We start from the raw sequence: 72,089 nt of genomic DNA on the forward strand, positions 1-72,089 counted from the left end.
GATGAGCATGATGATAAAAGCCCTGGGGCTGTTCCAGCACAGCAGCCTGAAGAAGTGGAGGGAGTCTGGCTGCTGCAGGCAGGTAAGTGGCTGAGCTGGGCCACCCCATGCATTGTGGGCATCCCCAGGGAAGAAGGGCAAAGGGGAATGGAGCTGATTCCCCTAGTAGCTGATTCCCCAGTAGTCCTGCTCCATTTACTGGGCACCCTCAGCCTCAGGCTGCAGACAGGGATTGGTGTCCCCACAAGCTGTAGTCTGAGAGCTGGCCCTTCCTGGGGAGTGCAGGGCTCAGCTGTGTTCTCCAGCCTCTCCTGGAGTCCCTCAGCTCTGACTGTGCTTGCTTTTTTGCCAAATCCAGTTGAGAAACTGCCAGAAAAGAAGAAGCACACCCATTACCACTTCCAGAGAGATGCACAGGTACTTGCAGACTTCCCAGCCTGGGCTGGAACTGCTGTTGCAGCTCAGCCAAGAACTGCTGCAGCGCACTAGATCTGACATCCCTCTTTTCCCTGCCTTAAGATGTTTTTGGACTTACATGAGCTTACTGATCCTGAAGACAATACCAGCATAGCCTCTGAGGACATGGCAAATGCTGATTCCTATAAAACAGAGGACTCTGCCATGCTGGATATGATCATGAGAAGTGGCACCTCCAGACTGAAGACAGTAAGTTGTCTATGGCAAGGATTTGGCCAACAAACAAATGTGTACATTCTCAACCTGGGTCTGCTGGGAATCCAACAGACTTTTAGGCCAGCGCAGTGTGCTAGAAAAGGAAGCACTACTTGGGGGTAAGCTGGGAAAATGGCTCTCTCTAGTGGCACTCCAATTCCTGCCATGTCTCCTCCAGGTGCCAACCATTGTGAGGGACATTTACCAAAGGCTCTCGTTCATCACGGATGTATCTATTGACTACAGTCCAGAAAAGACCCTGCAGAAAATGACCCTCGCAGAGCCACATGATGTGGTGGTGACCCTCCTGCGGTGTGCCCCATCATGTGACAGGTATGAGGCCCACTGGCCTGGAAGGGTCAAGATTCATCAGCCTGAGTGCTCATCAACATGTAGACACTGCCCACGTGTGGTGGCAGAAGGATTTTCAGGCCCCTCTGGTGCCATTGTTTCCCAGTCATGGCATGTTGGCCCGAGACCCTGCTGCCATGTTCCTTCCCTCTCCTTCAAGGCACCATCACTTGGCTGTCTGCTACTCACAGCAGCAGTGTGGCTTGGTGCTGCTGGAGAGGGGCAAAGGGCAAAGCTGCTGACCACCTGGGGACCCTGCAGATGGCCAGGCCATGGTGTTGTGGCCAAAACTCCGCTGACATAGAGTTCTGGGCCTGCAGAGTTGCTGTGACCATGTGGAGAGCAATTATCTCCTCACGTAGAACTGCAGAGAAGGTGCTGCCAGAGCTCCTCTGTGTGCTGGAGGACTGGCCGCTGCACAGCACATCCACCTCCGATAAGGACGACTCAGATGTGTTTCCTCTGGCTGTGAGTTTCTGGACTAGACCCCAGCACATCCTCAAGGGCTGCCTCTCTGGCATCTCTCCATTCTTTATCCCCCATCCATCACTGCATCCTGTGCCTCACATGGTGTTCTAGAAACCTGGCTTCATGGGAGACCGCCAGTGCAGATGCTGCTCCCCCTGCATCTGCCCTGGCACTGAGAAACACCTGAGCTTCATCCTCCCATGGCTGGGCCCTGGCACAGAGATGTCTTGATGCTGACTGTGGTCTGTGACTTTTTTGGTTTTTGCAGGCAACCAGAGCACTGTGGGAGATCATTCACCTTCCTGAGTGTCCAGAGATGCTGATTCTGTATTTCCCCCACCTCTTTGTGGCTCTGCTCTTCCAAATTTTCTCCAGCACAGAGCAGGTGCCAGTGAAAGTGAAAGCCTTCTGGAGGCAATGCCAGCACAAGCACTTCCTGCCCAAGAACCCCAACAGGTGCTCCATTCTGGTCCTCCCATAGCGGCCAGCCAGTGTGGGGCTGAGTAGTACAGTAGCTTGCACTTGGATGGGCTTCAGAAGATGGGCAGCTTCTTCTAGCTCTCCTGACTTGCCATTCATCTCCCAGACTCCTTCTGAACAGGCCTTTGGCTTCTGGGCTCTGAGGCATCAGCATGGGATTAAACTGCTGGAGTGGTTGTGGCAATGCAGCCTTTCATGGCTTCACAACATTGCATTGTGTTCCACACAGGCCAACACAATGTGGGCCCTGACTGGAAGTCTTACAGAGGTGCTGAAGGATGAAGACAGGGAGGTGAAGGGGATGACTCTCTCTGTGCTAAGTGAGATGCTTCTGAACAGAGATGTGCCAATTGCCAGTTCCCTCGCTCTGCAGCTGGTTGAGGCACTCCAGCCACTCATTGACAAAGTAAGGCTCTGTGCTCCCCCCACAGGTGCTGTGCACTGCCAAGAAACTGGCAAGAAACAAAGTTCCTTTGTAGATTATCAGTTCCATGCCCAGGTGGGCCTGGAGCAGTCAGTTCTGAGGTTCTTGCTCTCTTCACTAGGATATGGGCCGTATGCAGCTGCTCTCCATTCGCCTCTTTCAAGCAGTGATGAAGTTGGTAGACGAAGAGGGAAAAAAGCCCCTAGAGGGAACTGTGCGTCAGAGCCTGTTCCCACTGTTCTGCCACTTGCATGACAAGAACCAGTTTGTGGCAGAGGTTAGAACTTCTTAAATGCTGGTGTGTAATTTGGATGTGACTTGGCTGCCTCCTGTGCAGATGCCTGGTGGAGCCAATGGCCACTGCATCCTCCTCCTCTTAGCTACAGAGCAGCAGCTCTGGGATACTTCTTTTCTGCTGTCCTGCCAGTACTAGTGCCTGAAGTGGGGGATGACCCATCACTCTGTCCAGGCACATGAATTTGATTTCCCAGCTGCTGCATCTTCTGACTAAGGGCCAGGAAAGGCCTTGAGCCTTGCTCATGTGCAAGGATACAGGTTCTGTAGTGTCAGAGTGTAAAATCTCCTGGTATCTACTGCTCTGTAGGCCTCCTGGGAAACTCTACTTCAAGTTAACACATTCCTGCAAGAAAGGAAGTTCGAGGATCTGTTGGAAATGAAATGGAGAGGTGAAAAGTGCCTGGTAAGGATGGACTCAAAGCCCAGAAAGCCTTGTCAATGCTTATTAAGTCCAGCACGGTATCTTGCAAAGGAAAACACTTCTTGGGGTAAGCTGGGGAAATGGCTCTCTCTAGTGGCACTCCAATTCCCTGCCATGTCTCCTCCAGGTGCCAACCATTGTGAGGGACATTTACCAATGGCTCGCATTCATCACGGATGTGTCTGCTGAGCACAGACTAGATAAGACCCTGCAGGAAATGACCCTTGCACAGCCACTTGATGTGGTGGTGACCCTCCTGCGGTGTGCCCCATCATGTGACAGGTATGAGGCCCACTGGCCTGGAAGGGTCAAGATTCATCAGCCTGAGTGCTCATCAACATGTAGACACTGCCCACGTGTGGTGGCAGAAGGATTTTCAGGCCCCTCTGGTGCCATTGTTTCCCAGTCATGGCATGTTGGCCCGAGACCCTGCTGCCATGTTCTGGGGTGACATATATGACACTCTCACTGCTATGTATTTCAGGTCCTACCTTGCCTTAAGCTAGAGAAGTGGGATGAACGCATCCTACAACTTGTCCAAATCTACGTATTCAAGGAGTGCAAAGCGATGCGTCTCCTGGTGCTCAGATGCCTTATGTTACTCTGCAAGAGACCCTCTATGGTGAGAAGCAGGCTGCCCAGCTGAATCTGTGCAGTCGGTGTGGTGCTGAGTAACATACTAGCTTGCATTTGGATGGGCTTCAGAAGATGGGCAGCTTCATCCAGCTCTCCTGACTCCCCATTTGCCTGGCCAAAGCCTTTGACTTCTGGGCTCTGAGGCATCAGCATGGGATTAAACTGCTGGAGTGGTTGTGGCAATGCAGCCTTTCATGGCTTCACAACACTGCATTGTGTTGCACACAGGCTGAAAGCACGCAAAATCTGAGTGAAAGCCTCACAGAGGTGCTGAAGGATGAAGACAGGGAGGTGAAGGGGATGACTCTCTCTGTGCTAAGTGAGATGCTTCTGAACAGAGATGTGCCAATTGCCAGTTCCGTGGGTCTGCAGCTGGCTGAGGCACTCAGGCCACTCTTTGACAATGTAAAGGTCTGTGCCCGCCTCTTTTCCTCTGCCCCACTCAAACCCATCCCCCTTCCCCCTTCCAGCCCCTCCTCCCCCGAGATACTGCCAGGAACTGTTCCCTTGTGGATGTTCAGTTCCATGCCCAGGTAGGCCTGGAGTGGGCAGTGCTGAAGTTCTTGCTCTCTTCACTAGGATGACAGCCATGTGCAGCTGCTCTCCATTCACCTCTTTCAAGCAGTGATGGAGTTGGTGGGGGAAGAAAGAGAATGGCCCCTGCAGGACTGCGTGCGCCAGAGCCTGCTCCCGCTCTTCTACCACATGTATGATGAGAACCAGTTTGTGGCAGAGGTGAGGACCCTGAGCTACTAGTATCCCCTGTGAGCGGGTTCAGCTGCCTTCTGCTATAATGCCTCAAAGACCGCAGCACTTCAGCCTCCTTCTGGCCTTTGGCTGGGCCTACGCCCTAGCATGCTGTGCCATGTCCCAGTCCCTGCTGCTCTGCAGGCCTCCTGGGAAACCCTGATTCAAGCAACAATATTCCTGAAGAAGTGGAATCTTGTGCAGCTCCTGGAGACAGAAGAGCTGTGGAGGTTTGGCGAGTCCCTGGTAAGGGTGGCCTCAAAGCCCCAGACTGTGTCTGAACAAGCCCTCTGCCCTCAGTACCCGCTGTGAGGGGCTGGCAGCTGTGGCCCCTCCCTGCTGCTGCACCCATCACCAACAGCCTGCTCCCCACACACTACTCCACTCTGGTGTGTGGCCCAGCAGGCTCTTCTCCAGGCTCCTGTGCTTCCCTGAGCCAGGCTGCCAAGAGAGCCCAAGCCCAGCTGTGCTTTGGCATCAGGACAGCACTGAGGCTCCCTGTGGAGTAACCATCTCTATGCTGCCTCGAACCCAGCTGTTGGCTGGCCATCAGGAGTGTCCATGCCAGGGGTGCCAGTCGTGGATGCAGGGGCTGCCTGTCCAAGAGGAAGAGTCAATGCCAACCCTTCTCTCTGTCCCCTTGTGCTCTCTTCAGCTGGAAGAGGACAGAGACAGAGCAGATGGGTACCTGCGCCAGTCTGTGATGTACCTGCAGAGCCCACAGAAGTCCATGCGAGAGGCAGCCATCAGGCTCACTGGTGAGCCAAAACCCGCAGGCTCCCTCGCTGTCCTGCTGTAGCTTGGCCCCAGCCCCAGCAGCAGGACTCAGCCTAGTGGCTGTGATACCCTGACTGTGCCTTAGGACTCTGTCACCCTCTGCCACCCTTGCCCTTGTCATTTATACATGGCTTAGCCCTGCCAAGGGGAGGAGGACATGTGGCCAGGCTGGCAGCACTGGTGTTGAGGAGCTGTGCCGCTAGGGTGATGACAAGCTTGGTGTCCCTAGTGCTCAGCAGCTGCCACTTGAGCAGGCAGCAGGAATTGCTCCAGGTCACCTGTGAGGATCAATGGGACCAGTGGGATGTTAGAAGGGACAGGTGTGAATGCATGAAAGATCCTGGGCAGGGCTCTGCTCTGTCTGCAAGGGGGTGGTGTGGGCAGAGTGTCACAGACAACCATAGGCAGAGCAGCCAGATATTTAAGGGACACATGAGGTATCCATGGCAAGCGCCTTACTTGCGCTTATCCTTTTACTTCTAGTTGCCTTCTGGGCATGGCGGGATCTGGGATTGGGTGGGACGGGACAGAGTGGGGCTGCTGTGACTAGAGAGATTCCTGGGGTCCCCAGAGGTCTGGGCTCTGACCTTGTGACCTTAGTGAATGGCCCAGCTGGCAGGCAGTCACCAGAGGTGTCCCTCAGGGGTCTGTGCTGGGGCCAGTTCTGTTCAATATTTTTATCGGTGACATGGATGAGAGTATTGAGTAAACTTGCTGATGACACTAAGCTGGGAGTGTGTGTCATCCTGTTGGAAGGTAGGAGGGTTCTGCAGAGAGACTTGGAATGGTAGAATGGATAGGCAAAGTCCAGTAGGATGAAGTTTAGTAAGTCCTAGTGCTGGGTCCTGCACTTTGGCCACAACAACCCCCTGCAGCATTACAGGCTGGGGACAGTGTGGCTGGACAGTGCCAAGGACCTGGGGGTGCTGGTTGACAGCCTGCTGAGCATGAGCCAGCAGTGTGCCCTGGTGGCCAAGAAGGCCAACGGCATCCTGGCCTGGATCAGGAATAGTGTGGCCAGCAGGAGCAGGGAGGTCATCCTTCCCCTGCAGTTGGCACTGGTGAGGCTGCACCTTGAGTGTTGTGTCCAGTTCTGGGCCCCTCAGTTTGGGAAGGACGTCGAGACACTTGAGGGCATCCAGAGGAGAGCAACAAAGCTGGTGAGGGGCTTGGAACACAAGCCCTGTGAGGAACGACTGAGGGAGCTGGGGTGGTTTAGCCTGAGAAAAGGAAACTCAGGGGTAACCTTATCACTCTCCACAACTTCCTGAGAGGTGGTTGTAGTCAGGTGGGGGCTGGTCTCTTTTACCAGGCAGCAACTGACAGAACCAGAGGACACAGTCTCAAGCTGCATCAAGGGAAATATAGGTTGGATATTAGGAAAAAGTTTTTCACAGAAAGACTGATGAAGCACTGGAAGGGCCTGCCTGGGGAGGTGGTGGAGTCACCATCCTGGAATGTGTTTAAGAAAAGATTGGATATGGCGCTTGATGCCATGGTTTAGTTGAAGTGTCAGGGCATGGGTTGACTTGATGATCTTGAAGGTCTCTTCCAACCCAGTCATTCTGTGAATTCTGTGAATTTTCTCTGTTCCTTTCTGTTCTAGCCCGTCAAGGCATGACAAGTAACTTTAGCTCCTCCATCTGTAACCTCATAACTCAAACCGGGCACTTTCTAAGAACTGGAGAGAGAAATCCTTACTCCAGATTCAGGCTGCTGCAAAACCATCTCCGTGAGGCATGGAGGAGGCGAGCTTCTCTCTTGGAAAATGGTCTTCTCCCTGGTACAATGCTGGGTTACAAAGCAAGAAGTCCCCGCTCTGCTGATCCCAAGACCTCTCAGGGCTGTCTAAATTGAAATATTTTGTGGCTTCTGGCAGCTCCCAATGCACAGGACAGCTTTCCTCTTAGATCACTTTTCTGCACCCCTTTTAAGGAAACTATTAAAATGCAAAATAAAAAGGCACTTGTTCACAATCTCTTTCCTTGGGTTCCTGCCAGTCAGAGCCCAATCTGCAGCTACCACTGCAGCTGCACACTGAGCTATCTGAATTGACTATATAGCTTAACACTCCCACCAGTGTTTTAATTGGGCATACCTGCTAATATACTAAGAGGGAAACAAAAACATTTCAATGCATTTAAGCACTGCTCTTACATACAGCATTATAACAAGTAACAAACTTAACAGTATGAAGGCTAACAAGAATGTCATAGGACAAAAATATTTATTGATATGAAACCACAAAGGATCCTTGCAGCGGCGGCGGCTAACCTTAATGAACGTCCCGGCTAGCTGCGGCCAGCACCGCCAGCAGCACGGGGGCACTCTCCCGATCCAGGGCTCGGTCAGGGGAGCGCCTAAGGCTTTCACCTTAAGGGACGAGGATCCGCGGCTAAGAGAGAGGGCTGCTAACCCACAGGAAGATTAAAGGGACAGACTCCAGTGGTAGTGCAGTCTAAGTTTACTCTCCAGGGGAGCTACCAGCTGAAGATCATCAACTGGGCTCCGACCTGGGTTTTTAAATAGGGGTGGGTACAGAGAGGCAAGGTGGCCTTCAGTGAATCAGAGTGAAGGTGGGAGTGGTGGGAGGATAACAGACATGTAGGGAAAACTAATGGAGGGAACACAATACAACAGGTCCTCAAACATCAGTGTCCTCAATTGTTAAGCAAATTGTATTCTATTTGCCATCTGTATGGCAGTTGTCTTCTGTGTCTTCTGTTAAATGGGCAGTTTTCTTTATCTCTTCCACACCCAATCCTTTCTTGGGGGGGTGGGGGAGACATCTGCTGATAATAGGCTATGGAATGTCACTGCATGACTGAAGAACTACAGCATCCCATTGTGAGATGTTTGAGATGCTCAGCCCAGAGGAAGGAGCCAAGCATTCCTACCCAGATACAGTCTTGAGATTCTGGACACCAGCATGGCTTTCTCCACTGGATTTCCCAGGGGACCAGCTGCTGCTTCTTCTTCCACTGATCTTCAGAGGAAGACTACACCCTTTTCTACAGGATCCCTGCTCCAGCAGAACCACCCCTGACACTCCAGGAGGACTGCAGCCACATTTCCAATTGGACTGCTACCAACGCTGTGACCAACAGGGGGTCAGGTTGTGTTCTGACTCTGTCAGTGTTGTTTTAGTTTACTGCATTGTTTATTTTATCTTTTTATTTTCTTCCCTAGTAAAGAACTGTTATTCCTGCTCCCATATTTTTTTGCCTGAGAGCCCCTTAATTTAAAATTTATAGCAATTCGGAGGCAGGGGGGTGGTTTTTACATTTCCCATTTCAGGGGAGGCTTCTGCATTCCTTAGCAGGCACCTGTCTTTCCAAACTAAGACAGTCAGTTACTGATCAAGAGACTGATCCTTCTCTACTTGTTAACATACTGAGTCAAGCATCCATCACCATCTAACAGGCCTTAACTGGGATGTAAGTTCACACAAAGAATACTCTGAATTGGAAGAGATCATTGAGGCCAACTCTTTAAATAAATGCTTCATACGGGGATTGAACGTGTACATGGCCTTGGTATTATTAGCAAGCTAATTGATTGTGTTTGATAAAGACGAAGACGGCAGAACAGAACAGTATAGCCTTGGAAAAATAAAAATAGGATGTAACTTAATCAAACAGAAGTCCTGCTAGACAAGCAAGATGCCAGCTAAGCTTTGCAAGGCTGACAAAGCAGGAGTTATTAAACAATATTACGCTTACTCAAAAGTGGGGGTCAAGGAGCAGCCACCTAAAAAGGACACAGAAGAAGACCCCCAAAGAACCATATAAGGACTTCTGATAGGGGGTGTGACAATGTAAAATAAAGTAAAACATACACATCAAGTAAGTGGGGATAGCTAACAATGTTGTAAATCAGTGTGTATGATAAAACCTCTGTTTACCCAACCCTCAAGGCAGTTAATTAGAGGAAGAATCCTCCGAGTGACCAGCATACTTCAGTAAAGAATGCCTGCTTTCTAATAGTCAAAACTCTTGTAGAAAGTTTCTATCTGGAAAATTTTGGTATCATATTTGCTATAAAATGAGCACTGATTTCTTTAAGAAGGCTTCTATTATTCCTCCTGAATAAGTCTTTTTTGTTGGAAAAAAAGGCTTCTGCCCAGCCTGACAGCTGGTCTACTACCACCCTGCCACAGGTGGCATGTCTGCAGGGTCTCTTTGCAGTTCCTGAGAATGGAAATCAGTCCATGGTCACCTTCCTAACTGTGAGCTCAGTCTGCTATGTAAAAACTCACGTCCAGTCGGGCAGCTATTTGTGATTCTTTTTTGTGGTGGCATAAATTCCTGGAGCTAAACTCCTGTGGTGGCTATTCCTGGACATATTTTTTGTACTTGGATAAATATTGCCTGCATCCCTCTTTAGGATTTATCATGAAACCATCTAGCCAGACTGACTAAATATGCTTTGTCAGATTTGGTATTCTGCTTTACTTGAAATGTGTATCACTTGCTCACACAGGTAATGTTTTTCTCCATCATTAGGTACTGCTATTAGGTTTTTGGATTAAAGGTGTTAAGACGTGCTATCTATGTGTCTGTTGTGGTGTTAGAACTTTGGGTTTCTCCTGCTGCTGCCACTGAGTTAATACAGACTGGTGCTCCTGCTGCAACTGTATCTTGTTGCAATCAATCCCTCGTGAGGTCCTAATTTCTGCATTACCTCTTCACTAGCTGTTCTAGAAGTTCTCAGTTGTCTCAGCCAAAGACTTAGTAAATTCCCCTAATCTAGGAATCTGTGGATGTAAGATGCCACAGCTCTTGAGAAAACCTCAAGCCTACTTTTTGTGATCAGACGTGGGATCTTAATTATGGCCTCTCTTTGTTATAATTTATTGCCCCTTCCCCAAAATACAGCCTAAATATTTACATTTCCTTTTGACACAGCTGAAACATGGAAGGAGATGCATTCTGTTCCCCTTCTGCTAGGGCAACGCAATCTAGTATTACAATCATTCTTTCTTATCACAATTTTCTTATGACAAGTTATTTCATGAACGGTACAACAAGAGCTGATTCCAGTAATTTTCTGTCTTAATTGTAGTGCAGTAAGTGCTGAAGTCCCTGCAGATTCAAGGGGCCTAACATACCTCCTAAGGGTAAAAAAACTTTCTCATTCACCTTTTTTCTTTATAAACAGCAGTTTTCCCTTTTGTTTTTCATCAAAGGGGCAATACAAAACACTAGCAACAGAGACAGTTTCTTGCTCAGGCAGTACTCTTTGCATATGATCCTCCTGTAAGAAAAAGAAATGGAATTCCCCAAGTTAATAGATATAACCTTATTTTGAATACTAAAAAGATTTCCTGCTCCTGTAACCTTGCTGGTAAACCAGGCCACTGAAAATGCCCTTTGTTTATGAAAAGCAAGTTTTACCAAACAACTGCAACAGTTCTCCATATTCTGGAGGAAGTCTTCAAATATTGTTTGCATGTTTCCCATCCTCAAAATAAATGCACATGTGAAAAAATGTGGGTTTATAATTATTTTTTGGACATATATGCAGAATTACCACCATTACAAGCAGTTACTAGTTGTGCACATACAAAAAATAAAGCAGCACTTCAGCATAACTTCTGAAGAACCTCCTTTTGGCACGGTATTTTAAATTTACACCACAACAATCAATTCAAATAGTCACAAACATGGTTTGAAGATGAGTATACCTCTACATCAGACCTTTGTGGGTCCCCCCTGTTTGAAGAGACTGTGCACATAGCAATCTAGAGTGAACAACTCCTTCAGTGTGTGTGTGCTTTCCACAGATGTGGTCCATCTGTGCACCAATTGCCTGTTTGTTAGTTGCAAAATAAACTCTTGAAATGTGTTCAAGGAATCACTACACACTAAAGCACTGTTGCTTGCACATGATATAGCACAAGATTTTAAATAGTTTCCTACTTAATCCTTTAAAATGCTTGAACAACTCTCCTACCAGTCTTTTCTTGCTATACCCAATTTAGTTCATCCGTCCATGTTCACAGAACAATGCTGGAATATGGGCAGTTCACCTTGGAGACCTGCTGTGGATATGGGTACAGTCTGACATGGACTTTCCCTTCCCCTGGATGGTCACAGGCTGTTGAGAACTCACTGGGCTCTGTCAGAACTCTCCCTGGATCTCCTGATGTCTTCTCTGGGATGTGTTACATCAGCTCACTGGGTGCCTTGTAACACCCATCTGTGCCATTCTGAATGTGGGCATCTGAATTCACCTCCCCACTCCAGCTGGTGAAGAGCAGCAGGGATCACAAACCTGTTCTGCTGTTCACAAATCTGCTCTGAACAGCTTTTGCCTATTGTTTAGGACTGGCTGACCCCAGTTTAACAGCTGATCCTAAACCTCCACCCCCTTGCAGGCCTTTTGAGGGACCCCAGCCCCTGCATGATTTACAGGGGACCACAGCTCCCACATGCGTTAGCAGAGACCTCAATCTCCCCTGTGCACACTCCTCAATCACACCTTACAGGTGACTTCAGTCCCCTGTGCAGCATGGGAGAGACCCTAAAAACCCCTTTAAGCGTGCCTTTTGCTTATCAGCTGTGCACCCGTACTCAACGCACTAACCTAATTTCACCAACTATGTACATAAAGCTGCAGGAAGGAAAAGTCTGAAATGATTAGAGAAATTTATTAAAAATAATTTGAGAGCCTTGTAGTTTATGTTGAATATACTTGGGGAATTTTAGCATTCATCCTTTGTATCCCAAAGATCTCAGTTGAACTCACACAGTTCCCCATGAACTCCACAGCAGCTGGATGTTTGAATAAGAGGGACTGTGAAGGTGGTGGCCTGAGGTCCCATTTGGATTGCCAAACTGTTGAGAAAACTTCCCTATCTGAACATATCATGACCCATTTGGTTGCGAATGTGATGATCGCTGTAAATCCTTTGCTCTCTTGAACAAAGATGCCAGTCCACAAGTCAGGGACTTTTATCCTTTTACTCTACAGTCACCTAAAATCCAGCAACTAGCCCTTCCAGTACTTCTATACAACTGTAGAAGTGTTGGCTAACAAGCTCTCAACTTCTACAACTAACAACCTCACCTGTGCTCTGTACCGAAGTCCTCACTACAGACTTTGGTACAGACCAAGGGGGAGAATATGTTAGACATACTTTGCCAAGACATAACAAGAAAGGAGAGAAATAAAGACGGGGAAAAAAGAAAGAGAAGGAAAATCTGGATGACTCCATAAAACATTCAAAACAACAATGCTGAGTACTGCGATACTGAACGTCATTCCATGAAGTCGCATGACACCTGACAGGTATCAGCGCCGCTTCTCCAGTCACAGCCGCCCGTGACACTATCGCGCAACACCGGCTCCACGGCACAGCCGGCATGGCTCTGCCGGGCTCAGAGCCACCCCAGCCGCTTCCTTCCGTGCGCAGGGCGGCTCCGCCTCCCGCCTCCCGCCGCCGCGCCGGTGCGATCCGTGCCGCTGCCGCCCGGCGCTGGGCACACGTCACGGCGCCGCGCCGCCCGGCCCCGCTGCTGCGCCAGGGGCAGCGCCTGCGGTCCCCGCGTGTGGCGGAGCCGCCGCTCGCTGCCGGAGCCATGTCGCGGCCCAGGAACGTCCCGCCGCGGCAGCACGGCGCGGGCACCGCGGGCTCGGGCGCTCCCGCCGCGCCGGGCCGCGGCCGAGGCGGCAAAGGTCTGAGGGATATCCGCGTGGACGAGGAGGTGGAGATCGCTGTGAACCTCGCTCTGGAGCGGTTCCGCTATGGCGAGGACACGGGTGCGTGGGGGAGCCGCGCGGAGCGGGGCGGGCGGGCCCGCGGGCTTCCCCGGCAGGAGCATCTCGGGCGGCCGCGCTGCCCCGGGCCGAGCCCCGCGGGGGAGAGCGCTGGCTCCAGTGCCGCTGTGCAAGGGCAGCATGGGGGGCTTGGGGACTGATAAACTCCTGGTGCCCTGGTCATACGTCAGGGATACTGCTACCTCTTGAGTTTTTGTGCTCGGGTTTTTATTTTTTTAATTCTCTTTCCAGAAATGGAATTTCCGTCTTCTTTCACTAGAACCGAAAGAGCATTTGTTCACCGGCTCTGTCATTCTCTTGGACTGATATCGAAGAGTAAAGGGTAAACTTGACTCTTATTTTTATGTACTATTTTCTTTTTCAGGTGCAAATTTGTGGGATTTCGCTGTCACTGTTAAAACTACCTGTGTTTTTAACTTGTCCTGTAGTGTCGTGAGAAATGGTACTGGAGAAGAAACTTTAAGAAGTAAATATAAAAATAAGTGTGTTTGTTTATGTTCTCTGTGCTTTGCTTGATGTGTGAGTAAAAAAACACATAACATACTAGTTTGAAATGCAGTTTTGAGGACTTCATGTGATAAGAAAGATTTCTCATAAAGATACTTCCTGGTTTTTTTTCCCTGCACTAATGTGTTTTCCAAGGTTTTGCATAGAATCTCTGGCGTTGACAGGTAAAGTGCACCTTAGAATGGCATGTCCAAAAGAGTGCTTCTGTTGGGAGGCATAGTAGAGGGTTCAAGTGTTGCTAGCAGGCAGAGGGAGGTTATGGTTCACCTTCACTCAGCACTGATTAGGCTACACCAGGAGTGTTGTGTCTGTCCAGAGCTGGGATCACCAGGAGGACAAGATCTAGACTGGTGAGAGTTCAGTGAAGGACCAACAACCTGATGAAGGGCATGGAGCATCTGCTCTATGCTGAAGGGGTCAGAGTGCTAGGACTTTTCAGCCTGCAGAAGACAAGGCTCTGGGGGTTCTCAGCAGTGTATGTAAATACTTGAAACGAGGATGTGAAGAGGACACAGTCATTTTCTCCATGGGCTGCTGGACGTGGCGGTGCCTCTCCTTAGACAGGCTGCCCTTGCCAGCACCTGCGTACCTGCACCAGTCTTCCACCCTTGCCAGGGACAGGTCGCTGGGCTCTTAGTGTGACCTTCTGTTCTTACCCTGAGAACTTGTTTTGAAAGTGTTCATATGTCAGTTGTAGCCCAGGCACAAGTTAGTTCAGTTTGAAACACATTTACAACAATTCTTTGCATTTTGATGTCAAGAGTTCAGTCTGAGAAGTAGATCAGTGTTATGGTTAAGTGCTCTTGCTCCATTTCTACATAGTAAATCTTTGATAATGAACATCCTGAGATTTTATATGTTTTTTTGGATTTTGTTAAGGATTGGAATCCCACTAGCAGGGAGGGGTTTTTTTGTCTATTCTGCTTATTTGTTGATTTTTAACGTCTAAATCTTTCAAATTAGTCTGAAAGTCAATTTGATGTCCTAACTCTCAGTGTTGGTTGATAAAATGATTGGTAGAGCTGGCTGTATTTTGGGAGACAAATGCAGTGGTAACCGGGGCATAGTCATCTGATGTCTGCAGTGTCTGATCTGCACTACCTCGCATGAATAGAAGTGCTTTTGATGATGACTGTTGTGAATGTTGCATTATGCTACTTAGGACGTTATTTGGAGGATTCTTGTTCCGACATTGTATTTGAAAATAAGCTGACAGTCACCTTGAAAAAATTATTGCCAAAGATCATTACATGGAGGTAACTAGTTTGCATTCCTGAAATGCTTTTTTTCCTTTCTCCCAGAAAAGGAGCAAATCGATACCTAACTGTAAGAAAAAAGGATGGATCAGAACTAAAACGTGCAGTAATGACTTGTGCCTTAACTCCTGGTACAAAACACGCTGTTTGTACTTTAATTCGAAATTTTCCTGTCACAAATAAAGAACGAACAGAACTTCTGCCAAAGACAGAACAAGGAAATGCATATGCTGTTGAATCTGGTATGTTCAGTGTGTCTTGTGATATGGACTTGTGAATCAACACTGCTTGAAAAAACAACCCACAATCCAACCCCAAAACAAACCTCCCTATTTTCTGTCTCTTCTTCTGTCCTAACTGACACTCTTCTTTCTAAACAAGCCTAATAATTTTCTTGTCTTGTAATTGTTGATAAATATAGGGTCTTTTTAAAACATGTGTCATAAGATGCTCAGGAAGTCCTGTCACCCACATTGCAATGTCTCCCCTGTATAAGGTTAATTTTGATTCTTTGAGACAATTTCAGCCAGATTTTTTTTTTTTTTGAAGTACAGTTGTGAAGTGCAGATTTCTGCAAGTTCCATGGGGTAAGATTAAAGAGACAGGTGTTAACCAGCACTCCTTGTAAGAATGCCCTTAAGAGAAAGTGAGACTGTCTCTTGTGCCTGTAGGAGTTAATGTCCTTGATAAAATAAGGAATTCATGTTTTGTTTTGTCGCCTAAAAAAGATTTGGTCTGTAAGAGCTGTTAGGTAAACTTGAGCTATTATGTAAACTTCTTGATTTCTAGAGTATATAAAGTCCTCTGGAAGACAATATCTTCTGATATAAGATGGATTTTTAAAATAATGATTTTAACATGGTTGTTGCCTTAAAGTTATGTTTGTAAAAGTTATGTTGTGTTTCTGTGTACAAAGCTGGGTGTGGTGAACAGAGAACAGCAGTATAGCTTGTTTAAATGGATATTTCAGATTCATTGTATTTGTTCTTTAAGTGCTTCCTTTGCTATTTTTTTTCTCAGTTCTTTCATTGTTTAATAGGATTGTTTAGTGAACAGAGGGAACTATAATAAAAGTATCAAAAAGCAGTTTCTTAGAGATGTAGGGTATAAATTAATGAATAGTGTAAAATTTATCTTTCCTTACTTCTCCAGAATGGTCTTTGGCTCATTTAAAATGTTAGTCTGTGTTTGTCTTGGTAAAACAGTGTTTGTAATTTAATACGTGAATCTGTTAATTGCATTAAATAATTGCATTATGCCTGTATAATTGCATTAAAATTGCATTGACAGTGAGCCGCTCATTCTTTTGGAAAATAATTATTAAGGAGGTATAGAGTACCATTTAATATACTGATGTTGAAGTAGCCTCCTCAGAAGACTGCTTGCTTTCTGATACATCACACTGCTGTGTGGCTCCAGGGTTTTCAATGCATCATGTTTCAGCTGGTACCTGTTGAGACAAGTCTTATGGAGTAGGCTTAGGAGATGTAAGACTGACTGAAAGGAGGTCTTGAAAGACAAGTAATGATGTGAAAGAAGGCATGTGAATCACAGTAAAGTTGTCTTTTTGTTGGAAAGCACACTTGTCAATATGGAATAACTTAAATGTTTAATTCTCTGGTGGATCTTTATAGGCAAACTCTTGAGATGGGAATGTGTAAACAGGTACAAAGGCCAAGGCTTTTTTTCTCTGATTTAGTTTCTGTTTCTCTTTACACTTTTTGTGCCTTTTTTTAACTTAAGCAACGTACTGTGATAATTCAGTTATGTTTAAAATTTCTATGAAAGTAAAAAATTATTTGAACTATATTTATTTCAAGCACCATAACAGGATGTATTACCATGAAAATCACTTTTAAATATGTCAGGGATGCTAATAAAATCAGAAGTGTTCATTTTTAAGTACAATTTTAACCAGTGTTTTAGTGAGCTTCCTTTATAATTTATTGACTTCTTTTCACAGAAAACAAAGAAGTGAAGACAAGTGGACGACTTAGTGATGGTATCCCCCAGGTTCCTGTGAAAAGAGGGGAATCAGAGCTTGATTCCTTCAGGCAATCACTACCAGTTTTTGAAAAACAGGAAGAAATTGTTAAAATAATAAAGGACCATAAAGTTGTTTTGATTGTAGGAGAGACTGGATCTGGAAAAACTACTCAAGTAAGTTTTGATGAAATAAAAAACATAACAGTATTTATACCAAACTGATACCAAATCTGTAATATTTCTGTAATAAGGATTTTTAAAATTCTAGTTTTAAAGCTTTGGTTGTCCCATGTGGTTCAAGGTCTAGTATTCCAGTTAACTTTTTTGTTTTTGCAATGCTAAGCCAGCAGACACATATTTAAAGCATAAATTGTTCTGCACCATTATCTGATGGATATCAGTTTTTCTTTAAAATAGTCATAGCATATTGAAGGGAAAGTAGCTACAGTTTTATATACCCTTTTCCTTCTAAAGCTAGTTCCTGGTATGTGGAGTACTATTGTGTTACAATGAAAGAATGTCTACAGGTTTTTTTTACATAGATTTCCCTGAAGCAGGAGAGAGAAGCTTCAACTCTTGGTTGGTTGGTTGGGATTTTTTTTTGTGGTTATTTTTGTTGTTGTGTTTTGTTTGAAAGAGATGAAACTTAATAGATTAAATTAATTTTTGTCACCTTTTTTGCCACTTCAGGAACATTTGCAGTGATAATCCTGTTGTGAGTAATTTTGCAATGTATGTGATACTGGGGTGTATGTAAATTGTTTCATTGTGATAAAAAAGTTATGAGTCTGTCAAAGTAAAAAGTAAATTTTAAACCACTTTGTTACAGATCCCCCAGTTTATTCTTGATGACTGTCACAAAAATGGAGCTCCCTGCCGTATATTTTGCACTCAGCCAAGACGTTTGGCAGCACTTGCTGTGGCTGAAAGAGTGGCAGCAGAAAGAAGAGAAAAGGTTGGCCAGACAGTTGGTTATCAGATCCGATTAGAAAGCAGGTACTGATGACATTTCTTAAAGTCAGTTGGTCTGGTATGGGTGTTTTGTGTCTTGGTTATTTCAACTACAGTGTATTTGGGATGCAGCCCAGTAAAATCTCACTGTGTAAAGTGTAAGTAGGATGTGTTATTTTGGGTAATGAATGTTTAAGAGTTGAAAAGGGTGGTTTTTCTCCTGTATTATGCAGTCTCATGCAGTGAGTTGTTCTATAGAACTGAACTGCAGATGCTTTCTCTTGATTTCTTCCTTGTCCTCTCTACTTTTAACATTGATAAATCCAAAAGTTCTGCAGGATTTGAAAATAGCTAGGAAGACTGGCATGCTGTGACAAAAGCTAGGTGGGGAGAGTTTGTTGGGCACAGAAAAGGGAAAACAACAAAATTAGAAAGTGAACAATGATGTTGAGCATTAACAATCTACTCTGGGTTAAATTTACTCTGTTTCATCTTTTATGCTTAAAGCAAAAGCAGAAATTCTAGATGACCTGAGGAATTTGCTCCTAAAACAGAGCAGGGATGGATGAAAGTCTGAAGATTGTGTGTGGTTTCTAAAATCTTTGAATTGTGTAATTAGTGGGATTTTCAGGAATGGGCAGCAACTGGGATACAGGTGAGAGGAAGATGGCAAAAGGTGTGGCTGGTTATGTTGCTTATATGGATGAAGATAATACATTTCTAATGAAAATGAATGCACCTGAACAGCAAAGCCAAGTTGAAGAATTTTGTTATGCATACTGAAGGTCACCAGGCTAGAAGAAGAGCATCAGAAGATTAGAGAAGCAAGTAAAGATGAATTGCAAGTAAGGTGGATGGTTATTGTATGGAAGAATTATGCTGAATGAAGAAAAACAAAGTATAGGTCAGATGGAAGAATTACTGGAAGCAGTGCAGAAGAGCCAAAGAGTTCACTTGAGAAAGAGCAAAAGGGAGAGATGACACTGTTTCCGTCTTGGCAAAAAGTGTTGGATGGAAGTGTTTGCAGTAACACAGAAATGAGGTTTTTTATGTTTTAGTGTCTCTTAAACAGTAGGGGTGATTTCTAGAAGGCTGATGAAAAGGAGTGACAAGATTAAAAAAGTAAAGCATTTCCGTCTGATATGTGTTCCATTAATTCAGCATGTAAGAGTATTTTTGAAGTGAAAAAAGAATTCCAGACTTGAAATAGAGACATATATATGTGTGTTCCTTTGTTTAGTACTCTACAGTTTTTTGTGGAAGTTTTCAGTACTTAAAAGTGTCAGTGTTGGAGGAAGTAATTGCTGGTTTTACTTGCACAACTAGCACTGCCACAGGTAGTAGGTACTTTTAAGGATTTTAGATTCTTGAAAAATCAAAGCATTTGAAAAGGTTCAGCTTATTTCTTGAGATTTCGTCAAATATGGTGTTTTGGGTTTGTATGGCAAAGTTTTGGTAATGAGGGGAGTGTTTTTTTGTGAGAAGAAGCTTCCCACGTGTCTGATGAAGCCTCTGTCAGCTGGCTGCAAGAGACCTGCCTCTAGCCAAGGCCAAGCCCATCGGCAGCAGTGAGCGTTGGCTCTGGAGCAGCTTGTTTGAGAAGAAAATCTGCACGGCACTACAAAGAGGGGATTGCAAATATTTGAGAGGAATAGTACTGCAGACACCAAGGTCAGTGCCAAAGGAGTGGCAGGAGATGCTCCAGGTGCCAAAGCAGAGATTCCCCTGCAAGCCATGATGAAGACTATGGTGGGGAGGATGTTCCCCTGCAACCCGTGGAAATCCCCAGTGCAGCAGTCCATCTGCAGCCTGCGGAGAAGCCTAATACTAGAGCAGGTGGTTGCCCAAAGGAGGTTATGACCCTGTGGGAAGCCTGTGCTGGAGCAGGCTCCTGACAGGACATGTGGCCCCACAGAGAGTGGAGTTTTCACTTTTTGCTGGTGGGACTTTTGAACCCATGGGAGATCCATGCTGGAGCAGTCTGTTCCTATATCACATGGGAGGGACCTACACTGGAGCAATTTGTGAAGAATGAGAAATCCCTGGTGTGAGGAGGAAGCAGCAGTAGAGACAAGATGTGGTGAATTGACCACAGCCTCCATTCCATGTCCCCGCTGTGTGCTGAGGGGTAGGAATTAGAGAAAAATGGAAGCTAAACCTGAGAAGAAGGGTGGGGTGGGGGGAGGTGTTGTTTTGATTCTATTTCTCATTATCCTACTTGGATTTAATTGCTAGTACACTAAACCACGTTTTGCAAGTCAAGTCTGTTTTGCCCATGATGGAGAGATGCCCAGTGATCTCTCCCAGTCCTTGCCTTGACCCTTGAGCCTTTTGTTGAATTCCTTCTCCCCTGTCCAGCTGAGGGGAGGGGGATAGAGCTGCCTGGGTGGGTGCCTGGCATTCAGCCAAGGTCAACCTGCCACATGTAGACAAAGATTATATCTGAGGGTATTTGTAAGAATTGTGACCTGACAGTCCACACTGAATTTTCCAGTAAATTAATACAACATGCCAAGGTTCTCTAGATTCTGTTTCACTTGCTCATTAATTTAGAAAAAAATTAATCTCTCCTTGTTTATTAATCGCTTGTCTGAAGTTTTTGAGCATTAGTACTAAGAATCCTTAGGAACTTCTTAGGGAACAGGTGTAGTTTATAAACAAATAAGTATGCATGAACTCTTTGGTGGCAGAACAGTGCTTCCACTTCTGGTGAGGAGCCCTTCAGTCTTTAATTTTCAGTAAATAGTGGAAAGCTAGCAGCATTTAAATGGTGAAAAAAGCAGAAGCATCTTTGTTCACTGTTCACTAGGGTTTCTCCAAAGACACTGGTAACCTTTTGCACTAATGGCATACTGCTTCGCACGTTGATGGCGGGAGACAGCACCCTATCAAGCGTGACACATGTTATTGTGGTAAGGATCTCATATTTCCTGTGAGATGGAGCAGTATCTATTGTTTCTTAATTGGAAGATGAGCCCCTAGTTTTCTGTATTAATTTGATGGACATGAAAGTTGTTTTTGTTAAGTTAGAACCTGAATTAACTTTAAAGAGTTACTGATTTTTTTATTGTAATATGCATATTTTTCTGTTTTTTTTTTTCTTCTAAAAGCATCTTATATTAGGTTTTTGTCAGCAGTTAATTTTGGAATTGTGATGTGATTGTGGAGGGTAGAGATCTGAATTTTTCTGAATTTCCTCTGTCAGTAGAAAAGCCTTAGGAAGGTTCAATACAAGTGTGTCAGAATTTCTGTTATCATTGATTGATTTTGCAGTAGCAAGTGTGCAGTCCCTTTGTTTGCCCAGTGTTTTCAACATAAAATGTAGTCTAATTTCTAGCAAATTATTTGTGTTCATGTATGATTATGTAAACTTCCTGTTGTGGAGTTTGATAAGTCAGTGGAACCACCAGAATGTTTGCTGCAAGTTCTCCACTGCTGAAAAAGAAAAAAAACGCGGTAAGTTTAGGTGGCTGGCTGTTTACCAAGGAGTAAAAAAGCATAAGAATGGTTTGTGCATTCTTGACTTCAGCCTGCAAATCTTGTTCTTGATTCATACATTCAGAATATATAACTAAACAGAAGATAGGCAAAGATGATAAGTCAGATATGTGCCTTAATGGTAAGCTTTGTGCATAATTTATTTGATCTAAGATATCTATCTACTTTTTATTGTTATGTGGTATCATACAGGTTTTTTTTAAATTCTCAGCAGTTGTGAAGGGTAATTTTATTGAAATAAGATTTCAGGACTTGCAGTTTGTGGCTTTATCTTGAAAATGCGGTTCAAGTGCAAGAATTAGAGAAGTTTCAGATGCTCTTTTTGATCTCTGAAATGAAGGTCCATGATGGGTTGTGCATTACAGTGCAGTCTACTCTGATACCATTGTAAAACTTTTTGAAGTATTGTTTTTTACTTTCGGGTAGATTTTCAAAATATTCTTCTTAAGTTAAACTTAAGCATTTTAATACCTCTGCAGTGCACCACCAAATTACTGGTTTTAGTTTTAGAAAAATAATATTTGTGAAAAGTTATGATCTTGGATCTGTGATGTTTACATGTTCTTTTTTTTTTTTTGTTTCCTTTCATACAGGATGAAGTACATGAGAGGGATAGGTTCAGTGACTTCTTGCTAATAAAACTGAGAGATGTGTTGCAAAGCCAAGCTAATTTAAAACTAATTGTTTCTAGTGCTGCTCTAGATGCAGACCTCTTTATTAGGTATTTTGGATGTTGCCCAGTAATACACAGTAAGTACTTCAGTAAACTCTTAAATCTCAGTATACCTGCACTGGGACTCCTAGATCTTAACTGAACTGTACCAAACCATTTTGAGTAAAGGCATGTGATAAATACACTTAGAGTTACCAGCAGTGCTTGTTCTTGTTTACTTATGTTTGTTATTTCTTAACTATTTGTCTATTTCTTAACTATATATCTACCTCAGAGAGAATTGTATTTATCAATGGATATTTTGTAAATGCAGGGATGTCCTGATCCCCTCCATGTTCAATTCAGGGAGGAAAAGGTTCTTAAAGTGCTGGTCTGCATAGGGTCTGATACAGACCCCCTAGGGTTTGCAAGAGTGTGATATCTTTTAGTATATTCCAGTAGATTCTACTTCTGGCATCAGAGATTGCTTCTAGTTAGAGGATAAAACTCAGATAACTCTTATCTGTTCATTTCAGAAATGCTGTCCTAGGCAAATTGGGGTATATGTTTTAATCACATGATTCTTTGCTTCGTTTAGAATTTTCTACACAAGTCATTGGTTAATTTTATGGGATGTTAATGAGAAAGAGTTATTTTGTCTTATTTATGTGTAAAAGTGTTCATTTCTGGTTTTCGGGTTTAAATTGTTGCCTAGGAAAATAAGGCTTGCAGCTTGTTGGAGGCATGAATCGGGAAGTTACACATGATTTTAATATTTGGCAGTTTTTTGTGGGGGGAGAAAAACCTTACTGTAATTTTTGTATGGCTTTCCAGTTTACTTTTTTTGCAGCTTCTCATCCTTTTAGATCAATAGATTTATTTAGGAAATTCTGGCTACTGTCTCTTTCTTCGGTTTACTGCAGTGGTTATACTGTTATCACATACTGGACTTCGCAGGATAATCACAATTGAGAAGATGCTTTTTCCAATTTTGCTAATTAAAGAATTAAGAAAAGAGAGTTTAGATACTTTGTCTATTAATATCATGAAAAAGGTTTTATTCTTCAGCAGTGTAGTTGACACAATCCTCACCGCAGTAACATTTTTTTGTTGTGGGTTTCTGTAGAACACAGAGTTTGTGATTAGTGTTAGAAGTCTTCCTCTGTGACAGCTTCTAAAAATATGTGAGCTGTAGCTTCTTCTTTCTGTAGGAGGGATAAGTCCTAGGTGATCTGAACTTAGTTGTGGTAAGTGTCTACTAAGGAACCTAACATAGATACGAATTCTTCCTGTGTAGAAAAATAATTTTATATCCATAAATAAGGTCTAGAAATCAGTGATGTTAAAAGAGAAATCAGACTAAGTTCTTATGAGAGAAAGACCATGGGAAGAAGTCAGCAAAGAAAGCCAAAATTGACTGCAGTAATTGAGGACATTGGGAGAAGTCCATCTCCTCATATACTTCTCATGAAAGGAGGTAGTTGAATACAGACATGGCAGTCTGCTTGTGGGATCTTATGCTAAAACTGTCTTAAGTGATCTTATATTGAGTAATTCAGACGGCTAACACAGTGAATTCTTTTTTGTACTCCTAAACAAAATGACATATTTTCTTCTCGTTTGGTAAAATTGCAGTAAATAACTGTCAATCTTACATCTCTTGCTATTAGCACTTAATAGAATTGATTAGCACTTAATAGAGGTTGATGAAAAACATGGTACATACCTGGCATTTCCTTTTTGAATTTTTTTCTTGTGGCCCAGTTGCTTAAAGAAGATAATCTCAAGTGAAGATACTCTTAGAAGACTTTCCAATGAATATAAGAATTCATTAAATCAGGCCCTAATCATGTTTAATTCACTTTCCTGTCTATAAAAACTATTTTTAAGAACTGATGTTCTTAAAGCGAAGCTTGGGAATATCTAATCTTTCATGAATTATTTATTTTTTTAGTCCAAGGAAGACCTTTTGAAGTTAAAGAGATGTTTTTGGAGGACATTTTACGAAGTACTGGGTATACAAACAAAGAGATGGTAAAGTACAAAAAAGAGAAGCAGCAAGGTTGGTTGACTAGTTAATTGTTATGGCTTGACAATGAGTCTCATTGATTGATGGATTCAACAACAAGTAAAATGATTCTTTGTTAATATTCTGATATCAGATTGTTAAATGAGACATGATGACAGCATGTATCTTTAAAACCCTGTGTTTACACTGTAGATGTAAATTGTGATTGAAAAAAGTATTTTTACTTTCAGTGGTTATATTCTTACTTCTTTTAGTTGATAAATGTTATATTTTTCCTAATTGTTATGAAGTAGAATTACATACACATGTGGCTTTGCCCACGTGAACACTATAGAAACATAAGATACAATATGCTGAAATTTAGGTGCAAATTCAAATGTAGCTATTAGAGGAGGCGGGATTTTGTACATCTTGCACAGAAGTGGTTTCTACTATTAATATTTTTAAGTGTATTCTTCAGACATGGATGCATTTAACATATTTAGGTCAAGGAGCAGTAACACACTTGAACCAAATATAGGGGGTACTTTTCAATTTATTAAGTATTTGGGTATATTGATCACAATATTTGAGACGTTTTCCTGATAGCTGAAAGTAATTGTCCTCATGAGTATTAAAAAAAATGTTTAAAAAGGCCAACCCCAAAGCTGTAACATACAGTGCTATCTACACATTTATCATGGTGCTCAGCTCTGGTCACTGTGGGTGGAAAAGCTCAGCTGGGGCACTGATGGCTTCTACTGTTTCTTTTACCAGTACACAAAAATTAGTTGTTACATGCAAGAGTTATATCACTGCTCTTTGGCGTTTCACTTCTGGAGAAGGATCTGGATTGAGAATTGTGTAGAAGTTACTTGGGAATCTTGTTTTAATGCAGCAAGTTGCAGGCTTAATGGGTTAAGCAACCAAGTGATATTTCTTAACCTTGTTTTTATAGCAGATTTTTGCAGTGATGCACTTTGGGTGTCCTTAATAATGGAATTTTTATTGGACTGGTAACAATGTTCTAGATTAAATAAGAGCTCGAACAGTTTAAACTTTGTAATTAAATACTGCAATTTTTTTAAACTGAAATTAATGGATAATTAGGATGACTGTAAAACTTCTCATGGAAATTCTTTATGAATTGTAGAAGAAAAACAGCAAAGCACTCTTACTGAGTGGTGTTCTGCTCGAGAAAATAATACTAAGCTGGAACCTGAGAGACCAAGATTTGTCCCAAGGGCTGAAGAGTGTAGTCTTTTGGGTGATGACGGTGACACAGTATTTAATCAACTGGTAAGTTTTTCCTTTTGTTGGGAGATGTGTTTAAATCTGCTTTAAAAACTGTTTTCCAAAGATACTAGTCCTGTAGAATTTCTTGAATGGCATTAACATATTTTATAGATGCTTTTTTTTAAAATTATCAAGAACTACTCTAGTCAAAGTGTGCTTTTCACTTAAAATGGTTTGTGCACTACTTCCGTTCAGCACAAATAACTGAACTGCTATTGCATAAAGTATTTGCATGATGCAGTAAATGCTTTAACTGGTACCTGAATGCTGGATTTCTGATTGCTACTTGGAAAACAAACTGTTCCAATTTTTTGATGCGTAATATATGAGAATAAAGATAAATCTTAGAATATATCTATCTTTCAATACTGTTTTTCCTCTTCAGACTGAAAAAGATGATAATTGCCTTGAACTATGGTTAATAAAAGAAATGGATTCTTGTCTTTCTGACATCTGGTTGCATAAAGATATCGACGCCTTTGCTCAGGTGTTCCATCTCATTTTAACTGAAAATGTCAGTGGTAAGTCTGTCATCTTATAATTAAAAAACAATAACAAAATGACTTGAATTTCTGTGGCTGCTTTATCTCCAGTTTCAAATGTTGTTTGGGTTGAATTCTTGTGCCCATTGGAAAAGTGAATATAATTAACAGAATTAATGAATTGTTTAATTGATTTTGTTTGTACTTGTTTTGAAGTATTAACAGACAGTTATTACAGTGTGTCTAAAGTAGTGTTAAATTCATATGAACTGAGTGGTGGGATGAAGTCAGAAAACAAATTCTCTCTGGCCTAGATTTTAAAAGTCATATAAGCCACATTCATATCGTGTTTAGGTGATAAAGCAAGAATGTTTTTATTTGGTTTGCTGCTTTATTTGTTTATTTATTTATTTATTTGTAATTCTCAGTTGATTATAGGCACAGTGAAACCAGTGCGACTGCACTAATGATTGCTTCAGGGAGAGGCTTTTTGAGTCAAGTAGAGCAGCTGATCAGTATGGGAGCAAATATCCACTGCAAATCATCTAATGGCTGGTAAAAACAAACAAACCAAAACATAGATTCATTTGTCAGTATACAAATGAGAAAGAAATTTCTTTAATATTTAAACTAATTGCTAGCTTAACAGACTACTGTAAGCAATAATAAATTTTGACATTCGAAGCATTTTCTAACTTCTGTTTATCACATTGTGTTCTGGAAATCATAAACTGAATTCTTAATTGAAAGTCTTAGGCTGTGTGTCTTTTGAAGTGAGAAGTTTAAAAAAGATGTCTGTGTACTCTTTCAGGATGGCTGTGGACTGGGCTAAGCACTTTGGACAGACAGAGGTTGTTGACCTGTTGGTGTCCTACAGGTGAGCTATAACTACTTTGCAGAAACAGTTGAAGGGAAATGTTGAAGGGAAATTTGCGTTTCGTCTTCTAATCAGAACGATTTTTAGCTTTTTATGCCTTTAAATCTGACCTTAGTAGCAGGATTACTTTGAGACCAGGAATGTTTCGAAAACTTGCTCTTTAAAAAAAGTGTTTGTGTTCAGTGTATTTCATTGATTATGTTTGTGCAAATCCTAGGATAAATATAGTTAAGAGTGGTGTAGACTTCTTTCATGTTAGTAATTTTTATCTTTTTGATGTGGGCATTGCTATCATGATTATATGTCTAGGCAGGATACGAGTATACTGACTTAGATAAATATAAATAATGACACTACCATCTACCATTTTAATTTCAGATGCTTATTTAGGAAACAAACCTGTTGTGTTTTTATCTATACTTTGTTGTCTATACATAGTAGCCATATTAAAGAAATTTAAAGTAACATTTCCAGTGGGTCATTCAAGAATTGGTTTCTGATTACCTTGCAGTTACAGTTCAGTTATCATTTTGTAGAGATTAGTATTTTTAGGTTTCCATTTGTGTAGTACCTCTTCATGTGAGGAAAACATTTGGGAAAACATTTATTTAAAATACTTTTTATTTAACAGGTAAACAAGTAGTGTCTTTATACTTTGAGTTCTGACACTTTGCTTATGACTATGTTTTAATAAAGAGTAAGAAAATTAAAGTTATGCTAAAAATTGAAATTTCATGCTTTGTTGGATTACAGTTAAATCAGTGAATAGTAATAGTATTTTGGAGGTGCTGTTCTGCTACTCTTTAAAATTTGAAAGGAGTAGTCTTGTTGGTGTTGATGTAATTTTAGTTGGTGGCTGAATGCAGACCTGAAACAAACAGCCTTGATTCTGGTCTGTGCGTTTTTCTATTTCAGTGCTTCAGCAGGATTTGGAAATCTGGATGAAAGTTCCCTGGTCCGAACAAGTGGTAGTGACCTTAGTGCAGAGGACAGAGAGCTCTTGACAGCTTATCATCACAGTTTTGATGATGAAAAAGTGGATCTTGACCTCATTATGCACTTGCTTTATAACATCTGTCATAGTTGTGAGACTGGTAAATATGAACACACACTCCTGGTAAATTACTGTACTTTCAGCCTTTGACAAATCCTACCCTTCTTTTGGAAACACTAAATAGGTGAAACCTTCCAAATGCTACCGTGTACTGTTCTGATGCATATTTTAAGTGAATTTGCTGCTTAACTCTGCAAACCTGCTTCTTTTTCAGGAGCAATTTTAATATTTCTTCCTGGATATGATGAGATAGTTAGCCTGAGGGATCGTATTCTTTTTGATGACAAGAGATTTGCTGACAATGTGCACAGGTAAAGCCTCTGGTTCCTATGGTTGAGGTTTTCATTGCATCTTTTAAAAATACTTAGATGTGCTCTTTGTCTTGCATTAGATACCAGGTTTTCATGCTTCATTCAAATATGCAGACTTTGGATCAGAAGAAAGTGCTTAAAAGTCCACCTCCTGGTGTGCGCAAAATAGTAAGTTTTAGAGGACTTTGTCAGATACTGTATTAATCTCTGTTGTCTTGCTTTTAACTATGGTTTTGGTTGTTTTATTTGCAGATTCTTTCTACAAATATAGCAGAAACCAGCATAACAGTCAATGATGTTGTATTTGTTATTGACTCAGGCAAGGTGAAAGAGGTATGATCAGTTAAAACTTTCTGTGACAAGTAAACTTCCTAGTGTTATTCTATAATATATAAGAGGTAAATTTTAGAGTACTGTTTTCTTATAGTAGGCTGACAGCAAGTGCATGTCAAGAAACAGAGATCACAGAAGTTTTGACATTTGTTTTATGACAAATATTGTAAATAATTAGGTGTTAATAAACCTTGTAAAAACTATTGCAGATTGAAATGCTAATGTATTTTTTTTAATTTACAATTTCTCTCAGTTGTTTTGAAGCAAGTCCATCTGTTTAGACCACCTTCTTCCTGAGACTTAAGAGAGCACTGGGAGTTGCCTTTGTCCTACTATTGTGTCAAGTCCAAATCAAACCCCTTAAGTTTTTAAGTATTGCTTATGATGTGTTGAATGGCCGTTCCCAAATTGCATGTGAAGGAAAGGAGAGATAGTGTGATGAGGTAGTTTTAAGACTTACGTCTTTGAAAATGAAGTTGGATTTCATGGGGGAGATACATGCCAAATTTCTAAAGTTCCTGTGGTAATACAATTTTTCTGTAACTTTGCATCAAAGTTACGGTGAGACGAAGAAGAAGACTTTAATCAATATAACAAAATGCTTATTTCCTGATTTGTGATAATTCAAAATACAATCCATATCTTTTATTGACTCAAAATTACCTACTGAGACTAGAAATAAAACTTCAATTTAGGAAACTATAGCACAAAGATAATGCAAAACATGTATTATAAATTCAATTGAAAGGACATAGTTCAGAGCATACCTTTGTGCCAGAAGGTACTGGTGTTTGTTCAAATTATTTTTTCTGTTTTTCAAAGAACTTCTGTTAAAAGCTTATTAATAACTTTTCATTTCATGTACCATGGTTAATCCTGATTTTATGTTCCTTGCTCTGCTTTTATAGAAGTCTTTTGATGCACTGAGTTGTGTTACAATGCTGAAGATGGTGTGGATTTCAAAAGCCAGTGCTATCCAGAGAAAAGGCAGGTAATAAATGCTTCGTACTGATTTTTACTTTGCAGATGTTCACCATCCCATATGTTAAGAGTAAAGTGCAAATCTATAGCAGCCACACTGGGTAATGTTTCTAGGCTAGTCCAGTGTGATGTTGAACAATGGCTAATACTTCTCTGCAGTAAATTAAGAGCGTATATTTTCTTGGACTAATTTCCCAATATACAGAAAAGCAGCACTCAGGAATGTCCCAGAATGTTGTTGTTGTTGCTCCTCCATGAGCTTCATTCTTCTTTCTGCCATGTAGCACCAGCAGCCGCAGTAACTTGTCTGTGGGCAAAGGACTGCCTACTGCTAGTTTTTAATTGGTATCCTGGCATCCCTTCTTTAGAAGTGACACTGAGAAGTGTTTCCTTATTGACTATCTCCAAAGTATTCATGACTTTGCATATTCATCAGGATGCTCAGGATCATACTCTTCCCAGCGCCCTGAGTGAGGGCTGAGTGTTGCTGTGTAGATAGCAACAAATGCCTGTTTGGGGATAAAATGTTGTAATTATCCTCCAGGTTTTTGAGCATGAATTGTGAGCATTTGCTCTCTCTTTTCCTTCATTCGCACATTTTAGGGTCTTCATGCTAGCATTTGCATCTAGACCTCTAACTGGGGTATTTGAGGAGAAGAAACAACGTTGGCAACTTAATTTCCCCATGGCACAAGATGGCTGAGATTTGGTTTGATCTCAAGTTAGCAAAAAAATTATATCACTTTATTTAGATAGGTCTTACTTCTTTTTTGTCCAGATTTTTCAGTGTAGGTTTAAAATTATAATAACTATTGAAAGTATTTTCTTATAATAAAATTATATAAATTTTCATACTGTCAAAAATAATTAATGTACTTGAAAAGTCTTTTGATTCATATGAGGGACTTTCTCTTAACACCAAAATTACCATTCTCTTGGGCCTTCTGCATTTGCATTCTAAGTTTGTGTGGGTTGTATTTTTATAAAAAAGGAACTCTAATTTTCACAGCTTGACCTGTTTTATTTTCCAGGGCTGGGCGCTGTCAGCCTGGAGTCTGTTTTCGCCTCTTCAGCAGGCTCCGATTTGAGAATATGTTGGAATTTCAGACTCCAGAACTTCTAAGAATGCCACTTCAGGTGGGTGTTCACTTAGAAGTTACAACTTCTACAAAACGTATTTTCACCAGACCATACTAACAACTCCAAAAAGGTGTGTAAGTATTTTCTCTTTCCCAAACCTTAATAGTACTTTTCTTCTTTTTAATTTGCAGGAGCTTTGTTTGCACACAAAACTTCTGGCTCCAATTAATTGTCCAGTTGTAGACTTTCTTATGAAAGCTCCTGATCCTCCACCAGCTTTAATTGTGAAAAATGCTCTGCAAATGCTCAAGGTCAGCAGAGGAATCATGTAGATGGGAGTTGTATTTATTAGTATTTATGGTGTGGTAACATATCTTACTGACTTTTAATTGTACTGAAAGTCTTGTTCACTTATTTAAGGATACTTTGAATTTTTGTTGGTTTTCATTTTGTGTGTGTGTGTATTTTTCCATTTTAAGGGGAGGGACTGCTGTAAAATCTTGAATTGAAACTAATTTTACTTGCTTCTTTAATGTTTGGGAGAAAATCTAGGTTATGTCCAATATTCGTATCCTTTCTGGTTTCATTGTAAATTAATTCTGCCCCCTTACCCCTTCTTCTTCTTTTCCCTACATCCCCACCTTTTTTCAAACAGACTATAGATGCCATGGACCCTTGGGAAGATCTGACTGAGCTTGGTTATCATCTCACTGAATTGCCAGTGGAGCCCCACCTCGGTAAAATGGTGTTGTGTGCCATTGTTTTGAAGTGTCTGGATCCTGTTCTCACCATTGCCTGTGCTCTGGCGTACCGAGACCCCTTCGTGCTGCCCACGCTGGCCTCTCAAAAGCGGGCAGCCATGCTGTGCAGGAAGCGTTTTACTGCGGGAACCTTCAGCGACCACATGGTGCTTCTTAGGGCTTTTCAGGTATCCTTTCAGGATGAGGACTGTTCACTCATCAGAGCAACTCACCTACCAGCCAGGCTGGGTGTAGAATGGTAGACTGTGGCCTTTCTGTATTTTGGACTCACAGATTTCTGAAGGACACATTTTGTCTGACCTTTTCAAACCTGGTTACATTCTGTAAGTTCCAGCAAGATGCCACTTTATATCCTGTTACGTGGATAACTTGAAATAGTAACCTTGACATAGTGATCTCTATAATAACATAATGAACTTAAAATAACATAATTACTATTATGTTTCGATTAGGGAATGGGGGAAAAAAAATCTAGTAGTTAAATAAATCAGGTTTTGATACATTTGCTTTGGTTAATTTTATTGCCGTAAATGTAGCTTTTAGAACTCAGCATTTTTAAATTTTAGACATTTAAATTAGTAGGCAAATGTTAAAAAATTATTCTTCACAGGCGTGGCAGAAGGCACGCAGTGATGGCTGGGAAAGAACCTTCTGTGAAAAGAACTTCCTGTCTCAAGCCACAATGCAAATCATCATAGGAATGAGAACACAGTTGCTTGGCCAGCTTAGAGCCTCAGGTAAATAGGTTAGAAAAAGTTCTGACATAATTTTGGAGTTAGGTGTTTACAAATTGTAAGGAAGATAGTATTCTCTTGTCATTTTCCTTCCTAAGTTGAACAAGACCAGTACATATTCATGCTGGGCATGGGGAGATGTTAGGGTGAGAAAATGTGGCTGGGGAGCAGCTGAAAGCACCCTGATTGTTCAACATCCTGCTATCCTGCAGTGTGAGACATGTTGACTTGGGTTTTTATCTTGTAGTAAATTTTTTGCTGAGGCAGTTGTTAAAACTGCCATAGTTCAGACCCTAGGTTCTGAGGTAGAGTCAGTTAATTTCAGCTCAAGCTTGTTGTCCCTGGAGAGTGTCCTGAATAATGAAATCCCTTTATCCCTTACTGTCATTGTGCCTGATCTTCATGTGCCCTGCTTGTTCCTTGCGTGCTTGTCTTGATCCAGTGGCAGTTTATGGGATCTTCCACTGACTCAGTGTGGGCAGCCCATTACCTGCTCTTATATGACAGCTTGAGCCAGCCTTGGGGCCCTCCAAGGTCTCATCCTTTATCTGAAGATATCTTTTACTTCCCCTGTTTAGCTGTTTATGCTAACAAACAGTTCACCTACACTATTTAGAGTTGACCTACTCAAGACTTTGAGCTCATGCTAAGTTGTAAGCAAGTTGCAATTAAACTACACAATTTCTAATATTCTGTTAAGAAGTATTGTAGAAAGTAATTCTATTCTACGTTAATATGAAGCCCCTTACCAGGAAGGATTTCAGTGTAAGGGTTTTTTCTTGGTGCTCTTAATGTTTGGCAGTTGTGAAAAATGCAACTAATTTGTAGTTTATTTAACTTTTTTTTTTTTTTTCCAAATTCCTTTTGAGAAGCAAAAAAGCAGATCTTAAATACAAGCAAATATAACACAGTTTTGACCTCCTTCTTTCTTCAGGTTTTGTTAGAGCCAGAGGAGGAGCTGATATTAGAGATGTTAATGCTAACTCTGAAAACTGGGCTGTAGTTAAAGCTGCCTTAGTGGCCGGGATGTATCCCAATCTTGCGCATGTAGACCGAGAGAGCCTGGTTTTAACTGCACCAAAGGAGAAGAAAGTGCGATTTCATCCAACCTCTGTTCTTAGTCAACCTCAGTATAAAAAGGTAAAGACACTTCAAACGTTTTAGAAAATACTTTTTCTGGCAGGTGGTAGAATGAAAAATTTGAGTTGGTGTATTTTTCCAGTAGTTCAGTTAGTCCTGCTAAGTGGAACAAGGCAAAATAGTAAAAAGAAAAAGCTAGTTGTAGAAGTATTTGGGTGAGGTTACAATCTCTGCTCATTGTCATGAAGAAAAAGTTCTTCTCTGAAACTGATGTTTCTTTAGATCCTCTTTTAAAGCAAAAAATTTTCCTTCAAGGTGATAGGATAACTTTTAAGTCTGGTTGAATATACTTGTGCTTTTCTTATTCTTGTGTATTTAAATATTTATGTATTTATTTCTACATATGTAAAGTAGGAAGTAAGTTTAAAATGTATTTTAATGACACATAGACGATAAAATAACCTAGTCTTATTTGCTCCTGCACAGATTCCCCCAGTGAATGGCCAAACTGCAGCTGTTCAGGCACTCCCTACAGACTGGCTGATATACGATGAAATGACGAGAGCTCACAGGATAGCAAACATCAGGTGCTGTTCTGTTGTAACACCTATCACTGTGGCTCTCTTCTGTGGACCAGCTAGGTTACCAAGTAATGCTTTACAGGCATCTTCATCCCGTCAAGGTATGCCAGAGTCTGGATTTGGAATGTTTGCATTGGTATTGTACTAGTACGTGAAGCTTACTTTTCAAGTCTATTTTCTACATAATTTGGCTAATTCTTGAAATAGCAGAGCTATATACAGTTCTGTAGCTGTTGAGGAATAATTTAGAGGCTGTGTTACAAATGTCTTGAGTTTTGTGAATCCTTGTAAGTTCATAATGTTTATGGTTCTGGGGTCTCAGAAATTTCGGTAGTTTTCATAAAAATAAAAAATGCAACCAAAATGTTTAAAGACAGTACTAATGCTGAGAAGTGTAGTATGTATATTTTTTCTACAGCCTAGTTTATTTGATACTTTGAACCAGATGATTCAAACTGAATAATATAGTTACAGTTAACATGGCAGATAATCATATTGCTTTCAGCTGACACATGCATCTTAAAGATTATTTTCTACTTATAATATTTAATGTCAATTAGCCCTATTACTAGCTAGAAGTAGTAGAGAATTTATTAAAATTTCTTTTTTTCATGTTTAAATGGCGTGCTGTAAGAATAGAAGCAAAAATAATCTTATCTGTGTCAGTTCTCTAGAAATACTAGTTTGAAGTAAGAGTCCAAGCTGACTTTCCTGACTGCTCCAAAATGTTACCCTTAAAATAATGTTAATACTGATTGAATTGCACTTTGAAAAAGGAATCCTAAATAGCCATGTGCGTTTGCAATTTTTTTCTTAATTGTTCTACTAAGATATAAAGCATAGAGCAATGTGTGGTTTTACAAACAACTTCAGGCAAAAGTTTCATAATAGCTTGTTATTGATGAAAGTACATGAAGGAGTCAGATCACATCAGTATAGCTTTTTATGTAGTAGGGCCCTTAAGAGGTCTGGGAATGTGTTCTCCTAACTGAAGCAAAGACCTTCCCTGAGGTGTATATGCAGAAGTGAAAAGGTGTGTGTACAAATTTGTACATTTTAAGTGAAAATTTTGAAGGAAAATTAGCTTGTTGCTGGTAATATAGTAATGTTCAAGTTTTTGTATGTAAATGTAAATAATACAGAAATGTTAATGCACCTTTTATACTTAATTCAGGAGACAGTGATAGCAGTGACAGTGAGATGGAGGACAGAACAACTTCTAATGTATCACTACTGAAGCTAGATGAATGGCTTCACCTCAAATTGGACTCTGAAGTACGTAATCTATCATTTCCGTGCTTGTTTTGTGTAGGAGAATATTTATGCCATACCATCCTAAAAAGATTCTTAAAACAGTTGGATAACCAAAAATTTACTGTAAGAATGGCTGTTGTGATCCCTTCAGGTCTCTCAAATTGACAGGAAAACATACTAAATGAGTTAACCTTTATTTTATGAGTTCTGTAAAAATATGAAAAACATACAAACACAGACTCAATCATCTTTTGCCCAGGCTAGTCATTTGTGTGAATTCACACATTCAGCATCCAAGTTGTAGGGCTTCCTATGGATTGTAACAATGCATAACTCTTAAATCTTGCACCTCTGAGCAAAAAGGAAGAAAGAATTAATTACCTAGCTGGCTGCAAGAGTGTTCATTCTTCTTCCTCTGTCATGGTGCAGCTGTCCCACATAGAAGCAGAAAAGCCTCAGCAGTCAGCTGCTGTTGGATCTGCTTTGAAGCAATCTGCAGCAAAGCAATTTGGGTAAGCTGATGTTTTATGATTTCCAACTTGGCAGTTTGATCCATTTCCATAAGTTAGGAGATTCTAAACAAACTGCCAGACAAAAGAAAATGGCTGCAGGGAGAAGCAAGCTGCAGGGAGTAGTGGCTGCACAATGGCCCTTCTGCTGTTTGTGGTTGCCTGTATTGCCTGTGTGGTGCTCCAGCACACAAGACCTTCGCTTTAGCTGGGTTAGACAAAGTTTCCGCAGGAGCTGAGAGTAAAAATGTCATATTGTGTATTTCCTTTTCTGAGAGGATGAGTAAAGTTGCTTGACTAAAATGAAGCACCTGAAACTGGAACTGCAGAAAAAAAATTGCTGTCACATTTTATAAAAAGAAGAAAAAACCCCAGCCTTTGAAGATACAAAGTTTTGGTTATTGCAAAGCTCTGATTGTGTTAGAACTTAGAGTAACCAGAGGTCTTTTCCATCAAGTATGTGTAAAGAGCCCATAAATACAAACTGAACTGGCAGGAAGGGCATTAGACATGAAAAGACTGCTTTTAAAGAGAAGAAAAATTTTTAAAAGTGAAAAATGAAAAATCCTGAGTGTTTACAATAGAATTTTAAGTTTTTTGTGCAGTGCAGCATGAAATGGTTTAGAAATTATCTTGGACCTGAGAAAGAAAATATAACAGCATAATTTAAATGTGAGATTTTCTTTCCCTCCCTGAGACCTTAGTCTTGCCTTTCAGTTTGCCAGAATGCCAGCTGCTGCATGATAGCAAAGACATAAGATACCCTTTGCCTAACTGATATATTTTTATTAGTCTTTAACAGAACTGAAATTCATTACAGGCTGCTGGTTTGCTGTTGCAACTCAGACAGAAGTGGCATAGCTTATTTCTGCGTCGCATGCGAACTCCTTCTAAATCGTGGTCTCAAGTTGATGAAGCAACTGTAAGAGCAGTTGTAGCTGTTTTAACTGCTGAAGAACAGTCTGCGGGTTTGCAGCAGCCTTCAGGAATTGGTCAGAGACCAAGACCTGTGGTTTCCGAAGATTGTCTTGTACCATCTACATGGAGGTCAACTGACACCGGGAGAAGTACAGCAGAAACTGAGTTCTCTGACTCCTCTAATGCTGAAAAGTATGTTGAGATCTTGCAGAGACTGTAGCTTGTAATTTATTTACCTGTAAAAACATCACTTGAATTTCTGCTAGTTCTAAGAAGAAAGAAACAATATAAATACAGCAGAAAGCTTTGATACTGTCCTGTGCTGTGCTGTGGTTGTGATTTCATTGAGAACTATTTAATACATGTGCTGGCTGTTTGGGAGAGCAGTCAGAAATAGTTGAGTTGTGCTCCTTGGGAAGTAGCAGAAGAGGTTTAACCATAACACTCAGAATGAATGCATCCTCTTTTATTTAGTGTTTAAATGTTTTGGAATGACTGTAATATGTATGGTCATCCAGTAGGCTGATACGTAGATGTAAATTGTTCTGTGACCTCTTACAAAACTCATGGTCTGCTGTGTATCTACCTTTACTTTTTAGAGTTCCTGTGAGGTCTACACGCCCCATACTTCATCAGTCAAAGAATTGCAAACGAAAAAATATTTTGCACTCCAAACGAACTTCAGATGACAGGTCAGATCGATCATCAGTGAAGTCTGCAGACAGCAGTAGCTTCCCTAGCCCCTGTGCTAGTCCATCTTCTCCAATGTCTGGAAAGGTACCGTTCTCATAAACATATTACCCTGCTCTTCAAAATTAGTAGAATCTCTTGCTGATATCTTTCAGCAACTATCAGGTATTGTATTGATAAATTAAGAACCTAACTTAGATTTTCATATTTTCATTGTTAACAGCCACATAATATTTCTTTTGGAATCAAAAATCAAGAATAAATATCCTTGTTGTACTAATTTAATACAGTAAAAATGTTGTTCTTTGCAGACTTCTGAAGTAAAGCTGTTCAAAGTAGAAAGAAAATCCAATTTTGAGGTGTTTTTTTTTTCCTGAAACTTGGTATAATAAACAGAGACAGTGTGTACAGTACATGCATTTCTGACCTCTGTGGATTCTGTCTTCCTCTGTTTCTGTCATAGCATACATTAGTACTGATTCTCTTTAAGTTTTGTGTTATCTGCATAATTATGACTGCTTGACAGTTTGTTTGATGATTATTTAATAAAGCATACATTTTTAGTGAGGTTATTTTCATAAATCTCCCTGTATTTTTTATATTCAGCCAGTGTTACAGGAAGAAAATTTGTTTCTGAAATTGGAAATGCAAGCGTGCTGCAGGCTACAGTGTAGAGTGATTAATTTCGTGTCATCTGAAGTTGTCTCAGACTTCAAAAAATTGTAATTAATCACTAGATTCTGTAGGCCTGTTCTGCCGTAATTGTTTGCTGCCCCTCATGAATAAATTATAATTTTGAAAAATGCTTAAAAATGTAAAACAGGTGTAAGTATGCTTTCAAGTCAATTCTGACAGGAAAGCTGATAGGTAGTATTTTTCTTGTATAAGCTTGGAGAGTAGAGGAAAAACTCCTTGAAGGGCCTGTCTGTATGTGTGTAGAACTTAAGAGCTAAAGCTTGGTTTATGTTATTGTATTTATTAATTTAATTTCATTCTTTCAGGCTTCCAAATCACCTTCACCAAGACAAAATATGCCAGTTCGGTACTTTATAATGAAAAGTAGCAACTTGCAGAACATTGAGATTTCTCAGCAGAAGGGTATATGGTCCACTACGCCAAATAATGAACGAAAACTGAATGGAGCCTTTCGGGAAAGCAGCATGGTTTACTTAATATTTTCTGTTCAAGGGTCTGGACACTTCCAGGTGAGTCCTTAGTTGATACCAGCTGTTGGTGCTGGTTGGTGGTTTAGGAGAGTGCTGCAAATGGCTGTGTACGGTATGGAGGGCTTTGCTTTTGACTTCTAACTTCATAATAAGTAGAGTATTGTGCCAATGTCTCTGGTTGCTGATGAAGAGTCCTTCATTCTTCTCCAAAATAGTCCCTTTTAATGAACTCAGTTTTTCCCTCAAAGGATAAAACTAAGTTGCCTCCAAACATAATGAGTCAGAATAATGTGTCTACCCTACATGAATGCTTTAAAACAGCAGCAGGGGAACAAACAAAGAAATCCATACAAAGCAGGGGATTGCTGCCTTTTTCTCTGCATGCCAAAATAAATGTTGTAAGTGAACAAGAAGATACAATCATGTCACGGCTTTCTAAAGCCAGGAAACTCATATGTCTTTAATACAAACTTTAATAAAAACTGTTCTGCTGGAACTGTGGTTTCCCAAAGTTAGGAAGCTGGCCATGTTTCTTCCAGAGTTGTCTTGAATTCACATTTAGTGAGGTATTTGTCAACAATTTGTTGACAAATTTGTGGCCAGTTTAAAGGTAAAGACTTGACCTGCTAGTGCAAAGTTGTGTGTTAACTGTTTTGTAGAGCCTGCTAAACTCAATTGCTCGCAGTAAAGAAAGTTTAGTTTACCTCTTTATGTATTACAAACATCAATAGTAGTCAGCTAAACTTAAAATCTAATGAATCAGTCCAAACATAGAGATCTTGATGATACCACTGAAGAATTGTGGTGAAATGTACATATGTGTACAGTGATTTGGTAAATCCAAATGCCATATTGGAAAGTAATTTTCAGCATGCCAGTTGAATCTGAAAACGGGCTGTTGTATTGATGCTCTTTGACAGGAAAGCTGGGAGGGGAGGACACGCTGAGGTGAGGATGTAGGTGGATTATGTTGCCTTTGCCCTTCCAGTTTTGACAATGTACTGGATGTTGATGGGAATGTGAGATTACCATTGCTAATATTTTCTTGCCTCAGGTGTCTCTACTTTCCACCTGTATTTTTCCTCTGTTCCTTTTATTAATTTTCATTGATTTTAATTTAAGGCTTGAGCTGTCTAGGACTGCCTGACTTACATCAGCAGTGTGTGCTGGTAACTTTAGGCAGTGCACTGCCTCTCTTGGACTCCTAAGTCATAACTGGAGTAAAGTTGCCTGAACAGTTGTGCATTATGCATGGCCCGGGTTTATTTTTGGTTTGTTTGGTGTATGTGTTTAAAGGGTATGCTTCAGTAAGTTAGATGCAGTCTTGGATTTTGTGGTTTCTTTCATTTAATTTCTGAATATTTATCTTGTTGGAATTTCTTTCAGGTTAATTGAAAAAGGAACTCTAAGCAGCTTTGACTTATTTATTTGGAGAACTGGTCTCCACATTTTTAATTGTATATGAATGTTTGTTAACAAAGAGGGAATAAGGGAAAGAAGGATGGAAGGACAGATGGAAGGAAGGAAGGGATTTTTGAAAGAATTTAGTACAAACTATTCCTCACAATTTACTAGTGAGGAATAGCTAATGGGGATAGAACATTCATCCTGATTCCTTGCACTGATACCTTTTTACAACAGCTTTTCAGCCTCTGTTACAAAGCTTAAAAAAGCCCCTTGAATGGTTATTGTGAGAAATTAATTGAAAGACATCCGTTATGGTAAAATTCTAGAAGGTATATTTGAAGTGGAAAAAACAAATGATACTTCTAGGTGTAAACATTTTGGAAAATCCAGCTTCATGTGTGTGAGTGTTTGAATCAATCACTGAAACTAATTTGAAAGTTTCATATGAAGTCCACTAATTTATTTAATTCTAGCATAAATAGACATGCTCTCATTATGTCCGTTCTTTGACATTTAAATTTTTCTTCCAGGGTTTTGGTAGAATGTGTTCATCAATAGGGTGTGAGAAAAGTCAGGACTGGGGATCTGCTGGATTTGGAGGTGTATTTAAGGTGGAGTGGATCCGAAAAGAAAGCATTCCTTTTCAGTTTGCACATCATTTGCTCAACCCTTGGAATGACAATAAGAAAGTACAAATAAGCAGAGATGGCCAGGTAGTTATTCTCTTCTAAAGTCTTCTTAATTTGGTGGAACTGTGTTTTCTTCATTAGCTTGTTCAGCCTTGAACTCAAATGTTCTCATGTATATATTAATCTGAATCACAGTTCCTTGGTGTGCATTGTGGCTTCTGCTAATGCAGGATTACTGTTGCAGTAGTGGATTTGTTAAAATGCACCCAGTTTCTTGCTTAATGTTGTTAAAAAAATATTTAAAGCTGGATTTTTCCAAAGTGAATGAGGTGTTGTTGGTGGTTTTATTTTAATTTCTGGAGGTTTGTTTCCTGTTTGAGTCAGATGTGTTCCCCGAGATAAAATAGTTGTCATACCCAAATAACTGTTCATAATTAGAGGTTTGCATTTTCCATAAAGTCTCAAGAGAATCTTGATATTTGAAGCAAAATAAAGCTTAGTACTGTTCTCCAATTTATTAAAGCTAAATGCAACTACGAAAAGCTAGAAAATAAATTGCACAAGAATTCTCTATGGCAGTTTTTGCATTCTCCTCAGTCCCCTCCCAAAATATCTCCTTGATGCAAGATTCTGGAGCTAAACTTTTTGTATGTCTTCTCACTGCTTCCCCAAAACCTCTTCAGTTGTAAGAATAAGGAAAGGAACATACTCTAAGAACAAGGAAAGGAACATAGAACATGTTGAAGTTGACAGTGCTTCTCCTCTAAGTGGCTCTTAAGACCTAAAGAATCTGAACAATAACAAAAATAAGTGATATATATTAATATCTGTGATTCCACCAAGAGCCACTGCATTGTCTGTGACCTGCCTTTCCACATTCTCCACTGCATTTAATGGAATTAAACCTAAAGATGTGGCGAATAATGATCTTTAGTTAATAAGGAAGTGACCTGTGGAAGGCACAAATTGTATGGTGCATCTGTTCTAGTGATGGTATCTTCATTATGAATTCTTTTTTGAGAAGTGACATTTTGCCTGAAACAAAAAAACCCAAACAACTGGTAGGTGAGGATTGCTTATGAAAGTTTCTAAACTCCTGTTGACCCCTTGTTGCAGGGATAGTTCTAATGTAAGTTACAATAGCAAAAGTAACAATTCTTTCAGAAAGACCACGAGCAACCTCTGGTGGTTATTTTTGCAATAAATAGTTTTTGTATGCACAGTGGCAGCAGTGCTAATAACTTTTCTAATTTCCTGGTCACTTCTAGGAGCTGGAACCACAAGTTGGAGAGCAGTTGCTGCAGCTTTGGGACCATATTCCTTTGGAATGAAAAAACTCAACTGATTAAGCATGTCAGATAATGAGACAGAGGTAGTTATTATTTCATGTGTTGCATTCTGGTTTTATGATAGAGGAAAAGGTATCAACATACACTATATCTTACACGATATCATTACAGTACTGTCATTTGTAGGTTGTGGAAGAACAGGTACACAGAGAACTAAATGTTTTCTTCCTTTGATTTTTTTCTAGCTGAGATTGTTGAAACATCAGCTCTAACCACTAGAACCAGCAGCATGCCTACAATACCAAGATAAGGAAGAAGGTGGCACAACAAATAAACTCCTGAAGCTCTTAGTCACGCTAGCTCTTAGCTAGCAGTAAAAAAAAAAAAAAAAAAAAAAAAAGAGGGAATTATATTTGTTTTAGTGTTTCCTTGTTGTAAAAAATGTCAATAAGGTTATCCACCAGTCTTTTTTTGACTGAATTACTTTTTTTCTACAGTAGCGTGCGGGTATTTGAAAATGTGGTAAAGTTCAAAACTAAGTTTAAAGCAGTGCACCACATGTAAGTTGTTTGTGGGTTTAAAATAGCACAGCAGACAGTTTACATTTAAAGCATTCTCAATCCAGTAAATGTATGAAAGAAACCAGTTTAATGTTAATTAATCATTATTGCAGTTTGATTAAAGTAAATAAATTGAGAATAGATTGTTGGGAGATTCCATAATTGTTTGGTGAACTTCTGTATGCACAGTACAAGAGAGAAGGATATCGTCAATTACAAACAACTAGACAGCTGGAGAGCACTAGTTTTTGAATCCTAGATTGCATACAGAAGGGAAAGAAGCATGAGACTTTTTTGAGTGTGGATTGGTCCAGTGGTATTTCTAGTTTCAATATTTTTGCCCGTAAAAATACTCACACTTTGAAACAGTTTTTCAGAGGCCTGTGTCCAAATGGTATTCTAATAGTTCACTAACTTGAGCATTGTTATCAGATTTCTACTTCTTTTATAAAAAATAAAAAATAATTACCAGTGCAACTTGCTTCATGTTCCAATGTAGTCTTCAATTTTTCTTTCTATATCTCGTTTTTCAAGTTCATTTCTTTTTTCTGTGCAACTGTTTTGGTTTATTGGGCTTTTCCTTAGTCATTAACATACTATAATATAAGGCTGTTGCAAATTCAGTCTGCTCACTGTCAGCAGTGTTTAGGTTAAACCGAGAGCTTTTTCTGCTTCTGAGCTTCTACTTAGTTTCTCATGTCCTCTTAAGATGTTCTCATAGTTCAGACTATCCCATGTATTCATTAACTCTGGCACAGCATCATTAGAAATTTAAGTTAGACCTGAAACAGGCTACTGCAGGACCTGGTGCAGTCAATAAAAAAGCTGCCAAGGATATGAATGGCTGTGAAAGAGAAGGAGATTAAAAAGCTATCCAAAGATTTAAAAGAAAATGGATCTTTAGGCATTAAAAAAAACCAAACAAATATTTTAAAGAATATATGTATAATATGTTTTCATCTTGAATCCAGAACTGAAGACTCATTTGCACCGAGTAGTGTCCTTTAAAATCCATCTCTCTCTCATTTTTTTTTTCCTTGAGAGACATTTATTACTTGTTTAGTACTCTATATAATATATATAAAAATAGTAAAGATAACCTACAGAAACACTGCTCTTAGTCAAGTTTTTGGCCTGTTGCTACTTGTCTCTGCCAATCAAGATGCAATAATTTCATAGACAGGCGTAGGACGTGCTTGTCATGTCCTCCCTGACTGCTACCCTTTCTCTCCACATGATCAAAGTCGTCATTGCTGTTCATTGACATGGCATTTGGAGGAATTGTGGTTAAAAGAACCCTAAGAGGTAAACTTACTTCTTTGTAAGAGTAGAAGCTGGAATGTGCCTTTTTTTCGCTAGATCTGAAACTGATGGAAGGGAGGGAAGGAGAAAATCTGTACTAAAATGTTTGGCTTCTCGGTGTTCCCATTGAACAAGGTACTCAGCATTAACTGGATTTTGTAGACTTGGTGCCTTTCTCTATCCTTCAGCATTTTTTCTTTTGTTTTCATTGTCTTCATGCTGTCAAATAACTCCGTGAAGAATTGTATAATGAAACTATAGATAAAAGCTTTTGTATTGATCTTGCCTGAGGTGGCTCTGCAGTTGTTCTGCAGTCTCTTGCACCATTCCCAGTGGCCTGTGGGGCAACTGGGATGTATCTCTTTACTGTTTAAGGGAACCATTAAAGTTTGGGTTTGGTTCACATCTGCTGGTGGAGAGAAGGTGCTGAGTAACAGAGGTAAAACAAAATAGTATCTCTGGATTTGGAAGATCAGAAGGACCTCCTTGCTTTAATTTCAAGTGAGGATAAGTACAGCATGGAGGTAAGATCCAGATCCAAGCTGGAGAGAAGCTGAGTTTCACAATGGTTCCTGCTTGTTGTGTTCATTACAATAGGTGTCTCTGTTTTTCCTTTACTTGCTTGTAGTCTGAATCCTGCTGCAGCTGGGCTTTTATACTTTGTTTGGCTGGATTACAGGTAATTAGTACCAAATACAGAAGGGGTGAATCTGGCTGATACACTGCTTCTGGAGGTCTTAAATTAGAGGAAAAAAATCAGCTGTCTACCATTTGGTGGTGATCCAAGACCTAAATGAAATGTAATGTGCGAAATGGCCTACTGTGTCAGGCAAAACAAACAGACCTTAGAGAGGTGTGGTGAAAGCTTAAAAAATGCCTGCTAAAAGTTTATCAGGATTGTGTCAGGTGTAGAAAAGGGTGCCAGTTCCAACTGGGGAGTAATGTCTGGGAGGTAGTCAAAATAATTAGATCCTGGCAGTTTCTTGTGAGGGGTATTTTCTGTGATAGAGCTCCAATATTTGATGTAGGTCTCCTGGGATGTACAATGGCCTACCTGGCTGCTGCTCTTCAGCACGTGAGAAGGCTCTGTCTGCGAGATGACACTCAAATCCCTCTTATTCTTCTCAGGGCCTGGCAGAGGTGTCCTGCTGCTGTTCTCCATGTTGGGCAAAGGCATTTCTGGGTCCTGCTTGCCCAGGGGAGCTGCCGCAGGCATGCTGTGTGCCTGGTCCTGTGTGGCAGCTGACTGCTGGCTGGGCCTCTGGATCCCAGTGGTGACCACACGGGAGACTCCTACAGGAATACGGCTCCTGTGCACTGTGTATGCCATGGGATGAGGTGCAGCACAGTGCAGCCCCCAAGCTCTAAGAGCTTGTGGCTGTGCCCTGCTCACTGCTGTTGCCTCAACAGCTGGGGATCGTGTTCTCCACTAGCATCTCTGTGGTCCTCTCTTGAGTAGGACTGGTCCAGGAGATTCCCAGAAATGGGAGGAAGAAAACTTGATACAGAACTTAGATTAGTGAGTCCCTTGTGAATCCCCCCTTACAGGGAAGGAAGCATCCAATACTCGAAATGCTTGTGATCAAAAGGAACGGCAAAAGTGACAGGGTCTTCAAAACCTCACCAAGTTTTATTAGTAACTTACACACTTGGCATGGAAATTGCTATATTAGTCCTATATACACAGGGCAGAGGGTTTGGGAGAAAGGGCAGTGCGAAAAGGAAAGCAGAGAAGTAAAGATGTATAACTGGAGTGGTGGTATGATCTCACTTCAATAGTGATTGCAATACTAAGTGATTTCTTGCCTACAAATCAGATCTCCATCTTGATTCTTAGGTATCTCAGTGCCAAAAAAAAAATTCTGAAGAAACTTATCAATTGGACTTATGAGGTGCTGATAAATATGGGTTTAATTCTATGATATGTATTAGCCTGGTTTTAGGATATAACATGTAATCAAGATGCTATTTCCACTTAATAGCTCTCATTACTGGGAGGGTTTTCCTGAAAATGTCTGAATTTCCTCTTTCTTAGTCTTTTACATTTAAATTTAATTTTAAATTTATCTAATATTAATGAAATACATTGATCTGAGATAGTGTTGGCTAAAAGGATAAATTTTCTTACCCAAATAATATTGTTACTTTATTATTATTCAATTAATGAGTCTTTAAAAATCTTCTTACATTACTTTAGAGTGTCCTATTTAATCTTCCTTAGGAACTGTTTCCAACATAAATAAAAAAAAGGGATTTTTCCTCACTTAAATTTTCTTTTTCTCTTCCCATCAGCCTTCTGTTTTCGGGTTCTAATCAGCTTTCTGGAAGCTCCTGTAAGCACACATGATCACTAGGTGGTGATGTTCTGCCAAAGAAAAGCCTAAACTGTGGGAACTATAGATTTATGAATAAAGGACGAAAAAGGCCAGATAATGTAAAGATTACAATTATTTAGTTATTGTAGTTTTTTCTTTACAGTTTTGCAAAATTTGTAAGTTCAGGGGGGGGAAAAGCCTCTTTTCTGGTTGATTTATTCCAAATTTATGAATTATTTTTTATGGACCTTAACTTGAGTAATGGCTTTGTACATGAATAATTACATTTTCCTCCACCAGGCAGTTAACACTACTGCTATAAAGATCTTGGGAAGGTTGGTGGTGCCTGATACTGCATTTTCAAATCTGAAGTTTAAAAATATGCCTGGAGTTGATACGGAAGGGAGCAAATAAGGTGCTGAGGTTGCTGTGTAGTTATGAGACATTTTTCCTTTCATAAATGTATTTGCTTTATTTTATGTTTTCCTAATCTCTAAGGAGATGCAAAAGTGTTCCTTAAAACCAGGATGGTCTTCCCTTAAATAACAGGATGATTGTTGCTTACGTCACAGGCAATAATATAAAGGGTTCTTGAACTTTCAGAAGAATCATCTTTTCATGATTTTGAAACAGATGTTAAAACCTCTTTGATTTTTTTTCCCAAATACCCAATATCTCATTATCTCCCAAAATTTTGACCAGATGGGTAGAATTTGCCTTTCCAATGTATAACAGAAGTCTTGGTCTTTACTTCTGTATTAAAAAGAAGCAGAAAAGACATATTTAGTTATTTTTTCCTCTGGCAGTTGCTGCTTGCAGCTTATGTTATGAAACTTGCAAGAATACAGAGCACCTGTATGCTAAAATAAGTGAATTCAGTCATATCTACCTTTTGATATGTGCTTCTCTGTTGCATGACTCTCCTTTTGCAGCAAATACAAATGCTTTCTTTAGTGTGACTACCAGTCCTACTTTTGCAAGTTGTCTTTGCAATCTCCTTAATGTAGATTAAGAAGGGGCAGAAACAATCTGGAAACAATGAAATAATATAAGAATCTTCTGGATAGTCATCCTTGCTCTTTTGGGTTATCAAGAATTTTAATCTGTGAGCACAGTGTTTTGGACTGGATAAGTACAAGGGGAAAGAAATAGTCTCAGTCCACAGCAACCTGTTCTAGGGGCTACTACATGTCTTTGAGAATTGTGCATGTGTGAAATGGTAAACCAAAATTTCCCACCCAGATCTTATTCCTGCCTATTGCATTCCAAAACTAATTTCTGAGGTCTGATTAAATAAAAATAAGAATTTAATTTTCCTCCCTTGCCTCTTCCCTTAAACATTTTTAGGGGCAGGGAAAAACAAATGCCCAAAGAGCTTATGGCTACCCACCATGCTCATAAACAACACAGTCAGTTGTGAAATGACCTCTCCAGCAGTAGGTAGGTGCAAAAAGCTCTTCCAAATCTAGTGATGCCTGTGAGGCTTGTGGGGTAAAAATTAAAATAATTGGCATTTTTATACCAGCAGAGTAAATGTCTGGTGCAAATGCAACTCATTCTCACAAACAAGTCAATACAATTTATTTCATTTGTGGCAGTAGTAACAAGCTGTGTCAGCATAAGCAGTCTTGCTGTGTAAGCTGTATCTGTCCTGTGGGGGTTCATTACCTTCGTCTGCTGTAGACCAGGCCTTTTAGAGGAGCTTCTTGCTTGCTTACCGGCAATACACAAAAATTGAGAGAGACATTAGTGACTTCAGATTTTCATCTGATTAATAAGTTCTATATTCATCCCTTTGAAATGTCATGGCTGTTCCAGCATTGCTGTAGATACTGATATGGGGGTGGCTTTTAGGCAAAAATCAAACCATACTATGATGGCTTGCTTTTTTCACAGCAGAAAGCACACACCCTGTAAGAAGTTCCACAGCTCTTACTGCCCCATCTGAAATCTTTTGTCCGTTTTATGCCATGTCTAATCATGCTGCAAAGGGAAAATCTTTCCAGAGTAGAAAATACCAAGATTCTGTTACTGATCATATCTTGAAGACACAAGTGCTTTTAGAGAGGCAAAACCGTCCCAACTCTATAATATTGAAGTCTTAAAAGACTGCTGGACAACCAACAGGATGCTATGCAATTGAATTAGTAGACTACCATAAAGATGCTTCTGTTTATTAAATATATTTTTAATTTCATGGTCTTGTTTCAGAGTCAAGTACAACGTTGTATCCAACAGGACAGGGGGAAGCTTGTCCATCAGCTTACCTGGTTTTATCAGGTACAGAGGATGAGTCCTTAGCATTGCTGGTGAGAGGAGCATTTAGCAGAAGTCTGTGGTTATCCAGCACATTTTTTCGTTTAACCAGAAATATTTAATAAGACAGTGAAGCAGCACATTCTAGTACATTCCTCTTGCAATGGAACATTTTTCAATCCGCAGGCTGCTGGCATTTAGTCCTTTGAAAAGATAATAACCTTTGAAATGTCCTCATTCATAAGGAAAATCTGTTCTATTTTATGAAAAAAATAGGTATTCAGCTGTGCTTTCCATATTAAATATTAGGATTTGGTTGAGAAAACAGGATTCAGGTTTATATTTGAAAATTGTGATTCCTCTGTAAAGGTCTCAGTTCTGAAATAACAATTGAGTTTTATAGATTTTTAATGCTGCCACTTAGGAACTTTGCAAACTCCACATCCGGAAAAAATGCACATCATCTGTAATCATGGTAATCTTTTAGGTTAATTTTGTTTACCCCTAACAGAAAGCCAAATTTTAATATATCTAATTATGCTGCACTTCTTTGTTTATTGTGAACATTAGGAAAAAAGCCACAATTTAAGCTTTGAGGCTCCTGCTTGTACTCTCAGTAAAATAGCTGTGCTTCTCTTGTAGGCAATCATGGTACATCACAGTAATAGCAATATTCTTTGAGTTATATTGCAAAGTAATAAAATGCTGAAGCCTGTTAATTCTGTTGGTGATGAATTCAGAATGGCATCCATTCTTTTGACACTTGACTGACCCTACTTTTGAGTGAAAGGAGATTTTGGGCATTCAGTTAACTTCTGGAAGTGGAAACAGCCATCAACAGCACTCTAATGCCAGAGTTGTGCACAGGTAACTGCTTTTACTTCAGTATTTTCAGGCAGTATTGGGTAAAATTACTGCCAAAAATCAGTTATAAAGTGCTTTTTCTCCTGCTGGGTGAATAGTGGAATTAGCATAACAGTTATTTTACTTAGTTTTTCTAGTTTGGAAGATTTTCATTCATGAAGACCTCTAGAGATGTCTCTGCAGTTAATCCTTTTTGGTAATGCCAATCCCAACCCCAACGAAGCCATTGTGGGGAGCCTGTGTGTGCAGGGAGGTTCTGGAATACCTGGTTGCATAAGGCAGACCTGTGCCCACAGCAGAGCTCTGGCTGCAGAAGAAGAGTGAAATCAGCATAAAGTCCTTTAACTTGTCAAAACCCACAAATGCAATGAGAGGGTAGCACAGACTCTTTGCTGACTGGGAAGAGAAACCTTGTGCTACAGTTTACAGTGGCCAGATTTTGCATTTGAGAGGGGCACTCTCTTTGGGTTCAAGATGGATACACCTCTTATTTTCATGCCTTTTTGTGTGATTGTGATCAGATGGTGGTACCTCTGTCCTTTGATACTTCAGAACTTGGAACTGGTGATAAAAAGGTAGAGTTCTGCACATTAAAAACAAACTGTTGCCTACTATGTTTTGCACAGCTAATCAAGGTAATTAATAGAGGAGTTTTAAGGATTATGGCCATTTGGACATATAGCAAAAATAAATGGAAAAGAGTTAAGGTCACTCAGCTGTAATGATATAGTGATTTTAGGTATTATTTTTAATAAGCTGTGCTGGCTTGAAGGTAAGCCAGCAGGAGAAGTTAACCCCTTGCAAGAGATTTTAAATCGAAGTTAAAATTTAATAGAAAGGTTACAATAAATGCAATGAATACAGAAAACTGGCTTAAAACCACAGGATACAACCTGGCCCTGTTAATCACGGTGGTGGTCTCAGTCCAGTTAAGCAGTGGTTGCAGTGCTGTTGAGAGATGATTGCAGTTTTGTCAAAAGAGGTGGCCCTGTGGAAAGTCTGGTCCCCCTCCAGATGTCCAGTGGTGGTGGTGGTGGAGGTGTCCTGAGCCACAGATTATATACAGGCAGGAATGTGTGGTACCTCCCTCAGGGTGGGCATTTTCACAACGCAATGATGTATTCCTATGAGTCATAGAATATTCTGGGGAGTCCTTGATAGCTCACTGGCAGAGGTGATTCCCTTTAAGGATCATCATGTGAAGACAAAGAAAATATTACATCCAGCTCATATGTGGTATGTGCATGGGACAGCTTCTGCAAATGACTCATTATTAACAGTTCATCAGGAATAATAGATAGGTGTGGAATACATACTTTGTACCCATATTGGTACTCTTTCTCCTGTAACCACAACATAAGATAATAAGGCATTTTACAAGGAGAAATTGGTATTCGTTAGATCACAGAGTGCATCTCACATTTTCATCCCCATTTCATTGAGGAAAAAGACTTCTAATTTTGATTTCTTTAGCTCTGAATGTAAACTGTGTATTACCCTCTGGCCAGTAGTAAGAGTTAAAGGTAGGTGACAGTGTAGGGCTTTTCGTCAGTAGACCTATGTCCTGCCTGCATAGCAACAGGTGTTGTGGAGAAAAATATGAGTAAGTCTGGAGCAATGACGGTTTTTGTCCCTAAAATATCCAAAATCTCTACTTACTGTAGAATAAGTTTTGTTGGAGATCTGGAAGAGAGAGAAGCACTCAAGGATTTTGTGTGTATTACTATCAAATTGAAAAATCACTGTTGCCCTGCCTTCCATAGCTATGCCATGTAAGACTGCAGGGCTTTTGCTTTCTGACACTAACAAGGCTTTGATGTTAGTGAGGCTTCTTTCCACACTGAATTGCTTCTCTGGAGGTGATCTTCTGCAGTTAGAGGTGGTACCTCTGGTGCTGTAGTGATCAAACCCATATTGACCATACACCCTATCTTTTCCATCTAGTGCTTTACCTCCCTGAGGCTGACCAATCTGTTCCACATTAAGCAATAGTGAAGCAGTTCTTGCAGGATGCTGTCTTGTATAGAGGTGCTGCTGTGGCAAAAATAATTGATCAGGGTCTGGATTACTTTACTGTCTTGCAAAGTAGATTAAATAATCCAGAACAATTTTTATGAATTAGCAATGTTCAGGTAGTAGTGTTGCTTAATCTCCCCCTCTTGACACTTGTAGATGAGACTAGCAGATTTTGTTTGCCTTCTGCTTCAATTAATTTTCAAAACATTATTTCTATGTTCTACTATTTACGTATAGCCAACAAAATAAACAATTGCAGTAAATGGTGTCACAGTGTTTGGTATAGTACCAAATAAAATCAATCTCCTTTTGTAATATTTAGTAATTGTTACTGAGTTTTACTTTAGGAGTCTCAAAAATGCCATCTCAGTGAGATGTTAGCTATCAGTGGTGTGTGTTCTGCTTCACTTTCTGTTTACCTGTTATTGCTGTTACCAAAGCTGGGTCACATTTCCTTTGTGTCTAATGCTTTAACCTTATGACTTAAAAGTAAAATTTGGAATCAAGCGGCAGTAAAAATATGGAAGTGTAATTGAACATATCCATGCAGTGCTAGTCTGTTTAGTATTCAAAGTATGGTGTCAGCTTTTGACCTTCTCATTTTATTGGCATAAATTTCTTCCCTTACTTCCCTGCTAACTATTAGTGATCTGAAGGCTCCCAGCTGAGTGTTTCCCCATATCTCCAAACTAAATCATGTGAGAGAGGAGTCCACAAAGCTGTGTGCCCTCAACAGACTTTAGTGGTTTTGCCATATGAGGAAAAAATAAAAGAAAATGAATGATTTGTTTCCCTCTGTGTGTATGCACCAAGATACAAGACACATTTTCAACATCTTCTCAGGGGGACAAAAGGGACAAAAAGACAGCAGTTTGCCTTGTTGTTGTACTTGTGGAACTACAATTGGTACAGTAGGATGGGAGTTGAAAGGTGGCTGCTGAAATACACTTGTGATTTCTTAGGGACTCCGTAGATACTAGGCTACTGGCACATGCTCTTTACCCACCTTGGCAGGACTGACCCAAATGTCAGTTTTTCATGGAAACAAATAGACAAAAAGGGGCAGGAAAAGGCAAAAACCAGGACAGAGAAATGTGCTGGAGAGAAAGAGAAGGTGAAGGTCTGGCTGCTGTGGGAACACACAGGAGGATTGTTATGCAAGATGTTTGTCAGTGAGGATGGTAGGCTTATGGCTACAGGCACTCTTGTCACCTGAAAAGCTTTTGTGTTTAGTAATTGGAGATTTTAAATTTTCTCAGTGCAGGTGGGTACCTTTGTAACACATAAATAGCTACCCAAAACATAAGCCTTCATGAGCTTTCAGCCGCACTAGGACTCCCAGCCCTTTGTGATACCACCAGTCAAATTTACAAGGTGAGGGTACAGACCCCAGCAACTCTCTGTTCCCCACCTTGAGGAGAATTTATAATCAAGACAACTGACATGGTGAGGAGAGAATGTTAGGACATCAGATTGCTTTTCCTGATGCCTGGCTCTTTGAGGCTGACTCCAACAAAGTGATTATTTATGTATGTCTGCAGCATGATTGGCATTTCTTCTTGTGAAACCTCAGGAGGTGCAAGTCATAATAAATGTGAGTGACAGATCTGAATTATGAAAGAAGCCAGAAATATTTCACAGAGGTACCAGGAAATATTTTTTTTTAAATACAAGATATATTTTCTGTAAGGGACTGAAAATACTTTAGTGTTTGGGATAATAATTTCTTTAATATAGTAATGCATTTCTTGACAACCAGTCTTTGCACTCAGATAGCTTGACAATTATTCAGAGGAATCAAAATAATCTTATAAGTACTCATTTATTAATGAGCCTCTAGTTTGGGTGATTCCCTCTGCCACCCCCCTTCTTTCAGTCTGCGGCAGATGAAACTGTTCAAGGTTTTATATTGCAGTGAACAGTATCACCAAGAAACAGACAATTGATAAGAGGTTGCCTGGGAAACCCTGTGCCCATTGATTTTCATTTTGCTGCATTATGTACTTGTAGGTGTAGCTATTTTCAGCCAAAAAATTCCCCCAAAATTCTTCCCATAGAATCAGTGCAGTGATGGGGAAATTACTTTTTATTTTCTAGAGAATTTATTCTTAGTTTCTCATTTGATTTTTGATCATCTCTAACAACAGGGGTGTTTCATGTGTGTGAGTGGTGAAGTGGTGGAGGTTTCTTTGGAAACTACTTGCGGCAATAGAAATTCTGCTTGAGAAAGCAATATGGAAATAAACTGCTTCAAATGCAGCTCACGTACAAAACATAGTCTCCCTGCCAATGGAAAAACCCCACCAGCTCTCAAGAGAGCCCTGCTCTGATCAGTCTGAGTCGATTATTCCTTCAGCTTTAATAATTCAAACTCCCTGTCTGCCTTACGGGGAGTTTTCCTCTCGCCTGGAAGACACATGATGCTGACTTGGGAGATCCCCAGTCTGCTGCTCGTATTTTTAAAGATAGGTTTGTTCTTGACAGTATCTTCTTAAGGAAAAAAAAAATTTTTTTCTTTTTAGTAGGAAAATCTGTATGGAATCTAAGAGATTTACATGGACTTTCACTCTCCAGTTACTTGGGATCTTTTTCCCCCCAGTAAGAGGAAAAATTAAATGTTAAATATTTAACTCACGCTAGCAGTAGAAAATTAATCAAAATCATGATTGGCCTGTTACACCTGATGTGGTATTCTGAGCATCTTAATACCCATTGTGTATTAAGTTAGTGCCCTAATAGTTTGTGCCCAAACTATTTTCATACAAGATTTGGTGCTAGGGTACTAATAAAGAAATAAATGAAAACCTAAATCTGTGTTCTGCATGTCCGCTAGGCAATTTGCTTAGTTCTGTGCGTGTGTGTTCCTCTGATGGTGTTGGCAATACTTTGCTGACTTCATTGCTGCAAGGTTTTCGCACAGTACAATGGCGAAATCCCAGGAAGCCCTGCAGTCTATCTGTAGCCTCTGCCCTTCTGTCAGGATGGGTGTCCCCAGCCTCTCCCCAGAGATGAGTAACAGCAGCCAATGTGTCTGGGAGAAGTGGCCATTAGTCATGGCACAGCATCCTTCCCTTTAGAAGAGAATTAAGTCTGACAGACAGATATGATCAAAGTAGGAAAAAAGGTGGTGGTGGTAGTGGTAATGGAGGAGCTCTTCATCCATTAAACTGATTTTGGTGGGTTGGTGTCCTAATGGAACTGCCATAGCGGGGAGGTTTTCAAGGGCTTAAGCACGGCATGGGTGCATTGCCTCCTGTTGCTGTCCATGTACACTTTCTGTGGGCTGTTTCCACCTGGCCACAGGATAAGTGGCTGAATCTGCACAACAGCTGTATGTTAACAGCGGAGCTTCAATATGTGGGGCAGGAGGGAACAGCTGCACTCTGTGCTCACATGGAAGTTCTTCACCCGCCTCACTCACGGAGCGCAACAGAGCAGTTCAGCTTGCAAAGCAGCCTCGGATGGTGGGGCAGGGAAATGGGGTCAGCTGAGGTCTGAGCAGGGACTTGTTTCTGCAGGTTCTCATGCTTCTCTATGCTGTCCTGCATCTGCAATGCTCTCTCATGCCAGTCGGGCTCTCTAACATCATCATTCTTACTGCACGCCCTTGAAAATTTTCCACCTGGGGTGAGAACAACAGTCAAGTGAATTCAGAGCAATGAATTGCTTTTCTTAGTTGCTTTTCATGAACACAGTGGGAGTGATACTCCTACCTTCAGGTGACCACAGACCAGTGTGGTGGCTGAAAGCTGCTGAAACACAGTGTGACAGAGGGCTATTCCAGAAATGAGGACATCTATCTTCATCCTCTTTGTGGAGCCAATCTGCCAGTGCAGTCAAATAGTGTACCAGTAAGTGCAATGCATCAAAAGGAGAACTGGGTTTTTTCTACCGCTTTTCCTCTCTTTTCTTTCTTGTCTACTTTTCTTTTTCTTCCTGTAAAATCTAATTTCTTCTCCTAAGACTGCATTTCTGCCAAACACTCACTTTCCTTTCCGTCAAAGGTTGAAGGGAATCAAACCTCAACTTTTATACCAGTTGCTTTTATACCAGAAGAGTGGTAAAAGCAAGATACTTATATTTCAAAAAGCTAATAGCGCAGAATGTAAATACAGCTGACTGCCAAATTCACTTTTGTTGCTATGCACAGATTTTGATTCAAGGTTATGCAGCTCCAAATACTTCACTGAAAGAGGTGATACTTTTAGTTGTTTAAAGTCCTTGCTTTCACACAGCTCTTACTTCCATTTATCCAGTTTTTTTAACATATGTTTTCTGCAATAGATATATATTTGATTTCTTCTTGGCAATGGTGCAATGCAAAGATTTGGTTTCTGTACAAATATATTACATCTTCCAGGAGAATTTCAAATTACTAGCAACATTGCTTAAGCACAGAAATTCATTTAGTAAGACAGATTTATTGGAGCAGTACTGAATTAGTTGGCATAATGTATAACCCACAGTTTGATATTGCCTTCTGCCCTCTCAGCTTTACCAATATTAAGTAGATTAGCTTGACCATGCAATAAGCTATGCCTGCAATTTCCTCTTTTATGGGGAGGTTAAATGAAACACAACAGAACAGTTGTGCTGACTGTGCTCATAGACTATATTTGTCTGGACAAAATAGAAGTATTTTCTTTTCTGTGCTGTACCCTTCTCCAGTGATGACACTTCTTTTTGACATCTGTTATTTTATATGCTGTAGGTTTTCAATTTACATTTCCAGTTAAGTATATTACCGCCTAATATATTACTAGTTAAAAAGTAACTAGGTTATGGCAAACTATTTTTACTTGAAATGTTCTGCTTTCTCTTAATAAAATATATGTGATTTGGTTTTGCATTATTTAGTACGCTTTTGGTCTTATTTTTCCAAGCAGAATGTCATCTTAGTTTTCATATTCTTGGAAGTAACAATACTCTGCTATGAGTAAAAAATGTTAGCTAAGAATCCAAATGGTAAAGAAAAGTAGAAGTCTTTAAAATATTGAGTTTTGAAAAATGCACAAAAACAGTAGGAGATGAGATATAAGGGGATGCAAAATTCAAGATAAGACTGTAAGGGCAGCTATTTCTTCAGTGCTCAGTCGTTTTTCCTTGATATAATGAGAACCGAACCACTTTGCTGTTCCTGAGATAGACAGTGACTTAAACATTACATCAGGTCATACTATTTTACCCTATACTAGTAGTCTGCCTTGGGCTTGGGGACCCACCAAACCTAATTTTTCTTGAGTGTGGAAGAATACATTGCCAGTACAGTCATAACTTTAATCTGGCTATAGTGTAACTTGGATAAACTTTTGTGCATCTGAAATGGAGATGAGGGTCTTTGCTGCTGCTGCTGAAGTTAAATCAGAAATTCAAAGGAAGTCTTTTGCTCTGCAAATTAGTTATCAAGATACCAGAAAATGAGGCCCATCTAAAAAGAATTTGTATTTAGTAAGACTCTAACTGCAAACTGCCTACAAAAGTATTTTGTGCTAAACTACAAAAGTATTTTGTGCTAAAATTTGAGGTTTGTACACTGGTGGGAATACTGCACATCTAATGAAAATAGACAGCAAACATTTGTAAAAATTGACTACTTTCTATCCCTTATGTTCCTCAATCACACCCCCTAACCTTTGTCTCCATCCCGTCACTCTGAAGCAGCATTCAACCATAGAAAGGTGGTCAAGAAGACATCCAAAGTCAATTAGAGGTGTCTTTCACTTAGCATGGGTCCCATTGTCCTGAGCAACCTCCAGCTCTGAGCAGCCAGTGTCAGAACTTCCTCAAGGTGCAAATTGTCAAAGGTTGGTCCTGCCAGTGCATCTCACTTAAGTTTCTGCTTTTGTATGCTTCTACTGTAGGTCTTCCCACTAGGGTTTTTACATTGCTGCTGAGAATAATTCTGTTCATCTTCAGTCCAGTTTCACCCAGCTGAGACTAGTTTCCATCTCTTTCCCTGGCCTCCACCATTACCTCTTAATGGTCTTCATGTACTTGCAGTCCTATCTGTCTACCTTTAATGGTACCAAGAACGTAAGTGAATTTTCTCACTAGCCCTCCTAGAGGGCTATTGGGCCTTGGGCCCTTAGGCAACAAATCAGACTGCAACAACAGGCATTGGGAAACCCAAAGAGTTAATGATCCATGAGCCTTTACTCTTAGCTGACTGTCAAGCTGCTCAAGCCTCTCAGTACTCTCTAGCTGCTCTTTATTTTTAGAAGAATTATACTAGTGTGCTTGCTAAACTATGGCTAAGATGATGTTGGGTAAAAAGTCAAAAAACTAAGACCTTGAACATCCACACAATGGTTCAGATTATTTCAAAATTTGCTGTTTCACTGGGAACAAGGCAATTATCAAGATTTGGATACTCTGAAGCTTTCAGCCTGCCCAAAACATCGTCACTGCAACCCTTCAGTTCCTCTTGCTTTATGTGCACAGTGGAGGCTAAAACTGCTGTTTCACTTCTCTTCAAGGGGACCTGTTTTACTGGGGATTTACCTAGTGTCTGGTAAAACAGCAAAAACTTCTGCTTTGGCAGAAAAAGCACAATAAATGTAATGAAGGATGAAATCTGTAACACCAAGGACGATGAGAAAAACAGTGGACTGGGAGACTGGAATGGATATGTGCAGGAAATTTACATCAGCACAAGACAGCATCTTACTGCAGACCTGAGCATCTCTAGGCAACTTATCTGCAATTTCAGAACCTCAGCTACATTTGTGCTTTATGAATTTATAACTTACATCAACAATTTTCTGTACATGTATGTGGGGAACTGCCCTAAATGAGACCAGTACTTCTAGGCTGAAAATTCCGACATACTCTACAGACCACAGGCCCACCCTGATTACATGTGAGGAGGAAAAGGGCCCTGGCAGTGACTCCACACCTGAATGGCGAGGGTATTTGTTGTGGCCCATGGTTTTGTATTGCATGTGATATGAACATCCCAGGAGCAGTAGTTCAGTATTACCCAGTTCTTTCTGACTCAGAGAAGAAGAAACTCCAAGCATGATAATTTGCAGCTCTTGCAACTAGTTCCAAGCTATTTTCTGATCCTGCTTCTAGGAGTTTTGCTTTTAGTGTGACAAATGAGTTTTTTCTAAGTAGGTCAACTGACATCATGATTATTTCTTTCATCAGAGAGGATCTTCCCATCCCATAGAAGAGCTAAATAAAAAAAGGACATTTTTTCGCCATCACTATCTTTCTTATAAGAGTAGATAAAATGAAGAGTATTCATTTAAATGCATTCTTTAATCTTAGCAGAGACTTCAAAGAGACTGCATCTATTACTGATATAAAATTCAGAAAAAGTACAAATCAGATGCATCTCACTTTTCAACTGCTGTTAAATCACACTAAAATTGGGGGAGCACTGTAAAATAGTAAATGTTCACCCCAAATGCAAAGCACAAGTCATTGTGGTTGCCAGGCTCCTTTGCACCTGACCGTGATCATAATTTTTTTTTTCTTTATCCCCTCACATCAACTACAATAGTAACAAAAATTAAGGGGCATCTAAATGCTAGAAAGAAAACCAACTATTCCAGATATTCTGAGCAAAAATCAACGTGATTGATGACGTCCTTGTGCTCGAGGCAATGCAAACCCTTTTGCAATGAAGAACAGAAAACTGAATGAGTGTGGTGCATCCCCTGTGTTGTCTGAACAGCTTGTTGCAAGACAAATTACAGAAGAACAACTGACTAGGTGAAGGGAAAACAATCTGGGGCTTGGGGAAGCCATTGTTTTCTTCCTTGAGGAGCTGTTCTGAAACACTGATCAGCTACACCACCTTTTGCTGTATCTCTTCAATTTCTGCATATTCCTCTGAAGAGAAGATACATTTTTCTAATATTTTTGAGACAGTATCATATATTAATTATATTAATTCTGATTTGTTATATTATGTTATGCTATGTTACATTATGTTACCTTATATTATTATTATATTATATTATATTATATTATATTATATTATATTATATTATATTATATTATTTTTTTAATTAGATGAAGTTGCACAAAATATCTATATAGTTGCAGTGTGGTATTTCCTGCTTTGTACTTGATTTCTCCCCTTAGACTTCTTAACATTCTAGTTGCCTTTTTGAGTAATCCTAAATATTGATGTTATGCTTACATGGAACTGCCCCAAATGCTCTGAGCTTCTTCTGGAGAGATAATGGCTAAACTAAAACCTGTAATTGTATATGTGTATCATAAAGAGCTTCCTCTTTTTCGCTTCATGGTAGTTCACAGTGATGGATGCAGAATTTCACCCATTGTTTTATTCCTAGTAAATGCACTGGAGACAGTGATACCCATCTTTAACTCATCTCAATTACTTTCTGCTCTGATTCTTGAGAAAAAATTCTATTACCTATAGACCCCACAGTACAACCTTCCTTTTTTTTTTTTTTTTTTTTTTTTTTTTTTCTGAGTAGCTGGTACAATGCTGTGGTTTGGATTCAGCATGAGAATAATGTTGATAACACACTGATGTTTTGGCTGTTGCTAGGTAGTGCTTACCCTAAATCAAGGACTGCTCAGTTTGCCCATGCTCTGCCAGCAAGTAGGTGCACAAGAAACTGGGAGGAAAAACAGCCAGGACAGCTGACCTGAACTTACCAAACATAGAATGCCATGTTCTGTATTATAAACCAAAGGGAGTTGTCTGTAAGGAAGTGATTGATGCTTAGGGAAAGGCTGGGCATCAGTCAGTGAGTGGTGAAGATTTGTATTGTGCATTGAATTTTCTCTAGGATTTTATCCCACTCTCTATTTTTCCTTTTCATTGCTATTCATATTATTATTAATATTAGTATTAGTAGCAGTATTACTATATTTTACTTCTTTTCAATTACTAAACCATTCTTATTTCAAACCACATATTTTACTTTTTACCAACTCTCCCTAACCCCAGAGGGGAGGCACAGGGAGTGAGTGAGTGAGTGAGTGAGTGAGTGAGTGAGTGAGTGAGTGAGTGAGTGAGTGAGTGAGTGAGTGAGTGAGTGAGTGAGTGAGTGAGTGAGTGAGTGAGTGAGTGAGTGAGTGAGTGAGTGAGTGAGTGAGTGAAGTTACTGGAAGGTACTTAGTTGCTGTTAAACCAACACAGTCCTTTTTTGTGCCCAATGAGGGGCACAAAGCGTTGAGATAATGGCAGATCTGACCAGAACACATTAGAACAAATTTATTATAAGCATTAATTGTATTAGTTTAATAGCTGGTCACAATATTAACGTCTTTCACTCTCAGAGTTGTTGCATTTGTTCCCAGGATTGTTTTACATAACAGTTTACTTGCAGTATGTGTTTCTTGTCATAACCTCCTGTTTATAACCTCCAAGGGCTGGACTAAAGTTAGCATGTTGTTGTACTCTCTAATACTGGCTTATGATATTACAGAATCTGTGCTCTTGAAATTAATCTGGTGTGGTACTCAATGTTGTTGTCATGTCTGTACTGCAGGAGCCATCTTTTGGAAACTTAATGATTGCACATCTTACCTTTTCTCCAAGAACCAGCCTATGGAGAAGGAACCTTTGCATGTTTTCTCCTTCTTCTCTAAGTCAAATGTTATAGCATTTGAAAATTTTGAAATTTTTGAATAGCCTTGGAGTATTCAAACTGGCATGGTGCTACTGCTAGGAGCCATGATTGTGGCTTAGATCTTGTGTAGGGTAAGCAACTGTTTGTGTCTACTCCAAATCATGGGACAAGCGATGCTGCTACTCAAATTCTAGCAACAGGCACTACTTGTACTCAAACCCCTGTGACAAGCACATCTCCTCAAACCCCAGCAACAGGTTCTAGGGGTACTGATACCCCAGTGATGGGTGATGCAGCTGAACCAGAGAACCAACCCATGCCTGTATCAGTTGCACCTATAGATACCAAAATGGACACAAAAGGCAGATTTTTTACTACAGTAGGACAAAGCAGGTACACCATGAGGGCAGAAAGAAGAAAAACAGCCAGGACAGCTGACCTGAACTTACCAAACATAGAATGCCATGTTCTGTATTATAAACCAAAGGGAGTTGTCTGTAAGGAAGTGATTGATGCTTAGGGAAAGGCTGGGCATCAGTCAGTGAGTGGTGAAGATTTGTATTGTGCATTGCTTTTTTTCTCTAGGATTTTATCCCACTCTCTATTTTTCCTTTTCATTGCTATTCATATTATTATTAATATTAGTATTAGTAGCAGTATTACTATATTTTACTTCTTTTCAATTACTAAACCATTCTTATTTCAAACCACATATTTTACTTTTTACCAACTCTCCCTAACCCCAGAGGGGAGGCACAGGGAGTGAGTGAGTGAGTGAGTGAGTGAGTGAGTGAGTGAGTGAGTGAAGTTACTGGAAGGTACTTAGTTGCTGTTAAACCAACACAGTCCTTTTTTGTGCCCAATGAGGGGCACAAAGCGTTGAGATAATGGCAGATCTGACCAGAACACATTAGAACAAATTTATTATAAGCATTAATTGTATTAGTTTAATAGCTGGTCACAATATTAACGTCTTTCACTCTCAGAGTTGTTGCATTTGTTCCCAGGATTGTTTTACATAACAGTTTACTTGCAGTATGTGTTTCTTGTCATAACCTCCTGTTTATAACCTCCAAGGGCTGGACTAAAGTTAGCATGTTGTTGTACTCTCTAATACTGGCTTATGATATTACAGAATCTGTGCTCTTGAAATTAATCTGGTGTGGTACTCAATGTTGTTGTCATGTCTGTACTGCAGGAGCCATCTTTTGGAAACTTAATGATTGCACATCTTACCTTTTCTCCAAGAACCAGCCTATGGAGAAGGAACCTTTGCATGTTTTCTCCTTCTTCTCTAAGTCAAATGTTATAGCATTTGAAAATTTTGAAATTTTTGAATAGCCTTGGAGTATTCAAACTGGCATGGTGCTACTGCTAGGAGCCATGATTGTGGCTTAGATCTTGTGTAGGGTAAGCAACTGTTTGTGTCTACTCCAAATCATGGGACAAGCGATGCTGCTACTCAAATTCTAGCAACAGGCACTACTTGTACTCAAACCCCTGTGACAAGCACATCTCCTCAAACCCCAGCAACAGGTTCTAGGGGTACTGATACCCCAGTGATGGGTGATGCAGCTGAACCAGAGAACCAACCCATGCCTGTATCAGTTGCACCTATAGATACCAAAATGGACACAAAAGGCAGATTTTTTACTACAGTAGGACAAAGCAGGTACACCATGAGGGCAGAAAGAAGAGGCAGAACAAGAGGCAACCACTTGATCCTGGTCCTCTAGTGAGCTCTGTGGTGTATGAGAAGGTTTCAGCTATTGTCCAGTATGAGCACATTGTTACCTGGCTGCTTGGATGCTGGCATTGTGGGGCCTGTAGCCTGGAATAAAAGATTAGGGAAGTCAAGCAGCTGGATCACCTACTAGGGAAAGTGGCATCGACAATGTGATTGGAAAAGGGACATAAGACTCTCTGAAGGTGACGCCCCTAAAATGTGAAACAAAGATATCCCAACAAAGAAAATGTTATGTGACACGCTGGCATGTGGACCACAGCTGGAAGAGGCATCCCATGCCTCAGGAAATTGGCTGTGCTAGAGACTACACATCTGCATACAAAAAACCCTGTATTTTCCCACAGATCCAGACCAAGTCCAATGCACATGGACCATGTGTGGACCAGTATCTCAGCTATTAACAGAAAGCCTTCTTTTGATCAAGAGGGAGTTCATAGAAAATACACACCATGGGGTACTCTGTATGTAATACAGAGAATATGGAGAAGACATGATTAAGTGGGATGGAAAATCTATCTCAACCTTAGAGGCATGAGTACCTGGACTTCAAGAGAAAACAATCACAAATGAGGGCTCTTCCAGAAAACTTGCTGTCCAGTCTCCAGTTACTAGTTCCCCTGGCAAAGTGGAAGGATTGATCTTCCTCAATATCACATGGAAAGGAATTCTAATTGGTTTTTACTGAGGAATCCTATGAGTAGGACTAGAGGGGTCTTACCCCTGCCAGGGACACAGTTTACTGGACTCTGTGGATCTGATGGCCTGGCCCATCAGCCCCACGGGGGTGTCTAGTAGACACCAGTGCACAATGTACCCTAAATGCCATCAAATTATGCAGGGAGAGAATCAGTTTGTGTTTCAGGAATGACTGGAGAATCCCAACAGCTACTGTATTGGAGGCTGATGTCAGCCTGACTGGGACTGAATGGAAAAAGCACCTTATTATGATTGTCTGAGAGGCATCTTTGGTGTAAACTACCTCAGAAGAGAGTATTTCAAGGATCCAAAAGGATAACAACTGATCTTTGGTATAGCTGCCTTGGAGATGAAGGAAGTTAGGGAGCTGTCTACCTTGACGAGTCTCTTGGAGGACCCTTCTGTTGTGGGGTTGCTGAAGGCTGAAAAAGAGCTGCTGCCAGTTGCTACCACAAAGGTGCACCAGTCAGATGATTGCTCCAACTGAGACTCCATGGTTCCTCCCCATAGGTTGGTTTGCTGACTGGAGAGCCAAGGGGTGATCAGCAGGACCTGCTTATCTTGTAAAAGCCCCTATATGGGGTTTTTAAGGGATAAAAAGCCCCTATATGGGGCTTTAAGTGTGGAAGTTTAAGAGAGAGTGGAGATTAAAAGAAGATTATTGTGGCCTTGGAGGGAAAGAAGGTCCAAGACAGTTTGTTCTACAAGGATGGCTTCCTCAGGCTGAAGAATGATGCATCCTGATGAGCAAGAAATTGGGCAAAGGAGTGGGACACCTGCAAGGATGAATAAAGAACTCATGTCATTACTCAAGTATAAGCACAAAACACACAGAAGTTGTAAGCAGGGTCATGCCACTTAGACATGAAGTTGAGAGGTTGTCAGACTAAGTAGAAATGGGACAAGGAAGGCCAAGGCCCACACAGAATTAAATCTGACCAAGGATGTCAAGAACAACAAGAAAGGCTTTTTCAAATACATCAATAAGAGAAGGAAAACGAAGGATAATGTGGGCCTAGGGGACCACTGTAACAGGATGCAGAGAAGGTAGAATTACTGAATGACACCTTTGTTTTGGTCTTCACTGGCAAGATCAGCCTGCAGGGATCTCTGACCCAGGAGACCAGGCTAAAGGAATGCTGGAAGAGTTTTCCTTGGTCAAGAAGGGTTGTGTTGGAGAACACCTAAGCAAACTTGACATCTACAAGTCCATGGGCCCCAGCAGGAGTGCTGAGACAGCTGATGGACATCATAGCTGTGCTTCCTTGTCTTTGAAAGGTCATGGAGGTCAGGACTAGTGCCTGAGGACTGAAGAAAGCAAATGTCACTCCAGTTTTCAAACAGGGCAAGAAGGATGATGCAGGGAACTATCAGCCAGTCAGCCTCACCTCAGTCCCTGGAAAGGTGATGGAGCACCTTATTCTGGAGGCCAGCTCTATCCACAGGGAGGACAAGAAGGTGATCAGGAGTGGTCAGCATGGATTCATTAAAGGCAAGTCTTGCTTGTACAACCTGATTACCTTCTATGAGGAAACAACTACCTGGATGGATGAGGGGAGAGCAGCAGACGGGCCAGTGATAACCTGGAGTGCATTAGGAAGAGCATTGTGAGCAGGTCAAGGAAGAGAATCCTTTCTCTTGTCTTGGCCTTAGCGAGGCCACATCTGGAGTGCTCTGTCCAGTTCTGAGCACTTTAGTACAAGAGAGACATGGAGTTCCTGGAGCGTGTCCAGCAGAGAACTCTGAAGATGATTAAGGTACTGGAGGATTTTTCTTATGAGGAAAGGCTGAGGAAGCTGGGCCTGTTCAATGTTGAGAAGAGATGTCTGACAGGGACCACATCATTGTCTGTCAGTATCTGAAGGAAGGGTGTCAAGAACATAGACTTAGCCTCTTCTTGATGTTGCCAAGCAATAAGGCAAGAGGCAACAGGCAGAAACAGATGTACAGGAAATTCCACCTGAATATGAGGAAGAACTTCTTTACAGTGTGAGTGACCCATTATGGAACTGGTTACACAAAGAGGTTGTGGAGTCTCCCTCACTGCAGATATTCAAGAACCATCTGGACACAATCCTGTGCTATGTGCTCTAGAAATGTCCTGCCTTCACAGGGCCCTTGGAGCAGATGACCCACTGGAGTCCCTTCCATCACTATCCATTCTGTGACTCTGTGACTCTGTGACTCCGTGATTCGAGGCGTCACTGACTATGGCCGTACCAGACATGTTGGGACTAGAACATAAGAACTGGAGTTAAAGGTAACCCAGTGGTACCACAATTTGTATCGATGATGCATCTTTCTCAATCCCTTTCACAGCAGAGTGAAGACCACAGTTTTGCCTTCACTACTACAGCTGAAATCACCTGCCCCAGGGTGGAAATACAGCCCAAATATCTTCTATATACTAATCCAGGTAGCTTTAGACAGATTGAGTCCAAGGTCATGGTCTAAATTAACTAATTGGACTTATACAGGGATGGTCCACAGACTAAGGAAATTATATCTGTGTGTACAAATACCAAGAGACAAGAAAGGCCATGTGTTATGAGGAAGTGTTGGATGTGATATTAAGAAAATTATATGGAATCAGGGGTGGATGCTATCCTTATTTTGGCTCTGATGGGCTTCCTTTTCCTCGTAGTAACCAGTACATGCTGTGTTATGAAATCAGTATGAGAATAATATTGATAACACAATGATGCTTTTTGCTGTTGCTGAGCAGTGTTTACTCTGAGTCTAGGACTTTTCAGTGTCCTGTTCTCTGCCAGTGAGCAGGTGCTCAAGAAGCTGGAAGGGACAATGGACAGGACAGCTGACTTGAACTGGCCAAAAGGATATTCCACACCATAGAACACCATGTCCAGTATATAAATAAGGGAGAGTTATGTGGAAGGGGGCCAAGGCCTTTCTGGGCTAGGCATCACTACTGTTTATTACTGTTCAATACTGTTCAATACTGCTCAATACTGTTCACTACTGTGGGTAGTGGACAATAGTACTGTGTATCACTTTTTTCTCTTGAGTTTTACTCTCTCCTTTTCATTAAAATTATTATTTTTGTTATTGTTATAATTACTATTATTGTAATTATTGCTACTTTTGTCATTAGTATTGTTATTTTGTTATTAACATTATTATTTCTTATTAGTAGTATTAGTATCATTGCTATTTTTGTCATTAGTATTATTTTTGTCATTAGGAGTATTATTAAATTTTATTTTGTTTCAATAATCAAATAGTTCTTATATCAAGCCACGAAGTTTATTTTTTTCCCCTTTGGCTGCCCTTCCTGCTGGAGGAGAGGGGAGAGATCAAATGGCTGTGTGGTTCTTAGTTGCTGGCTGGGGTTAAACTATGATACCTGGCCAAACAGAAAAGATACCAGCTTTCTACCACTAATACTACAGTTTCTCTGCTCACTGCATGAGAATAACAGACTGGAAGCTGCTTAACTTTGCAATTATGTATTATCCAGATGTTCCTCATTTCCCTGTTCCTGTGGTCTGCTGCTCTTTGTACAAGTGCTGCTTTTGGAACCCTAGCATCTTGCAGCTCACAGGGAAAGGATGTACATGTTTTGAGAGTGAGCAATGTGTTTTGCTAGTTTTAAATGCAGCTGGCAAGCTGAAGCACATTAGTCCTACTAACATAATTAGAATTATAAACAGCCACATTTGATATGTGTGTCCTAAATCAAATCCTTCTCTTCTCCTCTTTGAGTTCACTTGTCTTCAGGAATCACTGAGTCCCTTGACACTTCTTTTCAAGCTATGACTTCTGTCTGTAGACACTTGTTCTTCAAAGTAGTAACACCGCCAACATTAAAGGATTACTAACTAATAAGCAGAAATATGTAGTTGAAAGGGAATTCCTCTCTTTTGAGTGTTCGCACACATCAATGCATTCTCTTATGGAAATTATTAAAATGTTTTTCTGCAAGGCAGATAAATTAATAATCACTGTAATGTTATAGAGTAAAACTTTTATCCAGAGGAGTTCCCTCCTCTAACTTCTATGTCACTCTTTCATGGCACCTTACATTCAAGAACCTTAGAGAAGTTTGCAGATAGCAATAATTTCCTAGCACTGCTGAGAGCTGTGGGAGATTGAACCTTACACTACAGGTGATGAATGTAAGGTACAGGAGAAATTATTTAGTGGGTGTTTATCAGAAAACAGAAGAAGAAGAAACAGCCATTATATGGCCTAACTTAGTACATACTAGGAAGGTCAAGAATCTCTCACTGGCTTCCATCTGTCCAAATGGCCAGAACACACTTTCTATGTCTTCACAAGCAATTTGACAACATAACAAATTGAAACCCATTGATTATGCAGTGTAGTTAGATTCTGCAGGATAAGAACCTTCACAGATGCATCACGACTCGGAGACTTGAAACAGCTAGTGCTGCTAAGCTTCAAGTAAAGTATAGGGCTGGACTCTATAGCAGAATAAATGTTTAGGTATGAAAGGACCTCAGCAATGCACAGTCTAAATAAAATGATTAACTACTGCTGAGCAGTGGCAGCATAAAAAAATGATCTGGTCACCTTCTCTGTGGACAGATCACAGGCTCATATATCAAAGAGTTATGTCTGACCACTTCATGAAAATCAAGCTTGGAGCCTTGACAATTTCCAGTGCTTGCCACCTTCTTGTGAGGAATATACTTATTCATATCCAATCTGAACTTTCCCTGATGCTTAAAGCCATTCCCTCAAGTCTTTTCAGCATGCACAAGACAAGAATTCAGCATCTCAGTCTCTGCTGTCCTCCAAAGGTGTAGACAACAATGAGATAATGCTTCAGCCTACACTTCAATAAGCTGGACCAACCTAACATCCTCAGCTGCTCTCTAGTCCTTTCAACATGTTTGCTGCCCTCCTTAGGATACATTGTAATTTTTTTTTTTAAATTTTGGGGAACCAAAACTGCATACAGTACTCAAGGTGAGGCTGCACCAGTGCTGAGTATACTGGGACAATCACTTCTTTTGGCCAGTTAGCTATACTGCACTTGATACACCCCAGGATACCTTTTGGCTGCTAGAGCATATTTTTGACTCCCATTGGAATAACCATAGGCCAAAACTCCTCTGTCCTTTTCTACAGGGCTGCACTTCAGAATCTGGTCCCCTGTCTATACAAGCATTTTTGATTGCATTCTCCCAGGTACAAAGTGAGACATGTTATTGTTAACTTTTATGCAGCTGGTGATCTTACAGCACTAACCTTTTAAATATCTCTCTTTGTAAGGCATCTCTACCCTCAAGGCAACCAGTTTCTCCTCCTAGTTTAGCATTTCCTGCGAACTTACTTAAAGTGCGTTCCACTTTTGCTTCCAGATATCTGACATAAAAAAGCATAAAAGCACTATGTTGAGAGCCCGGAAAACACCACTAGTGACTGGCCATGGCCAAAAGTTACCTCCTTTACTACAGCTCTTTGAACACAATCCTTGATCCAATTTTTCACCCATTATATTGTGAATGTGTCCACCTGTATGCTCAACATTTTGTCCAGAAGGATAATGTCGGAGACTGTATCAAAAGGTCTGCTAAAAATAAAATACTCCACATCCACTGCCTTCCCTTTGTCCACTAGACAGTAACCTTAAGAAGGCATGACCTTCAGGAACACATCTTGGCTTTGATTGATGACTGCATTGTCTTTCAAAAGTTTTACAAGAGCTCCCAGATAACCTACATAATATTATCATGAACTAAAGTGAGGATGATTGAAATTCAGTTTTGGCCACATGAATTTTTTCCCTACCGTGACAGACAACACTTCTGTAATCATCCTGTGTAGCCTGATCTTGCTTCCAAAGTCCATACACTTTCCTTTCCCTTTCTGAAAGCCATTGGAATTCCTGACCCTTGGTAAATATCAGTTTGGATTATGTGATCTGTTTCATTCAGTTCCTATTCAAGGTTCATAGTTTGACTGGAAATTGCACTTTTAATATGATAACATAGTTTGTAGTCTTGTCAAAGGCTGAGAATTTACGAGAGGTTGTCCAAGCCTCAGGTGTAGAAAGAACATTTTAGTTCTAGTAACATAGCACAGCATAGACTTCTGTATTGCCTACACTTTGTGGGCCTTTAAGTAAAAACATCCCTATTTCTAACCTCCCACCCACCTCTTATAACCAGGTTGTTGACTTTTGAGAAAAAAATTTAGGAGAATAAGGATTTCAATTCTTATGAAATGACCACCATACAATTTAAATGTAATTCTATAAAATTATGCTTTTGTGTATGAGTCTAGTTCAGAACCATTAATGATTTAAAAGCATTTGTTATTGGTAATTTTAAAAGTTCTGAAGCCATGTAAGAATTCAAGTGTTATAATAAAACAGCAAAATGGAAAACTGACAAATATTGGAATCCTATAAAAATAAAAATACTTCATGAAAATCTTCCTGCCTTCTTTCCAGTTTAGTAAATTTTTTAAAAATAGGTTAATGAGTTATTTATTCAAGTATCTCTCCGTGCCTGGGAAGAAGGGTGTCAAATAAGTTCATTTGGTATAAATCTGTGCAATTGAAAATGTTGATAAAACGAGATTGTGTTTTCTGCATTAATGAGTACTTGCAACTTCAATATGTTTCTATGTTTAAAAGGTGTGAAGATGCTCCAAATTCTCTTTCCTGACACAGAAGATGCCTAAAATATGTTTTTGAAGTGAAAACTTCTCTGTCTAGTCTAAATACACTTCTCTTGATAAAGTGAACTAATGATTTCAAAGCAGTCAGGAGTCTTAATAAGAGGGGAAAGACTCATCAGTAAAGCAGGAGATACAGAATAGATGATAATGTCCTGGCAGTAATTTTCAGGCCAGTTCTGCCAACCAATAGCTGAATACCTTGGCACAACTGACCTGGAGAACCCAATTTTCACCTGTCAGAGGACAAATATGAATTATATTTCATATGACTGAGTAATAACATCCAGAAGGAATAGTTCATATTTACATCTTTTTACAAAGTGGTGAAGTCTGTAGGCAGTGTCCTGTTCCAGAAAATTGGTTTGATAATCACGAAATCCAGCTGGACCTGAAGAAGTTTTGCTTCCCTTTCAGAATTCCAGCAAAGCCTCTAAGTGTCCTGTTGCTTCAGGGGGCTCAGGTCTATTAGGGAATAAGACCTGGTGCTATATTGTTGTTTTTAATTCTGATATGAAATGCTCTATAATAATTCATATTTTTTTTAGCTTCATATTTTCTCCAGTGATTCTGCAAAAATATTGGAATGCATTACTCCTGGGTGAAGAGCCTAGCCTTCTTCAAAAAAACAAGGTCAAACCAGGACATCTGCTTTTTTTAAGGGAAGACAGTAATGGCATCACTCCAAAGTCTTTGTTAGTTTTCAAGTCAGTCAAAATGCTCTTCCCACTGCCACAGCAGTCATGAGAAGCAGCTTTCCTTTGTTATTCAAAGTAGTAATTGTCCTGGCAATAATTTACCTTATTTTTTTTCTTTTTCTGGACATCATTTTCAGCAGTGCTAGTTCTTCCTGTTGTTTTCAGATATCTATTTGTGAATAGTTGCTAATTCCAACAAGCAATATCATCTTCTCGCTTAGTGACACTATTTTCTCTACCAGGTGTTGGCTGAATATAGAGGAGCAGTCTGGGATCTGCACCATGAGTAACTAACCTGCATCGCAACTGAAATAGAGAAGCACCTTAGCCCTCAACACAATGTTCCTCAAGAAACAGTACAGATGGTAAAGCTTCATTTGTGAGACATTGATGTGTTGCCTGTTTCTTACCTTTTGCAAGGTAAGATCACAAAACCTTCCATGTTTTCTGTTCATCTGTGAGTGATTACATTTTTAGCCATAGGTAAATAAGTAAAATGTGTTCAGCATACAATAATTTTCCTTTAATTCAGCTGTGTGTGAAACAGATTATGTGACTCAGTATTATTTGTATGGAAAAGATTATATCCAACTACTCAATCATACTGTATTACTCCACTTTTCTCCAAACCTAAAGGTTACAGATTTCTTTGCACTACTTGCTTACAGGAGTAACAAATTCTGGTTTTTTGAAGTTCTTTGGGACGCTGTGAACAATACTTTTAACTCTGCACACAGCAGACCTATAGAACACACATTTTAAAGATTAGATTGTTTTGTGGTGTCGATCTGAAGCCTGATTTCCTCAGATGGGAGATACAGTAAAAAATGCAAGTTATCTCCATTTGTAGAGATGGAAGAACCTAGATTTATAAATGAAAACACAGCCTGAATAATTTTAGCTTCAAATGCATTTTTGAAACTATTTTTGGAATGTTTTTTCATTAACATTTGGTAAAATTCCAGTAATTGCAGTGCAGAAGTTCTGCTCTGCTTTTTGTTTGATTTAACTATATGACCATAATGATGAAAATGGATTGCTCCCTGAAAATGAACTGCTTACTTCAATCAGACTGTATTTTGCCTAAATTTTCCGTCATTCTGAGATTCCCCAGCCCGCTCTGTATGTAGATGATTTTCCTTAAAAGTAAACAAAACATTCTAATTGTTAAGGAAAAAAAGAAAAATTTGTTACCAAGCCTTCTAATTGTTACCAAAAACCAACCAAACTGTCTTGAACCTGTTAGAGAACAAGCATAAATGTTTAGAATGATTGTTATGTCCACAGATTCCTCTCTGCTAAACAATGACTTCCACAGAATTTAATGCAATTTTTTACCTACCAAAAATAAGGCTTTAATTTAGCAGTTCTGTGGATTTTCTAAAACAAGTTTTTACAGAATATGTTTTGGTTTCATTCTGGTAATGGTTCATAATGACAAATAGGCAAGTTTTGGAAGTGCCTGCATTAACCTCTCTTTGGGATAGGATGTGCTCTGCAGTGATGTCCTGGAAGTTCTTGGTGTTGTACAGCAATATGCATAAGCATGGCCAAACCATTTCAGCCAGCTATACTCTCATGCTGCTGTAGGAAACAAACACTGATCAATTGCATTTTTGGATCAGGTAAGAATTATGGATGTCACCTGCAGGAATTTCTGTAAGGTCTTTGATAACATCCCCCACAACATTCTTACCTCTAAATTGCAGATGTAAGGATTTTGTGAAGAAGAAATTGACTGACAGCTGCACCCAGCAATTGCAATGAGGGTGGAGAGACATTGAAACAGGTTGCCCAGAGGATCTGTGGATACCCCATCCATGAAAGTGTTCAAAATCAGGTTGGACTGAGTGTTTGAACAATCAAGTCTAGTGAAAGCTGACTGTTCATTGCAGGGAAGTGGGACTATATGACCCTTAAAGGTCCTTTCCAACCCAAAACACTCTGTGAGTTGATGATTCTATATTTAATGTATAGGCCATTTGGCGAGAAGAAAGAGCTAGGGTAAGGGTGTCTGTAAATCATTTGGTTACAGGCACATGCAACATACTTTATCTCTGC

General features: G+C 40.2%; 1 protein-coding gene across 1 annotated transcript; it reads left to right on the forward strand.

Moving 5' to 3' along the window:
• Positions 1–12,758: 12,758 nt before the first annotated feature.
• LOC121332724 (3'-5' RNA helicase YTHDC2-like) lies at positions 12,759–41,745 on the forward strand. Its single transcript, XM_041398435.1, has 30 exons — positions 12,759–13,037; positions 13,287–13,377; positions 14,864–15,060; positions 16,782–16,978; positions 17,634–17,800; positions 20,565–20,667; positions 21,847–22,003; positions 23,860–23,967; positions 25,067–25,212; positions 25,595–25,730; positions 26,120–26,246; positions 26,503–26,568; positions 27,484–27,662; positions 27,837–27,933; positions 28,014–28,101; positions 28,186–28,266; positions 29,175–29,257; positions 30,279–30,384; positions 30,519–30,638; positions 30,983–31,255; positions 31,699–31,825; positions 32,757–32,962; positions 33,389–33,584; positions 34,658–34,758; positions 36,067–36,356; positions 36,764–36,941; positions 37,856–38,059; positions 39,958–40,140; positions 41,325–41,428; positions 41,591–41,745. Exons 1-29 carry the CDS (start codon positions 12,857–12,859, stop codon positions 41,385–41,387), a joined length of 4,251 nt encoding a protein of 1,416 aa, XP_041254369.1. The 5' UTR covers positions 12,759–12,856; the 3' UTR covers positions 41,388–41,428; positions 41,591–41,745.
• The last annotated feature ends 30,344 nt before the right edge of the window (positions 41,746–72,089 follow it).

The sequence above is a fragment of the Onychostruthus taczanowskii genome, unplaced genomic scaffold (genome assembly GCF_017590055.1).
Source record: "Onychostruthus taczanowskii isolate IOZ18803 unplaced genomic scaffold, ASM1759005v1 scaffold148, whole genome shotgun sequence".
Classification (NCBI taxonomy): domain Eukaryota; kingdom Metazoa; phylum Chordata; class Aves; order Passeriformes; family Passeridae; genus Onychostruthus; species Onychostruthus taczanowskii.

Excerpts from the sequence above, each read along its gene's own strand:
- LOC121332724 (XM_041398435.1), top strand. The coding sequence starts at position 12,857 with ATGTCGCGGCCCAGGAACGTCCCGCCGCGGCAGCACGGCGCGGGCACC. Across the intron at positions 13,038-13,286 it reads CCGCTATGGCGAGGACACGG|AAATGGAATTTCCGTCTTCT; the intron begins GTGCGTGGGGGA and ends TTCTCTTTCCAG. Across the intron at positions 26,569-27,483 it reads GACCTGTTGGTGTCCTACAG|TGCTTCAGCAGGATTTGGAA; the intron begins GTGAGCTATAAC and ends TTTCTATTTCAG.